Source organism: Typha angustifolia, chromosome 2 (assembly GCF_048772165.1).
Source record: "Typha angustifolia cultivar Huaian chromosome 2, ASM4877216v1, whole genome shotgun sequence".
Lineage (NCBI taxonomy): Eukaryota > Viridiplantae > Streptophyta > Magnoliopsida > Poales > Typhaceae > Typha > Typha angustifolia.
Window position 1 is genome coordinate 2,306,963 of NC_133240.1, and position 72,089 is coordinate 2,379,051.

The following is a 72,089-nucleotide window of genomic DNA, read 5'->3' on the forward strand; positions in this document are numbered from 1 at the left end:
AGTTGTATAGGGCGGAGCAATTCTTTGCATACCAAGGTATGGCGGAAGAATACAAGGTGACGCTTGCGAGCTTCCACCTTGAGGATGCGGCGCTTCATTGGTTTCGAGCAGCCAATGCCATTGAGGCCATCGAAACTTGGGCTGAATTTTGTGCCGATATCACACGACGATTTGGAGCATCGGGGTATGAAGACTTTGATGCTCTCCTCTCAAAGACGGTACAAAAGACCACGGTTGGGTCATAGCAAGAAGAATTTGAGAGGATTAGTAGCCGATGTCATCCACCATGGACGGATCAGCAACTTCGCAGCACTTTCATCTCCGGGCTGCGGGGTGACATACAAGCCGATGTGAGGGCTTTAAGGCCTAGAACCTTAAAGGAGGCCTTCGAAGATGCCGTGCTTATGGAAGACAAACATAGGGCCATGAAGATACACCTGAAACAGAGTTGGACGAGCCAAGGAAGCCGCAATCAATCTCAACCAACCATAGCGGCAAGAAACATCACCGGAGCACCAAGAGTTGCTGCTGTAGTGGTACCTCCACGAGCACCCTTGAAGCCATCCCAAGATGTGAAGTACGCACCTAGAGGTCCGGGACGAGCACTCACACCTGCCCAAGTGGAGGAACGAAGGGCCAAGGGCCTATGCTTCCGTTGTGATGAGAAGTTTGTACCCGGGCATCGCTGCGCTAAACCGATGGGATCGGTGATGCTAATCGATGGATTGGAGGAAGTTGAGGATGAGTTTGCAGCTAAAAATGAAGGTGTGGCTGGACATCAAGGAGAAGAAGTTGAGGAGCAACCCGTGGAGGACATGATAGCCGAAATCTCCCTCCACGCCTATTCGGGGACGGCTGAGCCAAAGACCTTGCGGGTGAACGGTGTAGTCAAGAAAACTACAGTGAGAATCTTGGTTGACACTGGGTCCACATACAATTTCATTGACAAGAGGCTCCTTAGGAAGATTGGGCTCGAGTAGGAACCCACGGAAGGTTTTGATGTGACTATCGGAGATGGTACCACATTGCGAGCAGATTCTATTTGTGGAGGTGTGGAATTGAAGGTGCAAGGCCAAACTTTCACAATGGATCTTTATCCATTGGCCTTGCAAGGTGCCGATATTGTTTTGGAGACCCAATGGCTTCGAAGCTTGGGGCCCGTGACATTTGATTTTACAAGTCTCACATTGACATTTTGGAGGAATGACCAGAGAGTGCTGCTAGATGGAAGTAAACCACTGCTTGAACTTCCAAAAGAAAGGGACGCAAGGGAGCTCGCTTCTTTCTCGGTACCCACCTTTCCTTTCTTCTCAAATCTGCGGAGAGCTAGTGCAGAGGATAGTGATCTGGTCCGAATCATGGAGGAGTTGAGAGAGAACCCCTCAAGCAACCCCGAGCACGAGGAGCGCGATGGGTTAGTACTAGAGCACGGGCGAATCAAGGTACCCCAGAACGAAGAGCTACGGAGACTATTGATGGCACACTTCCATGATACTCCTATAGCAGGTCATGAAGGGGTATTACGTACCTACAAGCGGCTGGCCCAAAACTGTACATGGACAGCGATGAAGACGGATGTAAAGAAGTATGTGCGTGAATGTCAAATCTGCCAACGACTCAAATCGGAGGCACTCAAGCCCAGTGGGCTGCTGCAACCACTGCCTATACCAGAGCGTATTTGGGAGGATATCTCCATGGACTTCATTGAGGGGCTGCCGGAGGTTCGAGGACAATCGGTGGTGTTTGTTGTGGTGGATAGACTGAGCAAATATGCTCATTTCATAGCATTGTCTCACCCGTTTTCAGCGAAAAGGGTTGCTGAAATTTTTGTTCGGGAAGTAGCACGCTTGCATGGGATGGCTAGGACGATCGTGTCCGACCGGGATCGCATCTTCATCAGTGAGATTTGGTCCGAGTTCTTCAGATTGCAGGGGACTCAAATCAATCTTAGTTCAGCTTATCACCCCGAGACGGATGGCCAAACCGAGGTGGTGAATCGCGGACTAGAGCAATACTTGCGATGCTTTGTGGCGGATCGACCAAAGGATTGGGTCAAATTCCTTCCATGGGCTGAGTGGTCATACAATACCGCTCATCACTCTAGCATCGGCATGACCCCATTTGAGGCGGTTTACGGGCGCACTCCCCCTGTCTTGCACGCCTATGATAGACTCGCGGCGGCGGATAGGACCGAGCTTGACTTGGAGATTGCTGATCGAGATGAAACATTAAGACAGCTCAAGACTCACCTAGTCACAGCCCAAAACCGCATGAAGCAAACGCATGACAAAGGTTGACGTGAGCGAGAATTTGAGGTGGATCAATTGGTGTTCGTTCGAGCTCAACCGTATCAGCAATCCACATTGAGGCCAATTTTGAACCAAAAGTTGGGATACAAGTACTATGGTCCGTACCGAGTGCTACAATGAATCGGTCGAGTAGCTTACTGGTTGGACCTACCTGAAGGAACCAGGATACATCCCGTCTTCCATGTCTCGGTATTGAAGGCCCAGATCGGGCCTAACCATGTGGTGGGTTCGGCCTTACCCGAACCAATGGAGGAAGATGGCTCCACTGAACCGGTCCGAGTCCTAGGCCGTAGGAGAAGACGCCAAGGATCCAGATTAGAGACTGAAGTCCTGATTGAGTGGCTGGGCAAACCTACTGACGAGTCTACATGGGAGCTAGAGTCAGATATCATGGATCGCTTCCCAAATTTCAAACCTTGAGGACAAGGTTGCGGAAGCGTGGTGGATTGATATGATTCGGACTTCACCGACGTCGTCTCGAGCATGGATTCACTTTAGGAGTATTTTTTTGTTTCATGTTTTAGTGTTTAATTTCCATTAAAATAAGTTTTCTGTAAGTCGCGTTCGAACGCGAGTGGAGTGAGTTCGAACGTGGTTTGTGAACGGGGTTGTGAACGTAGGTGAAGAGAGTGTATGCGTTCGAAGGAGGTGCGTTCGAACGCACCTTCGAACGCGGTGCGTTCGAACGCACTGTGAACGCTTGCATCGCGTTTGCAAATACCGATAAGCGCATTCGATCGCGCGTTCGAACGCCTGCATCGCATTCGCAAATCCGAAGGAGCTAATTCGGTGCGTTCGAATGCGTTCGGGCGAGTTCGAACGCGGTAAGCGAAAATTGTATTGTTAGGGTTAATTTTCAGTTGTGGTTAGCCTCTAAAAGGATGTGGAGGGCAACCAAAATTATTATTGATTATTGAGAATTGAGTTTTGCCTTGCCTCCTTCGTCTTCTTCGCTCCCGTTCCCTAAATCCCCGGCGACGCCGCTTCTAACCTCCCTCGACCGGCCAATCACCCTAGTCCCTTAGGAGTGGCCCTCTCCTCCCCCTTCTTCCAATCTATCCAACACTTGCCCTAACCTTCCATCAACCATAACCCTTCCTCCACCACTTTTTCACCGGTGCCACCCCATTAACGCCGGTCCTCCACCATCCACCATTACCTAGGATCACGTGCCTCCATCCACGGATCCAAAACAGACCATCCTGATGTTCGTCCACTAAACGGATGATATCTCGAGATCCCCAACTCCGATTTGCCTGAAACTTGATTTGTTGGAAATCTCTTTCCTGGGGCTACAACATATCCAAATTTCACATCGATCCGACAGCGGAATATTTTGGGATCTTATTTTAAAGTTCCGTGCCAGATCTAGTCCAGATCAAAGAATTAGAAGAGATCGATCCTTAGCCCTAAAGAAGAGATCGTATCAATAGTGCAGATGATGGTAGTGGTAACGGGTGGAGTGGATGTTAGGGTTATGGATGATAATGGAGATGAGGGTGGATGGTTGATGTTGTTTAAGGGAAAAGACAAAGGGGAAGAAGTGGTTAAGATCCCAAAGAAGAGGAAGGACTCGACAGACGAGGGAGATTAGAAGTTAGAAGAGATCTTGCCGATGGTAGAGGTGGTAGGTTGGTGAAGAGGGAGGAGGGAGATTAGGGTAGAGAGACTAGAGAGAAGATAGAGAGGCAAGAAACCAATATTCCAATAGCATTTTGATTTTGGCTGCCATCCACACCTATATAGAGGCTAGCCAACAAGCCAAAATAATAATTATTAACCCTATTTCTAATGGACTCCTGCGTTCTCTATCGATGTGAACATGATGCAGACGTACGAACACGGCATTGGAACGCGCCCGACTGTGTTTGTATGCGCATTTTGCGTTCTCTATTTTTGCGAACCTGATGCAGGCATTTCGCAAAGCCGTTCGAACGCGCCCCCAACCGCGTTCGAACGTGACCTACAGAAAATTTATTTTAATGAAAATATATAGCTAATGCGATAAGAAAAGACTCTAATTAAGTGTATCAGAACGCACCTCGATTGTGTTCGAACGGCCAAAACGCATCCTTTGTATGTACGAACGCGAGATCAGGTGTTTGAACGCCAGTCATTTGTATTCGAACGCACTTGCTAGAAACTATTTTATTTTCCCAAAACATAAATAGAAATTGATACAACTTGCAGCAATTTAATCTTGTCCACTATGCACCTAAGTCAAGAACTACAATAATCCACCATGCTTCCCTCACCTTGTCTTTAAGGTGCAAAGTGAGGAAAACGGTCTATCAAGTCATCCTGCATCTCCCATGTCGCCTCATCGACGATCCATGGATGCCATTTCACTAGATACTCCTTCACTCTAGTGGTAATCCCATCGGCTCCTTCTCGGTCTCTCCAACAATCAAATCAGCATCACCGTACTGGTCGGCCGTGCACAACGATGTCTTGGGAAAACTTCTCTTCGCACCTGAAGCACAACCCCTTAGCCCTTCGTTCCTCTACCTATGTAGGTGTTAGAATTTTAATATGGATTCTAGGGGCTATTTTCACATCATTAGAAATGCGAAAGGGTGGCCGCTGTCTAGCTACATGCATGTAATCCGAGCCATCAAGTGCATGCGTCGATATTGGTTGTAGCTTCTTACTCCGTGGTTACTTTGGGTGCCCACTAAGCGCTCGATATTTGTCCACCATGAACAGAGGAAAGGTGGCTCTGATACCAAGATTGATACGATCTCGCCTCGGGCTATGGAGCTCTGATACCAAGCTTGATACGATCTCCCCTTTGGGCTAAGGTTCGATCTCTTCCAATTTCCTGATTTGGACTAGATCTGATAGGGAACTTTGAAATAAGATCCCGAAATATGCTGTCGTCGGATCGACGTGAAATTTTAGTATGTTGTAGCCCTGAAAAAAAGCTTTCCAACAAATCTAGTTTTAGGAATCGGATGTGGGGATCTTGAGATATCGTCCGATTAATGGACGAAGGTCATGGTGGTCTATTTTGGATTCGTGGATAGAGGCACGTGATCCTAGGTGATGGTGGTTGAAGGTGGACCGGCGTTAATGGGGAGGCACCGGTGAAAAGTGGTGGTGGAAGGGTTATGGTTGATGGAAGGGTTATGGCAAGTGTTGGATAGATTGGAAGAAGGGGGAGGAGAGGGCCACCCCTAAGGGACTAGGGTGATTGGCCGGTCGAGGGAGGTTAGAAGCGGCGTCGCCGGGGATTGAGAGAACGGGAGTGAAGAAGATGTAGGAGGCAAGGGAAAACTCAATCTCAATAATCAATAGTGACTTTGGTTGCCATCCACATCCTTTTAGAGGCTAACCAACAACTCAAATTAACCCTAACAATATAATTTTCGCCGACCGCGTTCGAACGCACCCAACCACGTTCGAACGTACCGAGTTTGCTTCTGTAGATTTGCAAACGCGATGCAGGCGTTCGAACGCACCTGTTGGTATTTGCGAACGCGATGTAGGCGTTCACAGTGCGTTCGAATGCGGTTCTCTTCACCCACGTTCACAACCCTGTTCACAAACCGCGTTCGAACTCACTCCACCCGCGTTCGTGCGTGACTTACAGAAAACTTATTTTAATGGAAATTAAACACTCAAACATGAAACAAAAACACTCCTAAAGTGAATCCATGCTCGAGACGGCGTCGGTGAAGTCCGAATCAGATCATCCTTCATAAAGACATACAAGTGGATACACTCTTGAAGGAACAACCACACTGTATGGTTGAAAGCTTTGGACAGGTTGGCTTTGAGAATAAATGAGTCATGCTTGCTTCTAGATGCTTTGAGATAGTAGAGCAAGTTCCAAGTCAAGCTCGATCCTATCCGTCATCGCGAGTCTATCGTAGGCACGCAAAATAGGGGGAGTGCGACCATAACCACCTCAAAGGGGGTCATCCTCAATCGAGCTTGGATACTTGTACTCCTACTAGCCCATGGTGGAATTCGAGTCCATCTACATTGAGTCTACTTGGTGTCGGGTGGTCGAACCAATTGACTCAATGTTAGTTCGGCAATAGAAATCTGGTGCATCCAATTGCGCTCGGCCGTGGTTGAGGTTGACAAAAACAAAATCTTTATCTCCTTCTTCTTCTTTTAGTCGCAGCCATGACAGGGAGCTTTCGGCCATCTGGGTGAGAAAAGCAGCAGCCCATGAGGTCTTTACGAGGCTGTCAGAGGCTGGTGCTACCGTGGTTGGAAGATTGCGGCCTTCTCCTTTAAGTTGTAGCTCGGCGGGGAGCTGCAACGTCATCGTCGGTGATGGCACTATCGCGGTTGTCTGTCGATTGACCAAGGAGAATGGTGGAAGGTCACTGGAGGCCATACACGATTTCTTCCTGGTTGCTGACTTGCTGTGGATGCAAAAGGAGGTGGTGTAAGGTGGCCCAAGTGCTAGAACTTGCGGTTCTGGATCATCTCCCTCACCACTGATGAGGATTCCTGATGAGGGATATCCAGCAGCCATGTGTGGTCTTTCTCCATTAACCAGTGGTTCGCACGGTTGTCGACTCGTCGAAGAACTCCGTTCTGACGTCGAAAGAACCTTTCCAACCGTCGAGCTCACTGGAGGAAACTACTGCCTTAAAGCTGGACTCTTCGCCATTTCTGTAGGGATCGGGTAGGGTGCAGCCAGCCTCTCGCGATTTGTTGGCAAGGTCTCCGGTGCATGGGAAGATATGGAGGTTCCGAGGGCTGCTACAATAGTTGAGGATCCCATTGTAGCCGACGACTGTTCGTTGCAGCCGACCATGGATCGAGGTGTAGAAAGCTAGATCTTACTGGATAGCCGAACTCTCCCCTACTTTTGTGAGGAACGGGGAGGCCGTGGAGGATGTTGGGTATGTTGCGAAGGTTTCCCCATGCTGCCTTGTGATTGCCCTACTTGTTGAAGAAGGTTTCGGCCACGCCCGTATTTCCCGCATCATCTCCATCATTATTTGATTATTGATGGCCATCTGTTTGGAAAGAGACCCCAACACGGCTTGAACGCTAGGTCCTTTCATATTTCGATTAGATCGGGCGGTTCCGTGGGTGGAAGTCCCTACAACCGTTTCCCCCTCCTCTATTAGGAGAATCTCTTCTTCATCATCTCGCCGTGCAGCCATGCATCTAGTGGTCGTCATAGGAAGCGCTTGTTGGAGGAAAGATGGCTCTGATACCAAGATTGATACGATCACGCCTCGGGCTATGGAGCTCTGATACCAAGCTTGATACGATCTCCCCTTTGGGCTAAGGTTCGATCTCTTCCAATTTCCTAATCTAGACTAGATCTGGCACGGAACGTTGAAATAAGATCCTGAAATATGCTGCCGTCGGATCGACGTGAAATTTTGGTATGTTGTAGCCCCGGAAAAGAGCTTTCCACAAAATCTATTTTCAGGTGAATCGGATGTGGGGATCTGGAGATATCATCCGATTAATGGACAAAGGTCAGGGTGGTCTGTTTTGGATCTGTGGATGGAGGCATGTGATCCTAGGTGATTGTGGTTGAAGGTGGACCGACGTTAATGGGGAGGCACCGGTGAAAAGTGGTGGTGGAAGGGTTATGGTTGATGGAAGGGTTATGGCAAGTGTTGGATAGATTGGAAGAAGGGGGAGGAGAGGGCCACCCCTAAGGAACTAGGGTGATTGGCCGGTCGAGGGAGGTTAGAAGCGGCGTCGCCGGGGATTGAGAGAATGGGAGCGAAGAAGACGAAGGAGGCAAGGCAAAACTCGATCTCAATAATCAATGATGACTTTCGTTGCCATCCACATCCTTTTAGAGGCTAACCAACAACTCAAATTAACCCTAACAATACAATTTTCCCCGACCGCGTTCGAACGCACTTGACCGCGTTTGAACGCACCGAGTTCACTCCTCTGGATTTGTGAACGCAATGCAGGCGTTCAAACGCGCGATCGAACGCGCCTGTCAGTATTTGCGAACGCGATGCAGGCGTTCACAGTGCGTTCGAACGCGCAGTGCACTCTCTTCACCCACGTTCACAACCTCGTTCATAAACCGCGTTCGAACTCACTCCACCCGCGTTCGAATGCGACTTACAGAAAACTTATTTTAATAGAAATTAAACACTCAAACATGAAACAAAAACATTCCTAAAGTGAATCCATACTCGAGACGACGTTGGTGAAGTCTGAATCGTATCATCCTTCATAAAGCCATACAAGTGGATACACTCTTGAAGGAACAACCACACCGTATGGTTGAAAGCTTTGGACAGGTCGGCTTTGAGATAGTAGAGGATTTCATAGGACATCATCTGGTTGTTTATGTTTTACTAGCCCAATATGAATGATTTTTGAACATCCGAAATGGAGTTCAGAAGTGGCTGAGGATCTTTGTTATGAGCATACATAGGGTGTTGCACAAGCTTACTCACCCAACCTAGTAGTATTATATATCTTTTGGAATAAAAACTATCAACATTTTCTTTATGTTTATGCCCATCTTACTTGTAATGAAGAAATTTTGAATCTTCCCATTCGCACGCATTTTGAAGTTTGTCTAGAACAACTAAGAGAAACAAGTCAGCAATCGATCCCACCCTAGTGATTTGTCTAGGTCAAGGGCCTTGAGAGTTTCTATAATTTCCTCAACCAAGGGAGCATGCCTAGTTCTTTGGTATTGGAGTGGACTAGTTTTGTAATTCTTTAACACTGCCCTAAACCCTTGGTTTCGTGGACCCAGTCATTGTCTACATGGAGAGAATTGATACTCATACAACATTTCTGGGCAATTGCTAGAGAGTGGAAGAATTTTGTATTATGATCACCCTGGGCAAGGATCTCAGAGCAAGATATTATATTCCAATAGATTTTAATCTTCCATAGAAGAACCCTAGTTTTACAGCTGACAACTTGTTCTAGAGGAGAGTTGTTATCTCCATCACTGATTGGTTCTAGCATGAAGATTGTTTTCAATATCCCTTAACTAAATTTTTAGGTTTCCCACCTTAGTTTGAGCCTAGTATGTTATTGTGGCTTTTTTTAAGAGATATGATCGACCAACTCAGTTCCAATCTAGGATAGAACTTTCGAGAATAATTGTGGGCGATCAAGCTATCAAGATTTTTTTTAAGTTGCTCGAAGTAAGGGATTCAACGCCATTCAAATCATGTCGATTGGAGGTGTAGATCAGAAGTTATCAGGAAAATATTGACCGATAGTCAGATGGTGATGGGATGGACATGATTAGTTGAAGAGGTAATAGTGGTTAGGGTATTGGGAGGTGACAATGGCAGCGATGGAGAGGATAGAGCATTGAGCTAGACAAAGGGATAGAGGGTGGACAATCAGATTGAAAGAGGAAGGAGACGACGTCTGATGATGGATGCCGTTGGAGGAAGGAGAAGAGGCATAGGAAGGGAAAACTTCAAATTCATCGATAGTTCAATATGGTTGCCTTCCACGTATTTAGAGGCTAACCTAATAAGCAAAACAAAAAGATAGCCCCAAAACCAATGCAGTTTCGCCGATGGTGTTCAAACACAGGTCAAGTACGTTTGAACGTGCTAAATGCAATCACTATATGTGCGAACATGCTAAATACGTTCTCTATATGTGCGAATGTATGTAGGCATTCGAACAGAGCGTTTTAACGTGGGTCGAGCAAGTTCAAATGCACTAAATATATTCTCTATATTTGCGAGCGTGTGTAGGGGTTCGAACGCAACTACCAAAAATCTTTATTCTTCAAAAGCAAAAGTTATTTCTTTCGACGCGGATTTTTTAGGTCCAAGCCATACCTAGCTAAACTATAACAGCCCACCTCGCTTCCCCCACTTTGCTCTCAAGGTGTGAAGTCAAGGAATCGATTGACGATCTCGGGCTCAAGCTCTCATGTCGCCTCATCGAATGGTTTGCCTAACCATTCGACTAGGATCTCAGTCTCTAGCCTTGAGCCATGTTGCCTCTGTCGTCATGCTAGTACTCCTATCAGCTCAACATGATGCAAATCCACCTTAGGTTTGGGTAGAATCAAACCCGCCACTTGATCGAACCAAATCCTCACCTTTAGCAAAGAAACATCGAACACTACGTGCACTCTCGTTCCCTCTAGTAGCTCAAGCTTGTAGGCAACTAGTCCAACACGTTCATAAACTCAAAATGGACCAAAAAAATCTAAATGCCAATTTTTGGTTCTGAATAGGGAGCAATGTGACTTGACGATAGAGTTGGACTCGTACAAACACCATGTCGTCCACAGTAAACTCGTTCTTGCGATGATGCCGATCATAAATTTGCTTCATTCGATTCTAAGTTGCTCTTAGATGCACCTACAACCTACTAAGAATAGCATTGCGATCTATCAATGCCATATCAACCTTAGTTTGCTCCAACAAAGCTGTCGAATCATACTTAATGCAACCGAAGATGATTGAGAGAGGCATGCTGAGTTGAGTCATGCTGGTGCTGCTGTAGTGAGCAGTGTTATACGACCACTCAACCCACAGAAGATACTCTAACCAGCATCTAGGACGACGACCCACTAAACACTGAAGGTATTGCTCAATTCTCCGATTAACGACCTCCGTTTGCCCATCAGTATTCGGGTGGTATACCAAGCTTAAGTTTAGTTTTGTGCCCTACAACCTAAAAGATTCAGTCCAAAACTTGCTGATAAATATTCGATCACAATCTGAAATGATTGAGAGAGGCATTCCGTGAAGTTTGAAGACATTTTGGATGAAACATTTGGCCACTGATTTAGAGAAAAAAGAGCGTACCAAAGATGAAAAATGAGCATATTTGCTCAACCTGTCCACCACAACAAAGATTACCAAATACCCACGTACTAGCGGCAATCCCTCTAGGAAATCCATAGAGATGTCCATCCAAACACGATCCAGTATGGGTAGAGGTTGAAGAAGTCCAGTCGGCTTCATGGTCTTCACCTTCACTCATTGACACGTCTCGCACGTCCTCACGTGTGCCTTGACATCCTTGCCTAAGAATAGGAAAAATCACCTGATGATGTTAATTAAAATTAACATGGAGAAAGCCTATGATAGCTTCACCTAGAAGGATATCCTAATTACCATTTTTGATATAGGGTTCTCTAGTAGGTGGTGTGATTTGGTTTAGGGTTGGATTAAGTCGCCCAAGTTCTCTCTTTTGATTAATAGTAGCCCATCTAAGTGGTTCTTGCCTGTGGCATCTGACAAGGAGACCTACTTTGTCCCTACTTTTTTATCACCTGTTCCCAACTCCTCACTACGTCAAAATAGGTCTTTATACATCTTTATCATTTATTTCCAACTCTTCACTACACCAAAACAAGCTTTTCTCAACATTTATTTATCGGCGTGTTTAATAAGTGGCAATATAAACTATCATTTATCATCATCACTTAGAATTACATGCTAGTATAAATGATAAAGTTATCGCATCCATTACTTTTCCTAGCATATATGGTGACATTTAACGAAATGTCAGTAAAAATTGAGGACTATTCCATCAATTGTAAAATAATGCCACAATGAATTCAAAATAGTGGCATTTATAGAAAATGCTGGAATTATTGTAAGAAAATGCTAGGAGAAATTATAGAATATAGCGATGTTTATATAATGTCAGGATAAATTATATAATATAGCGATTTGCGTATAAAAATACCAGCATGAAGTATAAAATATAGTGGTATTGGCTCCCAAAATTTTTAGACAGTACTAGGTGATCAATTGAGTCGGAACTGTGGTTTATCGATTGGACCTACTCGAGAAGGCTCGAATTAACCCAATCTTTCTTGTATTGAGCCTAAAGGCTCAAATCCCTCCCACCGAGCCAATAGGGGCTGTTCCACCCAAGCCAAGAGTCAAGCCAAGTGATCCTATTCTAGCCTGGATCCTTTCAAACAGGCACACATATGTTTAAGGTAGATTGGTGACAAAAGTAATGGTAGAGTGTTGCATATGCACCATTAATGAAGTGACTTGGAAATCCATCTCCATGGACCACTATCCAGACTTAACAACTGGAGCGCAAGGTGGACGAAAGTGTGGTGGATTAATATGAACTCGGTCGAATCGAATCGAATTGATTCATGACACATTGGGCTCGCTTGATTGAGCCTAGTTATCTTAGTTTAATTATTTACTCTTTTTTAGTACTTGTTATTTTAGTTGAGTCATAAACTCAATTACTTGCTAAATATGGACTCGAGTTGTTAATTTGTTTAATTGGTCTAGTTGAGTCATGAGATGTATTATGAGTCCGAGTATCACTCGACTAAGTCAAGTCGCTTTAATTGACTAAGTCAAGTTGCTTAAATTGACTAAGTCCTAATTCGAGTCAGTTTAGGAATATATATATATATATGTATATATATATATATATATATATACATATATATGTATATATATATATATATACATATATATATATACATGTGGAGCACAACCCTAATTTTCATTCATCAAGGAATGTTTTGCTCTATCCCCAGCCGCCCTCTTTGTTCCTCTCATATGAGTTGTTGGCCCTTCTCCCTCCTCCCTCTTCACAAACTGTAGCCACCTCTCCTATGATAACGGTCCCATCTTGCTACTAATCTACCTCTTATCTCTCTCAATCTCTTCTTGTCTAATCAAAATCAAGGACAACTTGAGCTTTCAAACAAATCAACCATTAAAAAGACTTGAAAGATACTACCCGATTCTACCACAAAATTCGGGTTGTATCAATTTTATAATACTATATTATTAGCGGTCTATGCATAAGGTCAATTAGCCTCTTGGACATTTAGACAATCACACTACCTTTTATGGAGATTAGACTTTCATGATAGTAGAAAAATGCTTGTCATATAGGTTATAGCTCTAGAGGTATCGGATGATGTACGGTTAGGGCATGCATTTTGAGTTATATGCTCCTAATTTTTGCTATGTGTAATGATGATGATGTAGATGGGAGTATGGGTTTATGATTAGGGCCTTTAATTTGATAGCCATAGACAATTGGTCATATACAACATTATCATACTATATAGATGATATTACCTTTAGATATCTAACCCTCCTCGTTGTTTGATTTGTCATATGATTCATGGCCCTATGTGAGCGTATAACAAAATATTATTTTATGACTCTGTGTGAGCATAATCATGTGGTTTGAGTTTCTAATTGTAGTCAAGTTGTGGTTTATGATTAACTAAGAATTTGTTAATAATTATATCAGTTATGTATTATTTTATTTTTGTGATACTTGTGAGCGTGCATTATATTATTTGTCGTGTATTTATATTTACTTTTTAAATTATCTTGGATTATACTTGCCGAGTTATGTGCTCATCATTTCTTGGTGAAAATTTATTACGATGAAGATTTATTTTATGTGTAATAGGATTATAGCATCTGCATGAGTTTTATATTTTTTTCATTATGAATTATGGACATGTGTGTCTAGAGATTTATTGCGGCTTATGGTACTATATATTTAGATTATTTTGCTTAAATTATTTATAGTATTTTAGACTTTTCTTAGATACCGTGTGAAACTATTGATCAATGGGTCATGTGAGAATTATGTGAAAGTCACGTATATCGGTGGTGATTGGTTTAACGCGGGTTTGACCCGCTCGCACAAGCAAAGTGCCATAAAATACGGCCTACATTCTTATCAATGTCAACGAGCATTGAGAAAGTTATTTGCAAGGGAAACAATTTCATTAATTACAAGGAGAGGAAATAACATAATTATGATCTGCCACTTGTTTTCCGTGATCTACACTTCTTCATAAGTATTCTTAATTAATTCAGCTGGCAGCAAATAATAATGGATATAGAGCAATCCTGGAAAACAAGAGGTTCAAATGGTTGTGACATAAGTTATGTTAACAATGCTGTTTGATTTATTGTCGGCCAATTTTTGAATTTTAAGCCCCATTCACCTGTTAGTCAAGAGTTTATTTAATAGTCGGACTATCAGTAGCATAAATTGAAAAGTTATTTGTAGTTTAGGCTTTAAAGAGATAAGCACTAAAAGGGTTTGACCAGAGTGCCATAAAACGTGGCCTGCACTCTTATCAATGTCAACGGGCAAGAGCAGGGCCAAAGAACATGGGCGCTGCTTCGTTTAGCGGTTTCATTTCATTGCTGTCAATGTCAACAGACACATATTTTAGCTGTTTCATTGCTGGAGAGGATGTAGAACGATCAATTACCCATTTAGTTAGTTCCAAATCATAAAACAATACATTCTGCAACATGCCCGAATCAAAACTATCTAACCAGTTCCACTTACAAGAAGATATATTCTGCAATCAATATATCTTCACAGAGAGAGAGAGAAGGAGAGCATATATTTTGCAAGCAATTATTTTGTAAATACGCATACTGTCAACAAAGATCCCTTCACTGCTTCTAACGCCTCTCAAGCTACCAACAAAAAAACATCTTCTGATTCTGTAAGCTTTCTCTAGTCTGATACATATCTCTCATAGTTTTCTTCTTCAGCGTCAATTAATGAGCATAACTAGATCACATGCATATGTATTTCTTTCTAGCTCACTGCCTAATTTTCTCGTGTTTTATTATTCTTGCAAAACTGTTTAATTGTCTTCTTATTTAAGATGATATAGCATTGAATCTCATTTGATCTCCGAAACTAGAAGTAAGTCTAACTTGGATAGTTAAATGTGTCTCTTTAGATCTGATTTTTAAAGATCAGATCTGATTTTTATGGCTTCAAACCGGAAAATAAAATGTTTTATCATTAGGGTTACAATTAGGTATAGGGCTTAAATATAGGATTTTTGACATGCAGGAGTATATAGGGTGTAGTGGTTTCAGAGTCTAGAGTACGGGCCAAAACGAGGATCACGGAGAGGCTGCTTTCCATAAGGGTGTAGACCGCGGGCCAAAACAAGGATCACATATAGTCTGCATTATACAAGGTTCTAGACTATCTTTCTAAAGGGACTCCTTTTGTTGGGGAAATTTATGAAATAGAGTAGAATCAAAACAAAAATTTAGACTTTTTAGAGAAATGCTAGAAGCTTTCTTTAAGATAGTAATTTCCTCAGGAAGGTATTGATAGACTTTTGAAAATTATATTTTCAAGATATAATGCCTTTATAATTAAATTTTCAAGCATTGTACTTCCAAGAAACTTGGGGATCAATCACCAACCCAAAAATCAACAAGAAAATTAAAAATCAATACTTTTATATGAAGAAAGGAGGATTAAGAGTATGATAGTTTTTCTTATCTTTTATATGCTCTCTCCCTCTTTATTTAAAGAGTTTTAAAGATGAAATAGACATCTCTTCTTAATTAGATATTTCTCACTCGTAACGAGCACCCTTTAGACCAAATAGAGCCATTTTTCAATAAAAATATAATTGTTTTATGAAAATTGTTACATTAGATAGAATTTGCTTTCTAAAAAATTCTATTTGAATGAATCAATCTCATTCAAACAGATGCAAATCTCATTTAAACGGATTTACAACATTTTTCTGCAGCATTATTTTTTTCAATAAAATAGCTCAAGTTATGCATGTTTCATTTTACATTATTTAAGAAAATACCCTAAAATTCACCACTTATTTTTAAAATAAGAGTAAAATAAAAGCATCAAAAATAGAAATAAATAAAATATTTGAATAATGTACAATGTATCACTATACTTGGATGACCCTTGAACCTATGGTTTGAACACAATTCAAATACTTTGAATGGATAAGAGGATTAGACCTTGATCTCAAATCATTAAATTCAAATGAATAAATGTTCATATTGCACATGATTATTAGTCGTTAAGAGAGCACCTTAGAGATCTTGCGCTTATCCTGGCTTAGTGAGGACACTTGGATTATACCGATAATCCGTAGAAGGCAACTCTGACCTTCATACTCGCAAAGGTAGTCTCATCAAAAGTGTCCACTAGTGCTTTGTATCACCCTACCAATTATTGTTAAAGTCTAAGTGTCCATCCTTACATTGTATATTGAGATGCATTAATTTAGACATAGGACTTTGGATTAAATAATGGCGTCCCACTATTCTAAAGTAATATGTATCCGAAATATGACCTACACATTAATATTTTTTTTGATAGTTAATGAATAAGTCATTTAAATTCTAAAGAGTAGACTTTTAATTATACTATTAATATATTCTTGAATCTGTAATTACCATATCTCTTCATCTATTCAATCTCGTACCACTAAGTGGTTTGCTGAGTGGATTCGTAAGCATTTAATATGTAGATAAATAATGTAAAGTGAGCTTGCCCTTTTTCATAAATTTTCTCATATAATTATATCCCATTGTAATATGCTTAGTCCTACTAGTAAGTTTCTTATTTTTAGAAATATATATTGTAGCTTGATTATCATAATATAAAGTAATTGAAGAGTTAGACATTTTATAAAAAGGAACACCACATAGAAAATGTCTCAACTAAATCATTTATTACTAGCTTGTGAGATAGTAATATATTCAGTTTCCATAGAAGATAAAGCAATGCATTATTATTTTTTATAAGACCGTGTAATTAGGCCTCCACCCAAAGTAAATATAAAACCATTAAACGATTTAGAACTAGTCTATCAGAAGCCTAATTAGCATCACTATAATATTCGAGAACAAAATTATTATATCTATAATAATAGAAATATGATACACTTAGTTAGGATCTTTTCTTATTACATTAGGTGTTTATTTTTTTATTAAAATAAAATTTTTGTAGATCGCGTTCGAACACAGAAGGGGTCGCGTTCGAACGCCCTTGCGAACGCCTACATTAGGTTTGCAAATATAGAGAACGCATATTGTGCGTTCGAACGTGGTCGTGCGAGTTTGAACGCTCGTGTTCGCACATACAAAGATGGAGCTTTTAGGTGCGTTCGAACGCGATCCGGTGCGATCGACAGAAATCCTCTAGAATTAGGGTTTCATATTATTTTAGGACTTGTTGGCTAGTCTCTATAAATATGTGGATAGTAGCCAAATTCATTATGCTATTAGATTATTGATTTCTTGCCTCCTATATTCTCTCTAGACTCTCCCTCCTCTCTCTTCACCATCCTTCCACATCTACCGTTGGTAAGGTTTTTCCTCACTTCTAATCTCCCTCGCCTGTCGAGCCACCCCTCTTCTTTGGGATCTCGACCACTTCATTCCCTTCGTCTATATCCCTTAATCACATCCACCATCCACCTTCACCTCAATACCCATCCATAACCCTAACATCCACTCCACCCGTCACTACCACCGTCACCCACGATATTCCATATTTTCGTCTCTGTTACAGTTCGAATCTATGAAGGGCGTAAATATAAAAGTTGTAGATTAGGAAGTTACAGATCTAACCCAATTAGTTTCTTAATTTTCTGACTACTGCAGAATATTTGACGAATATGTTTCCATGGTTGCACGGACTAATTTTTATAATAAATTCAAATCTTGAAGGAATCGTTGCGTAGCCTATCTTTGGTACAAGAATCTATCAAGTGGTATTAGAGCTTATCAAAGCGGTATTAGAGATTATCAATTTGATATCAGAGCTCATCAATTGGTATCAGAGCTTATCAAAATACTTCTTGTTACTGGTGAAAAGGTCTCAAAATAATCAAATCATTCACCTTGGCTACTAATCTAGCTTTATATTTTTCAATATTTTCATTGGGTTTAAATTTCTTAGTCGATACCTATTTACATCCTATAGGCATAGTACTAGGAAGTAAACTTGCTAACACTCAAGTCTCATTATTCCTAATAGGTTCAATTTCATCATCTATAGCTTTCTTCTAGAGATATGAACCAACTTAGTCCCACAATAGTCTTTAGAATTATCTCCAAGTATAAAGGTAAAGAAATGAATAGCTTCAATTTCTTTTTCATTTTCAGATTCACCCTTTCTACCAATTTTGGAATCAATTAAATATGTAATCTTATTGGGTCCAAAATCTTTTCTAATTCTACGCTTTTTACTTCTTCTTAATTCAGGTTCTACATGAATGCTATCATTCTTATAACTAGCATTATTATTTGAACTATTTTCTTCCAACTCACATCTTGAATAGCTTCAAAACCATTATTAGAGTCAAGATTAAGAAATCTACAAGCTTTACTATTTTTAGCATACCTTAAGAATATAAATTTTATAGCTTCACTTCCTAACTTAGGTCTCTTATTTGAAGAATCTGAAACATAAACTATACAACCCGAAACCTTAAAATAATTTAGATTTAGTTTTTTGTTAAACCATAACTCAAAATCTGTCTTATCATAATTCTTATGCAAATTTCTATGACCTACATAATATACCATAAACAATGCTTTACCCCAAAAACCTTTAGGTAAATGAGAATATAATAACATAGCAATAACCATTTTTAATAAGGTTCTATTATTTTCTTTCCACAAACCCATTTTGGGGAGGACTATAAGGAGCGGTTAATTCTTTAACCATGAGATTCATAAAAAGATATGAAATCATTTGATAAATATTCAACACCTTTATTAGATCTTACTCCTTTAATTTTCAAACCAAGTTGATTTTTAACTTCAGGCTTAAAAATCTTAAATTTTTCAAAAGCTTCGTCTTTAGCTCTAAGCAAATACATATGTAAATTTTAAAAATCATCTGTATACATTATAAAATAATGCTTTCCATCTCTAGTGAGATGATCATTATTGTTACAAAGATCAATATGAATTAATTCTAAGAATGTAGTAGATCTAACAACGCTCTTTAATTATTTCTAGCATAATTTGACTTACACACAATATTCACATTTAAAAGGAGTAGAAGAATTATATTTAAGAACTAAATCATGATGCATCATCCTATGCATAATTTTCTTTTCTACATGTCCTAATCTAGAATGCCAAACATCATAATCATTCAAAGAAAAAAGTATAAGAGAAAATAAAAACTTCATTATTCATAGAAAGCAAATACATTATTTTCTTAGCATAGCCTATTCCCACAAAGAATCTCTTTTGCTAATAATAACTTTATGGGAATCAAAGACTATACGAAAGCAATGATCCTCTAGTTTCATAATATAAATAAGACTTTCTAACTCCAAGAATATGATAGACATCATGAAGTATAAGAACTTTGCCCGATGATAAAGGAAGATGAACGGTTCCCTTGCCGGCCACAATATTTGTAGAAGAGTTACTCATAAACACCATGTTTTTATCTTCTATAGTCTTGTAGGTTTTAAAAACATTCCTTGAAGGAGTCAAATAGTAAGTGGCACCAAAGTCAAGTCGCCAACCTTTACCTACATTGACCATCATGAGTTTGGTAATCGTAACAACCATGTCATACTCGACGACATTGGTCTACTCTTTCGCCTTCGATTGTTCACCTTTGCGGAAGTGACATTACCTTGCAAAATGCCAAACTTTACCACACACATAGCAAAAACTCTTCTTCTTTCCCTTTTTCTTCTTAAAGTCCTTCTTTTTAGAGTTAAAACAATTCTTACCTTTGTTATATGGTGCTTCTCTTTATTATTTGAATTAGATCCAGTATTCTCAATGTTGTGAGCACTATCCTTCTTCTCAATATTCTTCTCTTGATTTTCAAGTATGTCTCTAGAATGAATTCCGCTTTTAATTTAGATATACGTTGTCAACACATTAAGAGTTGGAGCTTTCTTCTTATATATTTCAAAATATGTTGGTAATCTTTCCAAGAAAGAGGAAGTTTACTAATGATATTTGAAACTTGGAAGTTCTTGATGATAGGCTCCCCCCTTTCTCCAATCTCATGAGCAAAATTTTGAAAATGATATACTTGCTCGAGGACTGGTTTAGCATTATCCATCTTGAAATCAATATACTTGTTAATAAAAAAAGAATGAAATCTGGCATCTTTAGTAGTATACCTCTATTTGTGTGTTTCATATAAATAAGTGTTGTCATTGTTTATCACTGTATTCTCCTTCGGATGTTCCATCCCCTGTAGTTGATTCCACCAAAGCGATTAAGCCTCTGTACTTGTATGGTAGTTTTGAGCATTGAAGACTCCATAATGAGGATGATTACTATCTTAAACTTGTTGGGAAAATTTATGAAGTAGAGTGGAATCAAAATAAAAATTTAAATTCTTTTAGACAAGATGCCTTTACAATTAAGGTTTTATGGACTATACTTCCAAGGAACTTGGGGACTAATTACCAACCCAAGGATCAAAAAGAAACTTAAAAATCAATGCTTTCGTATGAAGAAATGAGGATCAAGAGTATGATAAGTTTTCTTATCTGTTAAATGCTCTCTCCTGCTTTGTTTAAAGAGATTTAGAGATAAAATAAGCATCTCTTAATAGTAGGAGACATCCCATTCAAAATGTCACATTTTACTTGACGTTTAAATAGTTTGTTCCGGTGTATAAAAATGCCAGCAAAAGCCTATTTAGTGAATTTGCTCTTTGAAAATTTCTGTTCGAACAAATCAATCTTGTTCCAATGGATTTTCTATAATTTTCCTACAACACTAAATTTTTTTTTAATAAAATAGCTCTATTTAAGCATGTTTTGTCTTATATTATTTAAGAAAATACCCTACACCCTTCTGATAAAATATAAGGGTATTTTCTAAACAAAAAAAATATCCTCGCATAATATATATTCTATTTTTCATATAATTTTCTGCGATAGTGTATATTTTGAGAATTAATATAACCAAAGCATTGGACTAGAACCATAAATTTGTGAAAATTAATGCACAAACACACACACACACACACACATATTTATATATATACACACACTTTTGGAAAGGGGCTCTTTTTCGTACCTAAGAGATCTATCACAATGATAAGCTATAAAAATAATGGCAACTAAGAAAGAAATGTAATTTAACAACACCAACAACAAAGGAGAGCTATAATACTAAATTTACGTGGAAAATCCTTCTCAAAGAGAAATACCACTGGGTATGAAACGAAATCCAATATCAAAAGAATTGGTACAAAGAAAATCATCATAAGAAGTTCTCTCAAGATCACAAGAAGTCCATTTACAATAAAATCAATAAGCCTAGCTCGAATAACAAGGTTTAGAAAACACTTCTAATTGAAAAACTCAAACCTTCTTGAAGCAACAACACCCTTGTAGATGTGAAAAAGATGTGTGTCTTGATCCTAATTAAGAAATTTTTTAGTTGCAAACCCTTGTTATGTGTAGAGAAAACTCTCTTGCTCTGTTGTCTTCTTTTTCTTCTCTTCACTTTTGTATCATATTTCTCTAAATAACTTAGCTTTACTCTTAAGTGGCATGAGCAAGCCCACATGAGAACAAAAATCTAACCCAAGCAATTATTAGCAAAGTGTGAGTCACCTTATGGGGTTAGCATAAACCAACTTAGTTAAATGAAACCCAACAATCTCCCCTTATAGACCTATGAGGGGGTCTTCATTCTCTTAGTAAATTTCATACCCAAATTATAAAACGCAGCAAATATCAATATGCACCAAGTCTCTACTAAGTTCTTGCTTCACCTTTGTAACTCTTGGTCATCATATCCATATTCGATAGATTCTAATCCGTGGATATCTTCACAAGCCTCAACTATTGCTTCTTCAAAACATCTCAGATTTAATAGTAGAGAACTGTATGTTTAGTTCTAGCATGATAAGTTGCATTCTCAATAAGATATTTGATACTTTGACTATCAGAATGGATAATATATTCTGTTTGCTTCAAATCAAATTCTTAAAATAAATTCTTCAACCACAACCGCATATGCTATATCTAAGGTTTGAGAGAAATCTATTAACCGTACCAACCTCATATGCTATATCTGACCTCATGCAAACTATTTCATACATCAAATTTCCTAGATGGAGGAGTAGGGAAAACTCTTCATTTCAATTTTCTCGCTCTCATTTGAAGAATATTGCCATGAACTCAATTTGAAATGACTCGCAAACGATGTTCCAACCATCTTGGCATCGTTCATATTGGATCTTTCTAGAATTTCCTTAATATATTTATTTTGTGATAGCTACAACTTCTTTGCTTTCCTATCACATTTTATCTCCATTCCCAACATTTTTTTACCTATCCCAAACCTTTCATGTCAATTACTCAAATCTTTCTTCAAAGTTTTGATCTTTTTTAAATCCTTATTAAATAGAAAGATATCATCTACATAAAGCAAAAGAATAATAAAATCATCATCTACAAAACTCTTGGCATAAACACAATAGTTCGCATTTGTCCTTTTATATTTATGGCTCATCATAAGACCATCAAACTTCTTGTACCTTTGCCAAGGTGCTTGCTTCAATCCATACAAACTCTTCTTTTGTTTGCAAATCAAGTTTTTTTTTAACTTTGTGAACAAAATCTCAAGGTTGCTCCATGTAAATCACCATAAAGAAAAGCAGTTTTAACATTTATACTCCAATTCTAAGTCTAGGTATGCAATAAGACTTAGAATAATCTGGATAGAAGACATTAATTATCGGTGAAATTTTTTATCAAAGTCAATACCTTTCTGTTGCTAAAAACTTTTGACAACTAGCCATTCCTTGTACTTGCCTTGATTATCACAGTCATTCTTCAATCTGAACACTCGTTTATTCTTCAAAGCTTTTCGACTGTTTGGTAGCTTCGCCAAATCATATTTTTACGCAAAGAATCAATCTCCTCTTGGATAGCCCATTATTACTGTCATTTTGTTTATGCATCTTTAATTTTTGAAATATTTTTAGCTCTCTAGCATCACTAAGCATCACATATTCATTAGAAGGGTATTTTCTTGATGGTTGTGAGACCCTTATTGTAACACCCGAACCCTAAACACATGCATTCCACGAGCCAACATGGTATGTGCAAAGCACTTGGCAACTTGGTTAGTTGCCGACAATCAAATAAACATGTATCAACATCATAATTTATCCACAATAACTAAACTAGGATAACTCATGTCTAAATATCAATAACATATTGAACCTAATATAACTCCATAGAGGCCATAATATATTATCAAGAGCATCTCACTATTACATATACACAATAATGGTATATACATAATACACCAAGTTTAAAGTCACATGATTATAATAACGAGAAGGATAAAGACATCACTCTAAAAGTCATCTGATACAATATATAACATAGCTCATCTAACATACAACACTAACCACACTATACTTCTCAATTGCTAACAACACCTCTAATGGAGTATCCTGTTCCACTTATTCAGCTAGGATTTTGAAAAGGAGAAACAAAATGAGTCATGAGCTAAGAGCTTAGTGAATAAACCTTACCCCAAATCAATAATGTTAAACAGAGAATAAATCATGTACTAGATAATATGAATCATAAAAAATATTATGTCATGTATGAGCATGTATATATGTATTCTTGATAATATATATATAAATGTAATCAATATTATCTCATGAATGGGCATATTATATCATCAACCAAAAATATATCTCATAATGTAATTATAATATAGCACCACCCAATATAACAACGTATGATGTATAACAATCATGATATAGTGACAATAGTCACATTAGTAATGATGCATGATGTATGACAACCACTCAATATCATATATGTAAAAGTCAAATACAATCTACATATCTCATTATCACAATCATCCGTCTAAACTCTGAATATTATCCACCATGCTAGACCACAGTACCCTGCCCTAAACTCGATACCTATCTTGCCATCATGATACAAGCTCAAAGCATACTTTGCTATACGATAAGTATATTTCCAAAGATAACTATACCATACCATACGCTAAGGATATCTCTAAAAATAATTATACTCTGTCAAATGCTAAGGGTATCTCAGTAATAATCATGTCATACCATAAGCTAATGGTATATCAATGAGAGTAGTACTCTATTATACGCTAAGAGTACAACCATCAGCCATCACCATACTCTACCATTACGCTAAGAGTATATCCAATACTAGTCCAGACTAGATACCGTTTCAGCCATCACATCACACACACACACACACACACACACACACACACACATATATATATATATATTCATATTTTCCTTATACATGATAGATCATATGCATATATCTAGTACTACAACAAGTAATGTGTATCAGAAATTTATATGGTAAAGAGGCCAAGAGAAAAATGATGCAATATAGTCTCCAACCATGTATCTAACACATACATACCCATGCTAGTCTATCACATACATAATCATGCTATAGATCATCTCGATATAAAGTCGTAATGATGAGTTACGGTGCCAAAAGATAGGCTTTGATACCAATGATGGGCTACGAAACGATTCATGTAAGATCTGAATTTAGTGTAGGAAGTAGTCCACGCAATCGAGGAAAAATACCCATAAAATATTCTTCCATAGTTAGAAAATTATGAAATCAAGTGGAACCGATCCGTAACTCCCTGATCTACATTTTTTATATTCACAACCTTTGTATATTCGAACAGGAACTGGGACGAAAATACGATATAGTGTGTATGATAGTGGTGGTAACGGGTGGAGTGGAAGTTAGGGTTATGGATGATAATGGAGATAAGGGTGGATGGTTGATGTTGTTTAAGGGATAAAGATGAAGAGGAAGAAGTGGTCGAGATTCCAAGGAAGAGAGAGGACTCAACAAACGAGGAAGATTAGAAGATAGGAGAGACTTTGCCAATGGTAAAGGTGGTAGGTTGGTGAAGAGGGATGAGGGAGATTAGGGTAGAGAGATTAGAGAGAAGATAGAGAGGCAAGAAACCAATATTCTAATAGGATAATGATTTTAGCTACCATCCACACCTTTACAGATGGTAAGCAACAAGCCAAAATAACAATTATTAACCCTAATTCTAGTAGACTCCCGTCGATCGCGTTCAAACACACAAAAGACATTCTCTATTGATGCAAATGTGATGCAGACGTTCAAACGTGGCATTCAAACGCACCCGACCGTGTTCGAACGCGCATTTGACATTCTCTATTTTTGCGAACTTGATGCAAGGGTTCGCAAAGGCGTTCGAACACGCCCCCAACCGCATTTGAACGCAACCTACAAAATATTTATTTTAATAAAAACAAATAACTAATGTAAAAAGAAAATACTCTAACTAAATGTATTAGCCCACCACACTTCCCCCACCTTATCCTTAAGGTGTAAAGTCGAGGAAACGCTCCAAGATATCCATCTCCAACTCTCGCTCGGCATCTCTCCAACAAAGCACCTCAAGTACTGCTCAATGCCTGATTGACAACCTCGGTTTGGCCGTCCGTTTGTGGATGGTAGGCCAATGTGAAGTTCAATCGACTCCTCTATAATTTAAAAAGCTCCATCTAAAAGTCTCTCATAAATACACAATCACGATCCGAGACAATCATTCGTGGCATACCATGTAATCGAGCAATATTTTTAATAAAAATTTCAGCCACTAACTTGACTGAAAATAGAAGTGACAATGCCGAAAAGTATACATACTTGCTCAATCTGTCAATCACCACAAAAATAATAGAATAACCACATACCAGTGGAAGAACTTTTATGAAATCTATAGAAATATCTTTCCAAACATGGTCCTATATCGGTAGAGGTTGTAGTAATCTAGCTGATTTTTATGTGGTTGTCTTAGCGCTCTGACAAACTTCGCAAGCACGGACAAAACTTCTCACATCTCACCTCAATCCTGGCCACGTGCAACTCTACCACAATCCATCATTTGCGGCCACCCAAATGCACCCACAGTCCAACAGCAAACTGCTTTGATTTTGATAGGCGCTGATACCAATTTGATAAGATCTGGAACCAAAAATAGGCTACACTAAGATTCATTCAAGATCTAAATTTATTACAGAAAATAATCCGTGCAATCGAGGAAAAATATTCGTTAGATATTCTCCGGTTATTAGCAAATTACTAAACCAATTGGGTTGGATCTGGAACTTCCTAATCTACAACTTTCATATTAACGCCCTTCACAGATTCAAACTATAGAAGGGACGAAAATATGAAATAACGTGGGTGATGGTGGTAGTGACAGGTGGAGTGGATGTTAGGGTTATGGATGGGTATGGAGACGAGGGTGGATTGTGGAAGTGATTAAGGAAAGTAGACGAAGGGAACAAAGTGGTCGAGATCCTAAAGAAGAGGGGTGATTCGATAGACGAGGGAGATTAGAAGCGAGGAGAAACCTTACCAATGGTAGAGGTGGAAGGATGGTGAAGAGGAAGGAGGGAGGAGTCTAGAGAGAAGATAGTTGGCAAGAGATCAAGAATCCAATTCCAATATGAAGTTCGTTGCCATCCACATATTTTTAGTGGCTAGCCAACAAGTCTTAAAACAATATGAAACCCTAATTCTAGAGGATTCCTGTCGATCGCGTTCGAACGCGCCCGATCGCGTTCGAACGCACCCGATCGCGTTCGAAAGCACTCAAAAAGCCCCTTCTCTGGATTTGCGAACACGACACAAGCGTTCATAAGTCGTTCGAACGCGGGCGTTCACAAATGCGTTCACAAGGCATTCACAAACGCGGGCGTTCACAAGGCGTTCACAAGGCATTCACAAGCGTTCACAAGGCGTTCACAAGCGTTCACAAGGTGTTCGCAAGGGTTCACAAGCGTTCGAACGCGACCTATAGGAATTTTATTTTAATGAAAGTAAACACCTAATGCAATAAGAAAAAATTATAACTAAATGTATCAGCCCACCATGCTTCCCCCATCTTGCCCTCAAGGTGAAAAGTCAGGGAAACGCTCCAAGATATCAGTCTCCAACTCCCATTCATTAGATGGCTTGCCAAGCCACTCAACTAGAATCTTCATCTCTAATTTGGTACCATGTCGTCCTTAGTGTCTAGTAAGTACTCGAACTGGTTCTACGATCTCTATCTCCATCTCTTCCAATGGCTCCGGTAGCAAGTACTTGAACCATCTTGCTTAATGTGGCAGCAAAATCTTCATACGCCGCTGCCACAAATCTGCGTGTAATCTTCCTATAAAAATCAGCCCAACCGGTAAATCTACCACCATGAATAACTGATTTATACCAATGCAATGCCGTTTCTTAGAGGTAAAAGCTTGCCATCTGGACTTTTGCATCTTCCGCTGTACCTTGACAATCAAAATATTGTTCAACTTGAAATACCCAATCCGTTGGATCACCGCCTTGGAATTTTTGAAAGTCCAAACGTGCGATTCTCCCCCGAATAGCATTGTCAGCTTCGCGAAAGATCCTTGGTTCAAGTCTAAACCTTTGTGCATGTTGATCACCTTCTCTAAATCCTCGAGCTCGTCCATCACTATCTCCATAGGGATCAACCTCATCCTCATAGTGCCAATCCTCCTCATTGACGAAGAGCACCGGTGTCGCACGCCTCTCGGGTTCCACCATCGCCGGTCTTGGGTTTTGTAACGGAGGTGGGGGATGATGTGAAGGCATAGATAGGAGGGGATCATTGACACTCATATGACGCACCTAGATCTGTGGGATATCGGTTCTATGGAGTCCCACCGTTAGTCCTTCTTGAAACTCCGTTCATCGTCGAAGAGATGACGAACCCAATCGATTCACGACGTATTCCTTGAATTCATTGATCCTTTTATATGTTGTCAACTCTATGCAACAATGTTTGGAACATGTCCCTTAGTTCATCCATATTCGAACCCATGGACGTTGGTTGATTCGGTCCTGCCGTGATCGCTCCAAAGGAATCAGCCTTATGGTTAGGATCATCGTGCATTGAGTCCTCCCTTGTCGGTGTGCTCTCCATAGGTCTCCTTGTTAATGCCATCTTCCTTGTTTCAACCATTAATGGATGTGTGAGGTTCGCCTGGCTTTGATACAAATTGTTAGGCTCTAATACCAATTGTTAGGCTTTGATACCAATTATTAGGCTGTGATACCAATTGATAGGCTCTGATACCAATTTGATAAGATCTGAAACCAAAGATAGGCTACGCTAAGATTCTTTTAAGATCTGAATTTATTACAGAAATCAGTTCGCACAATCGAGGAAAAATATTTGTCAGATATTCTTCGGTAGTCAGAACATTACAAAACTAATTGGGTTAGATCTGTAACTTCCTAATCTACAACTTTCGTATTTACACCCTTCACAGATTCGAACTATAGTAGGGAAAAAAATACAGAATAACGTGGGTGATGGTGGTGGTGACGGGTGGAGTGGATGTTAGGGTTATGAATGGGTATGGAGATGAGGGTGAATTGTGGAAGTGATTAAGGAAAGTAGACGAAGGGAACGAAGTGGTCGAGATCCCAAAAAAAAGGGGTGATTCGACAAACGAGGGAGATTAGAAGCGAGGAGAAACCTTGCCAACGGTAGAGGTGGAAGGATGGTGAAGAGAGAGGATGGAGGAGTCTAGAGAGAAGATAGGAGGCAAGAGATCAAGGATACAATTCCAATATGAAGTTGGTTGCCATCCACATATTTATAGAGGCTAGCCAACAAGTCTTAAAACAATATGAAACCCTAATTCTAGAGGATTCCCGTCGATCGCGTTCGAACGCACTCAAAAAGCCCCTTCTCTAGATTTCCGAACGCGACACAGGCGTTTACAAGTCGTTCGAACGCAGGAGTTCACAAATGAGTTCACAAGGCGTTCACAAACATGGGTGTTCACAAGGCGTTCACAAGCGTTCACAAGACGTTCACAAGCGTTCACAAGGGTTCACAAGCGTTTGAACGCGACTCCACCTGCATTCGATCGCAACCTACATAAATTTTATTTTAATGAAAATAAAAACCTAATGCAATAAAAAAAGATTCTAACTAAGTGTATTAGATTCGACGATTCTGGATGGCGCTACGGATCATCCAACACCTCCTGTAACAATCTTAAAATATTAGGGAAAGAAGTACATGCATATCTCAGCTCATCAAGAAAAGAAAACGTAGGAGAAGAATAGGCTGCAAGCTCGGCGGTATCGGGTTGGTGTGATAGGGCATCCGTCGCTCTATTTTCCATTCCTTTCTTGTATTACATTTCATAATCATACCCTAGAAATTTTGTGACCCATCTGTGCTGTGCCGGAGTGTGAATACGCTGTCCCATAAAGTATAGAAGGCTCTTTTGATCGGTTCGGATAATGAATCGCCTACCGATCAAATACAGTCTCCACTTTGTCACTGCATGCAGAATTGCCAACATCTCTCTCTTATAAGTCGATAATTGCTGGGATTTTTGTGATAAGGCCTTGCTAAGAAAGCTATGGGATGCCCTCCTTGCATTAGTACAACTCCTATGCCAATTCCTGACCCATCACATTCCACGACGAACTCTTTGGTGAAGTCTGGTAGAGCTAGAATGGGCGTTGTTGTCATTGTAGTTTTCAGCTTTTCAAAAGCTGTAGTGGCTTCATCCGACCATCTAAAAGAGTCATTCAGCAAAGAAATGAGAGGTGCAGCAATCTTGCCATACCCGGTGATGAAGCGGCGATAATATACGATCAACCCCAAGAATCCACTGAATCCTATGGTGGTAGTAGGGATCGGCTAAGCGATCATGCATGTTACCTTTTGAGAATCCACCGCCACTCCTTCCACTGAGATGATATGGCCTAAGTACTCCACTTGTGGTACTCTCCATAGGCACTTGGACTTCTTAATCTTTAGTTGGTTTTGCTTCAACAAATTTTGCACATCCTTCAAATATCGCTAATGCTCCATTTCAGTCTTACTATACACCAAAATATCGTCAAAGAATATTAGGACATACCTTCATAGTAGATGCTAAAAAATATCATTCATGAGGCCTTGAAAAGTAGCTGGAGCATTGGTGAGACCAAAGGGCATCACCCGAAACTCGTAGTGCCCGTCCGAAGTCCTAAATACAGTTTTGTGCACATTTACCGGGTGAACTCTAATTTGATGATACCTAGCCCTCAAGTCAAGCTTGCTGAATATGATCGCCCCTGTAAGCTTGTCTAGCAGCTCCTCTATGACCGAAATGGTATACCGGTCCTTGACGATTAATGCCTGGTAGTCGACACAAAAATGCCATGACCCGTCGTCCTTTCACTCCAATAGCATGGGCAATGAGTAAAAGCTATGACATGGTTGTATCAGATCTTGCTCCAACATCTCGGCTACCATCTTGGAGATAACTTCCTTTTGCACATGTGGATACTGATATGGCCTCACATTTGCCAGTGCAGCCCAGATACAATCTCTATGCGATGGTCTGTTGTTTGCCTAGGTGGCAACTCCTTTGGCTCCTCAAACAGTACAGCAAATTTATCTAATAAATTAGACAACTCGATGGTAGTATCTGAACTCGTTTGAGGCCCGTCTCCTACCGGTCCTAAATGAAGAAAATATGTCAAATCACTCGCACAAGGCAGCCTTACCATTGGCTGTATCGCTGGAATCAGCGGAGATCAAACGCCATCAAGCTGCACATCTTTGTTTCTTTGCTAAAATTTCATCCACATGCTCCAGAAATCAAAAGTGACGGGTCCCAAGCTCTACAACCACTGATTACCAAGGACAATGTCCGCTCATCGCAGCACCAACGGATACAAGTCCATAATGATGTCATGTCCTTGCACCCATATACCGACCCGATGACACAAGCTCTCCGCCCTAAGCTTCATGCCATCCCTAATAGCAATGTAAAATCCCCCAGTCGGTTTAGCATCCAAACCCAAATTTCTCGCTAACCTCTTGTCTAGAAAGTTGTCTGTACTCCCAGAATCAATGAGGATGAACACACAATACTTTTTGACAAGTCCATCCACCTGTAAGGTCATCGGCACGAAAGTACCCAAATATTCATGCATCGATATTTCAGCTCGGATATCTTCTTCTGTGCCCTCCTCCACGGCCTCCGCATGGACCTCCTCTGAGCACTCTCTATCACCATCAATCTCATCGTTCTCCTCGATACCGTCAATGAGCATCACACTCCCGATTAGTTTGGAACACCGATGACCGGGGTTGAAACGTTCATCGCATAGAAAGCAAAGGCCCTTCGCTCTTCGCTCCTCCACCTGGGCAGGTGTGAGAGTTCGAACGGGGGGTCTTGTGACTAGTACTACCAGCCGCTGTCTTTGAACCCGTAGAATTTCTAGTTGATGCTTTAGGTGCAAACCACCCATCTCGGTTGCCCCAACTTGCTTTTGCTGCTATGTTGAGAGCGTCGTGCTTTTGTTCTATCCTCATGGCCTTCTCAAAGGCCTCCTTAAGAGTGGTAGGACAAAGAGCATGAACATCCGCCTGTATCTCCTCCCGTAGTCCTAAAAAAAATGTGCTCATCAATATCGATTCGAGTTAAGGTGGCTCGTAATGACTGTTAACTCTTTCAAATTTTGCTTGGTACTCCAATATGGTCATCCTTTGAACCATAATGCTTAATGTGGCAGCAAAATCTTAATATGCCGTTGTCCCAAATCTACGTGTAATCCTCCCAGAAAAGTCAGCCCAACTGGTAAATCCTCCACCACGAATAATCAATCTATACCAATGCAATGTCGTTCCTTAGAGGTGAAAGCTTGCCATCTGGACCTTTACGTCCTCCGTTGTCCCTTGACAATCAAAGTATTGCTCCACTTGAAACACTCAATCCATCGGATCACCACCTTGGAATTTTGGGAAGTCCAAATGTGTGGTTCACCCTCGGATAATATTATCGGGTTCACGAAAGATCCTTGGTTCCGGTATGAACCTCTCTGCTCATTAATCTCCTTCTCTAAATCCTAGAGCATGTCCATCACCATCTCCAAAGGGATTAACATCATCCTTTAAGTGCCAATCATATTCACACCCTTTATATATTCGAACAGCAACTGGGACGAAAATACAATATATTGTGTATGATGGTGGTGGTAATGGGTGGAGTGGAAGTTAGGGTTATGAATGATAATGGAGATAAAGGTGGATGGTTGATGTTGTTTAAGTGATAAAGATAAAGGGGAATAAGTAGTCGAGATTCCAAGAAAGAAGGAGGACTCGATAAACGAGAGAAATTATGTTGGGTTATGGTACAAAAAGATAAGTTACAGAACGATTCCTTCAAGATCTGCATTTATTACAAGAATCAGTCCACATAATCATAAGAAAATATTCTAAATATTCTCCTATAGTCAGAAAATTACGAAACCAGGTGGATTAGATCTTTAACTCCCTAATTTACAATTTGTGTATTTATGCCTTTCAAAGATTCGAACTATAACCAGGACGAAAACATGAAATAAAGCAGGTGATGGTGGTGGTGACGGGTGGAGTAGATGTTAGGGTTATGGATGATAATGGAGATTAAGGTGGAGGGTGGATGTGGATAAGAGATGTAGACGAAAGGAAAGAAGTGGCCGAGATCCCAAAGAAGAGGGAGGACTCAACAAACAAGGGAGATTAGAAGTTACGAGAGACCTTGCCAACGGTAGAGGTGGTAGGTTGGTAAAGAAGGAGGAGAGAGAGAGAGAATAGAGAGAACATAGGAGGCAAGAAATTAATAATCCAATAGCATAATGATTTTGGCTACTATCCACACCTTTATAGAGGCTAGCCAACAAGCTCTAATAACAATAACTAACCCTAATCCTAGTGCAATTCCGCTGATCGTGTTCAAACGCCCCTAATCGCGTTCGAACGCACAAAAGACGTTCTTTGTATGTGCGAACGCGATGTAGGCGTTAGAATGCACCTGACCGCGTTAGAACATGCTTTTCGTGTCTTTTGTATTTGCAAATATGATGTAGGCATTCGCGAGGGCATTTGAACGCGACCCCTTCCGCGTTCGAACGCGACCTACATAAATTTTATTTTAATGAAAATAAATAACTAATGCAATAAGAAAAGACTCTAACAAGGTGTATTAGCCCACCATGCTTCCCCACCTTGTCCTCAAGGTGAAAAGTCGGGGAAATGCTTCAAAATATCAGTCTCCAACTCCCATGTTGCCTCATCGGATGGCTTGCCAAGCCACTAGACTAGAATCTCCATCTCTAATCTAGTACCATGTCGTCGTCGGCGCCTAGCAAGTACACAAATTGGCTCTACGATCTCTATCTCCTCCAATAGCTTCGGTATAACTGATCCAACGACCTCATGATCTCCAATTCACTCCTTCAGTAATGAAACATGGAAGACAAGATGCACTCTCGACCCTTCCGGCAGCACCAAATAATATACAACCGGACGAATAAGCTCTAACACCCGAAACGGACGGAAGTAGCGATGTGCTAACTTCTGGTTTCGCATTGGACGCAAGGTCACCTATCGATACGGTTGCACCCTCACAAATACCCAACTACCGATGTCGAACTCCTAGTCCCTATGCCTACGATCATAAACTTGCTTCAGGCGGTTTTGAGCAAGTTTAAAATTGGCACGTAACCTCCTTAATGTGGCATCTCTATTCATCAAAGCTATGTCCACCTTTGTTCGGTCTGTAGATGCCCCTAGATCACACCACCTCAAATGGAATCATGCCAATGCTGCTTTGGTAAGTGGTGTTGTAAGACCAATCCGTCCACGGTAAGAATTCCAGCCATCGTCTCGGCATCTCTCCAACAAAGCACCTCAAATACTACTCAATATCTCAATTGACCACATCGGTTTGGCCATCCGTCTATGGATGGTAGGCCGAACTGAAGCTCAATCGAGTCCCCTACAATCAAAGAAACTTTGTCCAAAAGTCGCTAATAAATACACGATCACGATACAAGACAATCATGCATGGCATGTCTGTAACCGAGCAATATCTCTAACAAAAATTTCAGCCACTAACTTGGCTGAAAATGGATGTGACAATGCTAAAAAATGTGCATACTTGCTTAATCTATTAACGACCACAAAGATAACTAAATAACCATGTACTAGTGAAAGACCCTCTATGAAATCCATAGAAATGTCTTTCCAAACATGATCCGATATAGGTAAAGGTTGAAGTAATATGGCCGGTTTCAATGTAGTTGCTTTAGCCCTTTGACAAACTTCGTAAGTACATACAAAACTCCTCACATCCCACCTCAATCCTAGCCCCGTGCAACTCTAAGATATCCTTATATAAGTCCTCAAGACACCCTCTTGATCAACTTCTGGAGTTTGGTGGAAGTGCTCCAAAAATTTCTACTGCAATCCATCATTTGTGGGCACCCGAATGCATCCGCAGTCCAGCAGCAAACCGCCTCGGTTCTCCAACTCTGGATGGCGCTCCGGATCGTCCAACACCTGCTGCAACAATCTCAAAACATCTGGGTCAGATGTACATGCATACCTCAGCTCGTCAAGAAAACGAAAAGTGGGAGAAGAATAAGTTTCTGCTCGGTGGTATGATACGATCTTCCCTTAGGCTAAGGTTCGATCTCTTCCAATTCTTTGATATGGACTGGATCTAGCACGGAACTTTGAAATAAGATCCCGAAAGATGCCGCCATCGAATCGACATCAAATTTGGATATGTTGTAGCCCTAGAAAAGAGCTTTCCGACAAATTATGTTTTAGGCGGATCGAATGTGGGGATCTCGATATATCATTTGATTAGTGGACGAACATCAGGGTGGTCTGTTTAGGATCCGTGGATGGAGGCATGAGATCCTAGGATGATGGTGGTTGGAGGTAGACCGGCGTTTTTAGGGTGGCACCGATGAAAAGTGGTGATGGAAAGGTTATGGCTAATGGAAGGGTTATGGCAAGTGTTGGATAGATTGGAAGAAAGGAAAGGAGAGGGCCGCTCCTAAGGGTCTAGGTGATACGATTCGGACTTCACCGACATCGTCTCAAGCTTGGATTTACCTTAGGATAAGATTGAGTTTTAGGATAAGATTGAGTTTTAGGATAAGATTGAGTTTTAGGATAAGATTGAGTTTTAGGATAAGATTGTGTTTTAGGATAAGATTGAGTTGTTGGTTAGCCTATAAAAGTATGTGTAGGGCAACCAAAATTATTATTGAATATTGAGAATTGAGTTTGCCTTGCCTCCTTCATCTTCTTCGCTCTCGTTCCCTCAATCTCCCCGGCAACGCCGCTTCTAATCTCCCTCGACAGGCCAATCACCCTAGTCCCTTAGGAGTGGCCCTCTTCTCCCCCTTCTTCCAATTTATCCATCGCTATCCCTAACCTTTCCATCATCCATAACCCTTCCACCATCACTTTTACACCGGTGCCACCCCATCAACACCGGCCCTCCACAATCCACCATTACCCAGGATTTCGTGCCTTCATCCACGGAATCCAAAACAGAGTATCCTGACGTTCGTCCACTAAACGAACGATATTTCGAGATCTCCATCTCCGATTCGCCTGAAACTAGATCCGTTGGAAAGCTCTTTTCCGGGCCTACAACATATCAAAATTTCACAGCGATCCAACGGCGGGATATTTCGGGATCTGATCTCAAAGTTCCGTGCAAGATCGTATTAATCTTGAATCAGAGCCATAGCACCAAAAGAGGGTTCGTATCAATCTGGTATCAGAGCCTATAGCCGAGGAAGGATCGTAACAAGCTGGTATCAGAGCCACCGTTCCTCGGACAAGCGCTTCCAATGACGATCACTCGATCTAATAGGAATACGGAAGAACCTAGCGTTCTATCCATGTTGGGGTCTATTTCCAAACAGATTGCCATCAACAAGCAAATAATGATGGAGATGATGCAGGAAATACGGGCATGGACGAAACCTTTTTCAACAAGCAAGGCAATCACAAGACAGCATTGGGAACCCTCCACAACATACCCAACATCCTCCACGGCCTCCCCGTTCATCACAAAAATAGGGGAAAGTTCGGCTATCCAGCAAGAGCGAGATTCTACACCTCGACCTATGGTCAGCCGCAACGAACTGCCACCAACTACAATGAGATCTGCAACCATTGTAGCAGCCCTCGGAACCTCCACATCTTCCCATGCACCGGAGACCTTGTCGACAAATCGCGAAGTGCTGGCTACGCCACACCTGGTCGCTGGATATCCCTCATCAGGAATCCTCATCGGTGGTGAAGGAGATGATCCGAAACCGCGAATTTCGACACTTGGGCTGCCTTTCACCAGCTCCCTTTGCAACCACCGTGAGTCGGCAACTAAGAAGAAATCGCATATGGCCTCCAGCGATCTTCTACCATTCTCCTCGGTCAATCGACAGGCGATCACGACAGCTTCGTCACCGGTGATGACGTTGCAGCTCCCTGCCAAGCTACAACTCAAAGGAGAAGGCCACGATCTTCCACCCATGGCAGCTGAAGGTGCAGATGTGGCTGGACATCGAGGAGAAGAAGTTGAGGAGCAACAACACGTGGAGGACACGAAGGCCGAAATCTCCCTCGACGCCTATTCGGGGACAGCCGCACCAAAGACCTTGCGGGTGAACGGTGTAATCAAGAAAACCACAGTGAGAATCTTGATTGACACCGGGTCCACCCACAACTTCATTGACATGAGGCTCCTTAGGAAGATTGGGCTCGAGTCGGAACCCACGGAAGGGTTCGATGTGACGATTGGAGATGGCATCACCTTGCGAGCAGATTCTATTTGTGGAGGTGCAGAATTGAAGGTGCAAGGCCAAATTTTCACATTGGATCTTTATCCATTGGCCTTGCAAGGTGCCGATATTGTTTTAGGGACCCAATGGCTTCGGAGCTTGGGGCCCGTGACCTTTGATTTTATAAGCCTCACATTGACCTTTTGGAGAGATGATCAGAGAGTGTTGTTGGATGGAAGTAAACCGCTGCTTGAACTTTCAAAAGAAAGGGAGCTCGCTTCTTTCTCGGCACCCACTTTTCCTTTCTTTTCAGATCTACGGAGAGCCAGTGCAGAGGATAGTGATCTGGTCCGACTCATGGAGGAGTTGAGAGAGAACCCCTCAAGCAACCCCGAGCACGAGGAGCGCAATGGGTTAGTACTAGAGCACGGGCGAATCAAGGTACCCCGAAACGAAGAGCTACGGAGGCTATTGATGGCACACTTCCATGATACTCCTATAGCAGGTCATGAAGGGGTATTACGTACTTACAAGCGGCTGGCCCAAAACTGTACTTGGACTGGGATGAAGACGGACGTGAAGAAGTATGTGCGTGAATGTCAAATCTGCCAACGAGTCAAATCGGAGGCACTCAAGCCTAGCGGGCTGCTGCAACCACTACCTATACCAGAGCGTATTTGGGAGGATATCTCCATGGACTTCATTGAGGGGCTGCCGGAGGTTCGAGGACAATCGGTGGTGTTTGTTGTGGTGGATAGATTGAGCAAGTATGCACATTTCATAACATTGTCTCACCCGTTTTCAGCAAAAAGAGTTGCTGAAATTTTTGTTCGGGAAGTGGCACGCTTGCATGGGATGCCTAGGACGATCGTGTCAGACCGGGATCGCATCTTCATAAGTGAGTTTTGGTCCGAGTTCTTCAGATTGCAAGGGACTCAAATCAATCTTAGTTCAGCTTATCACCCCGAGACGGATGGCCAAACCGAGGTGGTGAATCGTGGACTAGAGCAATACTTGCGATGCTTTGTGGCGGATCGACCAAAGGATTGGGTCAAATTTCTTCCCTGGGCTGAGTGGTCATACAATACCGCTCATCACTCAAGCATTGGCATGACCCCATTTGAGGCGGTTTATGGGCGCACTCCCCCTGTCTTGCGTGCCTACGATAGACTCGCGGCGACGGATAGGACTGAGCTTGACTTGGAGCTTGCTGATCGAGATGAAACCTTGAGACGGCTCAAGACTCACCTAGCCACAGCACAAAACCGCATGAAGCAAACGCATGACAAAGGCAGACGTGAGCGAGAATTTGAGGTGGATCAATTGGTGTTCGTTCGAGCTCAACCGTATCGACAATCCACATTGAGGCCAATTTTGAACCAAAAGTTGGGATACAAGTACTATGGTCCGTACCGAGTGCTACAACGAATCGGTCCAGTAGCTTACCGATTGGACCTACCTGAAGGAACCAGGATACATCCCGTCTTCCATGTCTCGGCATTGAAGGCCCAGATCGGGCCTAACCATGTAGTGGGTTCGACCTTACCCGAACCAATGGAGGAAGATGGCTCCAATGAGCCGGTTCGAGTCCTAAGTCGTAGGAGAAGACGCCAAGGATCCAGATTAGAGACTGAAGTGCTGATTGAGTGGCTGGGCAAACCTACTGACGAGTCTACATGGGAGCTAGAGGCAGACATCATGGATCGCTTCCCAAATTTCAAACCTTGAGGACAAGGTTGCGGAAGCGTGGTGGATTGATACGATTCGGACTTCACCGACATCGTCTCAAGCTTGGATTTACCTTAGGATAAGATTGAGTTTTAGGATAAGATTGAGTTTTAGGATAAGATTGAGTTTTAGGATAAGATTGAGTTTTAGGATAAGATTGTGTTTTAGGATAAGATTGAGTTGTTGGTTAGCCTATAAAAGTATGTGTAGGGCAACCAAAATTAGGATTGAATATTGAGAATTGAGTTTGCCTTGCCTCCTTCATCTTCTTCGCTCTCGTTCCCTCAATCTCCCCGGCAACGCCGCTTCTAATCTCCCTCGACAGGCCAATCACCCTAGTCCCTTAGGAGTGGCCCTCTTCTCCCCCTTCTTCCAATTTATCCATCGCTATCCCTAACCTTTCCATCATCCATAACCCTTCCACCATCACTTTTACACCGGTGCCACCCCATCAACACCGGCCCTCCACAATCCACCATTACCCAGGATTTCGTGCCTTCATCCACGGAATCCAAAACAGAGTATCCTGACGTTCGTCCACTAAACGAACGATATTTTGAGATCCCCATCTCCGATTCGCCTGAAACTAGATCCGTTGGAAAGCTCTTTTCCGGGCCTACCACATATCAAAATTTCACAGCGATCCAACGGCGGGATATTTCGGGATCTGATCTCAAAGTTCCGTGCAAGATCGTATTAATCTTGAATCAGAGCCATAGCACCAAAAGAGGGTTCGTATCAATCTGGTATCAGAGCCTATAGCCGAGGAAGGATCGTAACACTAGGGTGATTGGCCGGTTGAGCGAGATTAGAAGCGGGCATCGCCGGGGATTTAGAGAACGAGAGCGAAGAAGACGAAGGAGGCAAGGCAAAACTCAATTCTTCAATAATAACTCCATGATTGCCATCCATACCTTTAGAGGCTAACCAACAATTCAAAATTAACCCTAAATAGTGCATTTTCAACGACTGCGTTCAAACGCGCCTGCATCACGTTTGAACGCACTTATTTCTCACTTCTCTAGATTTACGAACGCGATGCACGCGTTCGCAGGCGCGTTCAAACGCACAATTCGCACTCTCTGGATGTACAAACGTGATACAGGCGTTCACACAACCGCATTCGAACGCACTCCACCTGCGTTCGAACGCGACATACAAAAACCTTATTTTTTTAAGAATTAAATGCTAAAACAAGAGACAAAGACACCCCTAAAGTGTATCCATGCTCGAGACGACATCGGTGAAGTCCGAATCGTATCAATCCACCATGCTTCCGCAACCTTGTCCTCAAGGTTTGAAATTAGGGAAGCGATCTTTGAACTCTAACTCAAGCTCCTTCATGATTTGATCCTCTGTATTGGTTCCCTATATATCTAAAAATATAGGAAAGATTGGTACTGAAAAAGAGGCAAGCTCACTTGTGTCCGATTGGCGCAAAAGGGCATCAGCTGCTCGATTCCCGATCCCCTTTTTGTAGACTAGTTCATAGTCATACCCAAGGAGTTTTGTGACTCACCGTTGCTGTGCTGGGGTGTGCACACGTTGCAACATGAAGTAAGGAAAGCTACGCTGGTCCATGCGGATAGTAAACCGTTGGCCAATCAAGTAGGGTTGCCATTTGGTGATGGCATGTAGAATTGCTGGTTTGATAATGCCTTGCTTATATATGCCTTAGGTCTTCCCTCTTGCATCAAAACTACTCTAATGCTCTCACCCGAAGCGTCGCATTCTACCATAAAAGGCATGATAAAATCCGGTAGTGCTAGAACCGGAGCGGTAGACATAGTTATCTTTAAGGCTTCGAAGGCCTCCATCGTCTTGCCCGTCCATTGAAACACACCTTTTCTGAGTAAGAAGGTCAGCGGGGCAGCAATTGTGCCGTAGTTGGCAACAAATCGTCGGTAGTACCCTGTCAACCTAAGGAATCCCCTCAATTCCCGCTGATTAGTGGGAATCGGCCAGTCCACCATATTCTTGATCTTGCTTGGATCGGCTTCCACTCCTCTTGCTAAGATTATATGTCCCAAGTATTCCACTCGTGGCTGTACTAAAGACACTTACTCATCTTGACTTTTAACTGGTTTTTTCGCAAGATATTCAACACCTTACGCACATGTCGCAAGTGCTCGCTCCAATTCCTGCTATATACTAGAATATCATCAAAGAAAATGAGCACATACTGACGCAACAGCGGGTAGAAAAGATCATTCATCAGCACTTGGAAGGTGGCCGGTGCATTGGTGAGCCCAAACGGCATAACTCGGAACTCATAGCGGCCATCGTGAGTTTGGAATGCCGTTTTGTGCACATCTTTCGGGTCGATGTGGATTTGATGGTACCCCGCTCTTATGTCAAGTTTGCTGAAGTAAGCTGACCCTGTGAGTTCATTTGAGAATCGGAAGAGATCGAACCTTAGCTTAAAGGGGAGATCGTATCAAGCTTGGTATCAGAGCATTAGCCCAAAAGGGAAGATCGTATCAATTTGGTATCAGAGCCTTAGCCCAAAAGGGGAGATCGTATCAAACTTGGTATCAAAGCCACCGTTCCTCGAACAAGCGCTTCTTATGACGACCACCAGAGCCACGGCTGCACGGCGAGATGATGAAGAAGAGATTCTCCCAATAGAGGAGGGGGAAACGGTTGCGGGGACTTCCACCCGCGGAACCGCCCGATCTAATCGGAATACGGAAGAACCTAGCGTTCAAGCCGTGTTGGGGTCTCTTTCCGAGCAAATGGCCATCAACAACCAGATGATGATGGAGATGATGCGGGAACTACGGGTGACAAGGGAAGAAATGGTGAATGGGAACGCACCATCGACCCCATGACGCGAGTCCACCCCCTTGAACCCACCGCCACCGGTTTAGCCTTTGCAACCACAAGAGCCGCTGCTACCACCACCCTATGGGCAGAGGCAAGCAAGGATGGTTACACCAGGTCCCGTTGCAGGTGAACCCATCCGACGAGTGAACTACTATGGAGACCACTTTGGAGATCAAGATCCGTGGGCGGGTCAATACGAACAAGAACCACGACGAGTTAATCAAAACCGAAGGAGGGATCATCAAACCTTCACGGTGCATCCTCCCCCGATTAGACAAGGACTTGGACATGATCCAGAACGAGACAACGACATCCGTAGACAAGTCGTGCGTCTCGAATTCCCCAAGTTCAAAGGTGGCGATCCGATTGATTGGTTGTATAGTGCGGAGCAATTCTTTGCATACCAAGGTACGGCGGAAGAATACAAGGTGACGCTTGTGAGATTCCACCTTCAGGATGCGGCGCTTCATTGGTTTCGAGCAGCTAATGTCATTGAGGCTATCGAAACTTGGGCTGAATTTTGTGCTGATATCACACGGTGATTTGGAGCGTCGGGGTATGAAGACTTTGACGCTCTCCTCTCAAAGACAGTGCAAAAGACTACGGTTGGGGCATACCAAGAAGAATTTGAGAGGATTAGTAGCTGATGTCATCCACCATGGACGGATTAGCAACTTCGCAGCACCTTCATCTCCGGGTTGCGGGGTGACATACAAGTCGATGTGAGGGCTTTAAGGCCTAAAATCTTAAAGGAGGCCTTCGAAGATGCGATGCTTATGGAAGACAAACATAGGACCATGAAGATACACCTGAAACAGAGTTGGATGAGCCAAGGAAGCCGCAATCAATCTCAACCAACCATAGCGGCAGGAAACATCACCGGAGTACCAAGAGTTGCTGCTACAGTGGTACCTCCTCGAGAACCTTTGAAGCCCTCCCAAGATGTGAAGTACGCACCTAGAGGTCTGGGACGAGCACTCACACCTGCCCAAGTGGAGGAATGAAGGGCTAAGGGCCTATGCTTCCATTATGATGAGAAGTTTGTACCCGGGCATCGCTGCGCTAAACCGATGGGATCGGTAATGCTAATTGATGGATTGGAGGAAGCTGAGGATGAGTTTGCAGTTGATAGTGCAGGTGTGGCTGGACAGCAAGGAGAAAAAGCTGAGGAGCAACCCGTGGAGGACATGATAGCCGAAATCTCCCTCCACGCCTATTCGGGGACAGCTGCGCTTAAGACCTCGCGGGTGAACGGTGTAGTCAAAAAAACCACAGTGAGAATCTTGATTGACACCGGGTTCACCCACAACTTCATTGACAATAGGCTCCTTAGGAAGATTGGGCTAGAGTCGGAACCCACGGAAGGGTTTGATGTGACGATTGGAGATGGCACCACATTGCGAGCAGATTTTATTTGTGGAAGGGTGGAATTGAAGGTGCAAGGCCAAACTTTCACATTGGACCTTTATCCTTTGGCCTTGTGAGGTGCCGACATTATTTTGGGGACTCAATGGCTTCAAAGCTTGGGGCCCGTAACCTTTGATTTCTCAACTCTCACAATGACATTTCGGAGGGATGGACGAAGGGTGTTGCTGGATGGAAATCAACCGCGGCAGGGGCCGACATTGTAACCACTTGTGGGCTTTCCTTGTGCAGGGGACCGAGCTTTACTATTGCAAATGGCTGTCGCTAAACCTAACTCAAGTCATTGGGAGGACCTAATCCGGATCCACCAACTGCATCTAACTCGACCTCCCGAGCGCAATCGGATGCACCAGATTTCTATTGCTGAATTGACATTGAGTCAAGTGGTTCGACCACCCGAGACCAAGTGGACTCAATGTAGATGGACCCGAGTTCCACCTTGGGCTAGTAGGAGTACAAGTATCCAAGCTCGAATGAGGATGAACCCTTTTGAGGTGGTTATGGTCACACTCCCCCTGTCTTGCGTCCCTATGATAGACTTGCGGCGACGGATAGGACCGAGCTTGACTTGGAACTTGCTGATCGAGAATCGAGCGGCCGATGCTCTTTCGCGCCAACCGGACACAAGTGAGCTTACCTCTTCTTCAGCACCAACATTTCATCTATTTTCAGATATGTAGGGAACCAATGCAGAAGATCATACCATGGAGGAGCTGGAGTCAGAGTTCAAAGATCGCTTCCCAAATTTCAAACCTTGAGGACAATGTTGCGGAAGCGTGGTGGATTGATACGATTCGGACTTCACCAACGTCGTCTCGAGCATGGATTCACTTTAGGAGTGTTTTTGTTTCATGTTTTAGTGTTTAATTTCCATTAAAATAAGTTTTATGTAAGTCACGTTCGAACGTGGGTGGAGTGAGTTCGAACGCGGTTTGTGAACGGGGTTGTGAACGTGGGTGAAGAGAGTGCACTGTGCATTCGAACGTGGTGCGTTCGAACACACTGTGAACGCCTGCATCGCATTCGCAAATACTGACAGGCACGTTCGATCGTGCATTCGAACGCCTGCATCGCGTTCGCAAATCCAGAGGAGCGAACTCGGTGCGTTCGAACGCGGTCGGCAAAAATTGTATTGTTAGGGTTAATTTGAGTTGTTGGTTAGCCTCTAAAAGGATGTGGATAGCAACTAAAGTCATTATTGAATTGAGAATTGAGTTTTTCCTTGCCTCCTTCGTCTTCTTCGCTCTCGTTCCCTCAATCCCCGGCGACGTCGCTTCTAACCTCCCTCGACCAGCAAATCACCCTAGTCCATTAGGAGTGGCCCTCTCCTCCCCCTTTTTCCAATCTATCACTTGCCCTAACCCTTCCATCAACCATAACCCTTCCACCACCACTTTTCACCGGTGCCACCCCATTAATGCCGGTCATCCACCAACCACCATTACCTAGGAACTCGTGCCTCCATCCACGGATCTTAAACAGATTATCCCGACGTTTGTCCACTAAATGGACGATATCTCGAGATCCCCAACTCCGATTTATCTAAAACTTGATTTGTTGGAAATCTCTTTTCTGGGGTACAACATATCAAAATTTCATATTGATCCAAAGGCGGTATCTTTCGAGATCTATTTACAAAGTTCTGTGCTAGAATCAGTCCAGATCTGAGAATCGGAAGAGATCGAACCTTAGCTTAAAGGGGAGATCAAGCTTGGTATCAGAGCGTTAGCCCAAAAGGGAATATCGTATCAATTTGGTATCAGAGCCTTAGCCCAAAAGGGGAGATCGTATCAGATTATCATCACCGATCCCATCGGTTTAGCACAGCGATGCTCGGGTACAAACTTCTCATCACAACGAAAACATAGGCCTTTGGCTCTTCGTTCCTCCACTTGAGTAGGTGTGAGTGCTCTTCCTAGACCTCGAGGTGCGTACTTCACATCTTGGAATGGCTTTAGGGTTGCTCGAGGAGGCACCATTGCAGCAGCGGTCCTTGGTATGCCGGTAACATTTCCTGCTATGGTTGGTTGAACTGAATTGCAGGTTCCTTGGCTCGTCCAATTCTATTTCAGATGTAACTTCATGGCCCTATGTTTGTCTTTCATGAACACCGCATCTTCGAAGGCCTCCTTTAATGTTCTAGGTCTTAAAGCCCTCACGTCGGCTTGTATGTCTCCTCGCAGCCAAGAGATGAAGGTGCTGCGAAGTTGCTGATCCGTCCATGGGGGTTGACATCAGCTACTTATCCTCTCAAACTCTTCTTGGTATGCCCCAACTGTGGTCTTTTGCACCATTTTTGAGAGGAGAGCATCGAAGTTTTCATACCCTGACACTCCAAATCATCGTGTGATATCGTTACAAAATTCAGCCCAAGTTTCGATAGCCTTATAAGCATTGGTTGCTCAAAACTAATGAAGTGCCGCATCTTCAAGGTGGAAGCTCGCAAGCGTCACCTTGTATTCTTCCTCTGTACCTTGGTATGCGAAGAATTGCTCCGCCCTATACAACTAATCGGATCGCCACCTTTGAACTTGGGGAATTCGAGACGCACGATTTATCCACGGATGCCGTTGTCTCGTTCTGAATCATGTCCAAGTCCTTGTCTAACTGGAGGAAGATGCACCATGAATGGTTGATGATCCCTCCTTTGATTTTGATTAACCTGCCATGGTTCTGGGTCGTATTGCCCCGCCTAAGGATCTTGATCTCTAAGGTGATCTCCATAGTGGTTCTCTCGTCGGATGGGTTCACCTGCAACTGGGCCTAGTGGAACCATCCTTGCTTGCCTCTGCCCATAGGGTGGTGGCAATAGCAGCTTTTGTGGTTGCAAATTTTAAACCGGTGACGGTGGGTTCATGGGAGTGGACTCGCGTCATGGGGTTGGTGGTGCGTTCCCGTTCACCATGGCTTCCCTTGTCGCCCATATTTCCCGCATCATCTCCGTCATCATCTAGTTGTTGATTGCCATTTGTTTGGAAAGAGGCCCCAACATGGCTTGAACACTAGGTTCTTCTGTATTTCGATTAGATCGGGCAGTTCCGCTGGTGGAAGTCCCCGCAACTGTTTCCCCTTCTCTATTGGGAGAATCTCTTCTTCATCATCTCGCCGTGTAGCCATGACTCTAGTTGTCGTCATAGGAAGCGCGTGTCCGAGGAACGGTGGCTCTGATACCAACTTGATATGATCTCCCCTTTAGGCGAAGGCTCGATCTATTCCGATTTCCAGATTTGGAGAGAATCTACTATGGAATTTTAGGAAAAGATCCTGAAAGATGCCGATATCAGATCGATGTGAGATTTTGATATGTTGTAGCCCCAGAAAAGAACGTTCTAACAAATCAAGTTTCAGGTGAATCGGATGCTAGGATCTCAAGATATCGTCCGATTAGTGGACAAACATCGAGAAGGCTGTCTTAGGATCCATGGATGGAGGCACGAGATCCTTGATGATGGTGGTTGGTGGTGGACCGGTGTTACTGGGGTGGCACCGGTGAATAAGTGGTGGTGGAAGGGTTATGGGTGATGGAGGGGTTACGGCAAGTGATAGATAGATTGGAAGAAGGGGGAGGAGAGAGCCGCCCCTAAGGGACTAGGGTGATTGGCCGGTCGAGGGAGGTTAGAAGCGGCATCGCTGGAGATCGAGAGAACGGGAGCGAAGAAGATGAAGGAGATAAGAAAAAAACTCAATTCATCAATAATGACTCCATGGTTGCCATCCACACCTTTAGAGGCTAACCAACAATTCAAAATTAATCCTAAATAGTATATTTTCGCCAACTGCGTTCGAACGTACTCCACCCGCGTTCGAACGCGACATATAAAAAACTTATTTTTTTAAGAATTAAACACTAAAACAAGAGCAAAGACACCCGTAAAGTGTATCCATGCTCGAGACGACATCAGTGAAGTTCGAATCGTATCAGAATTAAATGAAGAAATCTATATAGAACAACACAAAAGATTTGTAGCTCCAAGACAAGATAAAAAGGTGTGCAAAGTAATTAAGTCTATTTATAGGCTTAAACAAGCACCTAAACAATAGCATAAAAAATTTAATTGAGTTATGATGTCAAATAGTTTTCACATTAATGAATGTAATAAGTGCGTTTATGTGAAAGACACTTTAGATAATTATGTCATTGTATATCTTTATATGAATAATATGATAGTATCTCTTGGTAATACTAATGTCATTAAACCTACTAAGAACATGTTGGTTAATAAGTTTGACATTAAGGATCTAAGAGTTGCAAATGTTATTCTTGGTGTAAAGATCACTAAAACAAATGAAGAATATGTTATATCTCAATCATATTATATTAAGAAATTGCTTAATAAATTTGATAAAGATAATAACAATTTAGTCACAATATATATAGATGTGAATCTTCATCTGGCAAAGAATATAGGTGAATATATATTTCAATTAGAATATTTTTGGATAATAGGCATTTTGATGTATGTCATGAATTGCACTCGTTGAGATATTGCATACTTTGTGAGTAAACTGACTAGATATACAAATAATCCAGAGAACGATAACTAGAAGTCGATAGTTAGGGTACTCAAATATTTGAGATACGACAGTGATAATCAGGGTACTCAGATATTTAAGATACACCACTAACTATGGATTGGCTTTAAGATATACAACATCACTTAAAGGGTACAGTGATGTAAATTTGATTTCTAATACAAAAGACATCAAATCCACGAGTGGGTATGCTTTTACACTTAGCGGGTGCATCCGTATAATAAAAATCTTATAAACAAACATATATAGCCAGATCTACTATGGAATCTGAATTCATAGCATTAGATAAGGCTAGAGATGAAGCTGAGTGGATTCAGAATTTCTTAAAAGATATTTCTCTCTGCTTGAAACTTTGTATAAGCAATTTGCGTACATTGTGACAACCAATCTATTTTATCAAATATATAATGGCAAGTCACGACATATATGTTATCGACATAATACTGTGCGACAATTCAAATGGTATAATATCCATTGATTATATGAAATCAAAGAACAACATCGCAGATCTATTAACAAAAGGCTTAATAAGAGATCATGTGTATTCTTTATTGAGGGTAATGATTTTAGCCTATCATATATAGAGTAACGACAACAATGGCAACTGAACCTAATTGACTAGAGATCCCAAGATCTAGGTTCAAAGAGACAGCCTCGTTATCGAGGCATTCTCTAAAATTACGAAAGAATTATTTTCTGTATCTTTGCTGTGATGACATAGTGATAAACTTGTGTTAGAGTAAGCAATATTTTAATAGCTCTTATATCTTGGAACCTAAGAGGTATATCACATAATATGCGAACTAGGCTGCTTCTATGAGATGGTCCAGCTTAATCTCTAGAGCACTCAAAGAATTATCAAGTATATCAAGGCCAAAATAGATAACATATAGAACCAACTGTATTGAAAGAAAGCTATGCAAGCATTATTGTCTCGGTGTATACAAAATCTGAACAATTTAAGACATCATGTTCACTAGTTAGTGATAAATTCTATAATACTTCACTAGGGAAGGTTCAAAGCCTAAAGCTACCTATCTTGATGTAGTAACTTCTCGTTGGACTCAATCAAGTCTACATTTTATGTGCATTTACAGTTAATATTTACATTTCATGTGTATTTACAACCAATTCATTCATATGGAGGAACGTTTTGGAAATATCTTGTATTTGACATGAATATTTTACTAACTTTAAGCTCAAATTTAAGTAGAGTGGAATTATTAATGATGGATTAATAGTGGAATTAAAAGAGGTCAAAGAATACTCTAATGTCATATATTCACTTATTCAAATCCATGAAAAGAAGTGAATAAAAATTAACTTTAAAATAAGTATTATGGTAATAGAAAATAAAGAAAAATGAGCTTAGTACCATTAGATATTTAAAAAATATTAGTATGGAACACAAGTGCCAAACTTGTCATGAGCTTTGGGTCTCAAAAGAGCTACCTATTTTATAAGCATATATATCTATGTAAATCAACTCATATGTACACGCGTCTCCCAGCCTGTCTCGGTTCAGTTCACGTGCATCGGTCAAGTCCAAAATTATTTTTTGCGTAATACAAGTTTGGATCTGGTCCTGTTCGAGTATGGTGTTTGGATCTGGTCTTATTCGAGTAGGGTGTTTGGATCTGGTCTTGTTTGAGTAGGGTGTTTGGATCTGGTCTTGTTCGAGTAGGGTTAGGGTTTAGGTTTGCTTGAACCCAAAGTAATGTGTCCCTCCAAATTAAATTGGTTAGTTGACCCGAAGTAATGTGACCCTTTTAGACTAAAACTATTAATCGGTTCAACTCGAAGTGGTTCATCCTTTCATTACCGGTTGATCCAACTGTTTGAATCCTTTCAATGTTGCTATTTAAGCCTATAAATAGGCTGTTAGTCTGCATATTTTTTTATAGAATTGTGTTATTTCTATTTACATTTTGAGTCTTCTGTCTATATTTAAGAGAGAGTACTGCATGATTTTTCGTTCGACAAGGCATTCAGATAGATGCTACCTTTTAAGTCCAAAACAATTATTATATCTTGGGAGATTGACGTTCACAATTCCAAAAGTAATTGGTGGAGTATAAATTAGTCTTAAAAATTGTGTTTAACACTAGACTCGACTTATACAAAAAAATTTATTTTATAATTTGTAAGTTTATTTAATTTTGATATTTTTCTTTAATTAGATTTTTTTATGACTTTTGGAATTAAATTGTTAGAGCTAACATGAGTTTCTTATTATCATATATAGGGAAATTTGGGTTTACTTGCCATATATTATTTTGGGATTTTCTTTATCTTGTTTATATATATTTGTTACAAACAGCCAACCTATGGCCGAAATAGTACATAATTAACCAGATGTACCGGCCAGCCTTTCATTTTTAAGGGTAAATTGGTCTTCTTATTTTCTTCTCTCTCTTACATGGTCTACAAATTAAATCAAGATTTTAATTCTACTTAATATGGAGATATAGGAAATAAATTAATATTAATTGAGATATTTCTACGAACATATGGCTTTGATTAGTTGAGATACGATTCAAAGTTTAAATCACATTATTTTCGTTTTAGGATAAGCAGTTTATCTCAGTTAAATTAAATCTGATTATAATCCTGTCCATTAACGGGCAAGCTTGAATATATTTTTCTCCTGATCTTATTCTAGCTGCCATCCTTCTGTAGTCCTGGATTATTCTATGAAATACGATTATGAAGAGAATTTAATGATTAGAATTTTTGGGGCTTTTGATAGCTGAAGTAAACTTTAATTAGTATTATGCAACTATGGTATTAGTTTCAGTGTTAGTGGAAACAACAGAATTGGATCTACCTTTATACACTGGTCGATTTCGCATTTGTGTTTGTAAATGTAGATAGAGATGCAACACTATGATTTCTAGTGTTTCCTCGTTAGACTTTCATATGAAATTGTGCGATAGTTTTTGGCTTTTTAGACTATATTTTGAGTACTGAAATCATCTTCTTTGGTTGTAATGAACTCTCCTAGAATCAAGTTGATATTACCATATATCAAGTAATAAATTGTCAGAAGAAGTCAGATTTGAAAAAAGTATATATTCTTAAAAATAATTATGGCACTCAAATTGTCATAGTACACAGTTATGAGCTCCTAATCTATACTATAGTCTTTGACCATTTGCTTCATTTACAAGAGTTGAGCTACAATATATTCAGCTTCAGCCGTTGATAAGGATATGAAATTTTGTTGCAAATCAGATCTAGAATGATTTGGACGTAAGAAAATTATGAAAATTTAGGTGGTGGTAGCTTTGTGAGTTAGGGTTTTAATGGCTCTAGTTTCACCTAAATTAGAGGTAAGATGAAAAGTTAAAAATAAAATAGTGGAGATAGGTCAGAATAGTTTTAGGAGAGGTGTCCTCATTTCACCTTAGTCTTTTATTTTTATAGTCCCCAACAAGTAAGCTACTTTTTAGCACTAATCTGATGATCTTATCTGACATGTTTGAACCGGTATGAACAAGCCCATTTCTAATAATGCCTTCTATATGTCTTTGCAAGATTTATTCGAAGATGTTCAAACAAACTTTGAACAATCAAAGTATATTTGAATGAGTCTGAACAAGCTATCACTAGAATATTTTCAAGAGCTCTCGAGAAGCTTTTGTTCAAAGTTTGTCCGAACAAGATTCGAACCATTAAAGTATGTTCGAACAACTTCGAACATACTACCTCACTTCACTTGAATATTTTTTAGGAGCTCTCGGGTAACTTTCGTTTGAAGTTTGTTCAAACAAGCTTTGAATAGTCGAAGTATGTTCAAACTAGTTCGAACAAGGTACCTCACTTATTCACTTGAATATTTTCAGGAGCTGTCGGAAAACTTTATTCGGACAAGCTTCTAACGATCAAAGTATGCTCGAACAAATTCAAACATAGACCTTCGAACCTTCTCTTGAAAAATGATTGGTGCTTGTTCAAAGTTGTTCGAACAAACTTCAAATGATCCAACATCTAATTTTGAATTTAATCTGGTGGAGAAAACTTGTTTGAAGTTGATCAAACAAGCTTAAAATGTTCAAAGCATGTTGGAGAAGCTTCAAACAACATAGCATTCTTCGTTAAACTTTGACGATGCAGATATGCTATAGATATTTACAACCGAGACTAAAGAGCATACAAAACAAAGATTCCTTTATTATAAATCTGCCAATTATAAAATAACTAACGAGATTTTTCTAGAGAAAATAAAATTAAGTAAAATATGAAATGATATAAGATAGGACGGATAGCTGTGTTTACTTCTAACATTTTATAATCTCTTGACAGGATGCAAGGTCCACAGAAGTTCTAACCACTTGTCTCCCGAATATCTTAAGGAGTGTAACTTCTGAAACAATATTGCAGGATGACAGAGGCTTTAATATCTGAGGTTCTTTGCAAAATTGGATCTATCTTGACAACTAATGTTGTGCAATCACTAAGTTCATACTTCGGCAAAGATATATCACTTCTTATCGAAGTGGAAAGTCAAATAAAGCAGATCCAAAGTGAGTTTAACATAATGCAGGCATTTTTACATGAAGCACAAAGACAAGAAGGCTATAAGGAACTTCTGGAGAAATGGTTGCAAGAGGTACATGTGTTGGCATTTGAGATAGAGGACATAATTGATGAGTACACTTACCTAGTTTGTCAACAGCAAAGTGGATTTTGGAGATCACTCAAGAGGAGATTACAAGGATATAAAAGTATTTATTCTTGGCAGAAACTGGCCAATGAGTTGAAAAAGATTCAAAATCGTCTTAGGAACCTTCAGGGTCTGAGAGTTACTTATGGGATTGAATTGTCAAATGTATGTGGCACTTCCGACAATTTTAGCGAAGGACGACAACTAGAATTTTCTTCTCATTCGCTACTGGATGCTGATGATCTTATAGGTCTTAGAGGAGAAAAAGAAAAACTCATTGAGTACTTAACAACTGGGGAAAAGTCAACCTCCGTAATTTCCATCTCGGGTATTGGAGGATCTGGCAAAAGTACTCTCGTTCGAAATATTTATGAAAGCAAAGCTATAAAGGAGCACTTTGAGTATCGCATATGGATTTTCGTCTCTCAGAATGGACAAGTTCAAGACATAATAAGAAGGATAATAAAGGATATTTTTGGCCACAAGGAGAGTCATGTCAGTATTGACACACTACGGAGAAATCTGAAAGATAAAAGGTATTTGCTAATTCTAGATGATGTATGGAATCGGAATGTTTGGTTTGATTTATCTAATATTTTAGGTAAAAACAGTAACGAAGGTAGAGTAGTGATCACGTCAAGAAGTCGGGATATAACCTATGGATGTTATCTTGAGATGCCTTACCTACAGATGTCAGAATCGTGGAATCTTTTTTGTAGGTGGGCTTTTAGAAACACGAAGAGTGGAAGATGTCCTCAGGACCTTGAGCATCCAGCTAGATTGATTGTGGAAAAGTGTCGAGGTTTGCCATTAGCTATTGTGGCGGTAGGTAGACTATTGTCATTTAGAACAATGGACGTAACAGAATGGATGAAATTCTATACGCAAATAAATTGGGAGATACGCGATATGTTGGATAACGGGCCAACGAGTTCCTTAATAGGAATTCTAACAGTAAGCTACAACTATTTACCAAGTCATCTCAAGAGTAGTTTCCTATATTGTAGCATCTTTCCAGATTGCTTAATACCTAGGAAGAGAATCGTCAGATTGCTGGTAGCAGAAGGTTTGGTTGCCGCAAAGATTACCGAGACATTAGAAGAAGTTGCAGAAGAGTACCTTAATGAACTTATTAATTGGTGCTTGCTCCAAGTTGTAGAAAGGAACGACTTTGGAAGGGTCAGAGTTTGTAAAATGCATGATCTTGTGCGAGCGTTAGCAATATCGATGTCTAGAAAGGAAAGATTTTGCATGACATATGACAAATCACAAGTGACAGTGGTTGACTATAAAGCCCGACGCTTATCAGTGAACGGATATAATGATAGAATACAGTCAGGCATTGATTTTTCTCATCTCCGATCTTTTTACCTTTTTGATAGCATCTACTCTTCTAAGCTGTTTATACCATGGCTAGCACGCACTGCACGATATCTGAGAGTATTAGATCTACGAGATGTACCAATCGAAGGTCTATCAGATGATGTGATGCATTTATTCAACTTGCATTACTTGAGCCTTCGGAATACCAAGGTTAGGGTGTTGCCGAATTCACTGGACGGACTTCAAAGACTTCAAACTTTAGACGTTTACGGCACTGCAATAGAACATTTACCAAGCAGGATAACTGAGCTAAAGAGGTTACGTCACTTGATCGTAGGGAAGGTACTTGATAAGGATTCCAGAAATTTTCACAGTATTAGTGGCGTTGAAGCTCCAAAGGGAGTATGGGATTTGCAAGAGCTGCAAACTTTAAAAGCTGTCAAAGCAAGTGAAGAAATGGTGAGAGAGTTGGGAAAGTTGAGTCAAATCAGGACTATTCAAGTACGAAATGTTAAAAGCATTCACTGCAATGAGTTATTCACATCCATTGGTAAGATGCATTTCCTTTGCAACTTGGCTGTTATTGTAAGTGATGAGAATGAGTATCTCAATTTAGAATCTCCAAGTCCTCCACCTCAGCATCTTCAAAAGCTTTGTTTGGAAGGTAGATTGTCAGAAGGTGCGCTACAGTCCCCTTTGTTTCATGCCATCCAAGCAAACCTCAAGTGGCTAGCTCTTGGGTGGAGTAGACTGAAAGAAGATCCACTTCCATCACTCTCTTCGTTGTCAAATCTAACGATGCTTCGTCTTCAAAAGGCGTACGTTGGAGAAAGCTTGGTTTTTCGTTCAGGGTGGTTCCCTAAGCTCAAAAGACTTGTTCTGGTTGATTTGCCAGGGGTTCACTACATGTCAATAGAGCATGCAATGCAGAATTTGGAGCAACTGAAATTGGTCGACTTTCCAGATTTGAAGGAGATTCCACAAGGCATCGAGTACCTTGCATCTCTCCAAGAGATTCATTTATGGGATATGCACCATGATTTCATAAAGAACATCCAAACCACAGGAAAGTTGAAAGTGAAGCACATTCCTATGATCAAGCATGTTTACCAAGATAGCACAGGTTTATGGACGACTACTAATCTATCTCAAACCCCCTTAAAAGGTGACATGGAATTTCCATTTTTATTTTTCTTTTCTATGCCACTTGTAAAATAGATTTCCAGAAAAAAAATTTCTTTCATTTTATCTGAATGCAACTTTTAACAGTAAATGCTGAGGTTTCTTTTGCAGATTCAGCAACAACATCCAATGCGTAGCTGTGCAATCAATCACTACATTTTCCAAGGGATCCACATTGGCAACGGCACAGTTTGTTCTTCATAATAGTGTGACGATCGTTGCAAGTCGTTCTTAATATGTTCTTCGTAATATTGTCGTGATTGGTCAAGTCGAGGGATCTATGTAAAGCCCTAGTACATAGAGTGTCAGCTTTCGTTCTGATCTGGGGAATACTGTTGTTGGAACAGATGATAATGACAGATCTTTCTGAGGCTGAGTTCCCCTTTATTTTTAAACTGAAAACGATATGAATTGAGAGATTGTTGTATTATTTTGCCGCACAATGTATAAAATTTTGGAGTTTACCATGTTTGAGCATTTTGAACTCTTGACCATGTCTCTTTGGTTAAATTGCATGTCTCTGCATGTATGTAATTGGTATCCGACCATGCCTCTTTGATTGAATTAAGGAACATGTGAAATGGTGTATTTATTTTATTTATTAGAAATATTTGAAATATTAATGTATCCTATTGTTTATTAGAAATATTTGAAATGGCTTGTATTCACCACCCAAAATATTGACCAAAATGAGTGAATCAGATTCGAGCCAAATTTTGGTACCCAAGTTTTGAATACTCGGCATAACCTCCTGAGCACCAACTGCTTCAGGAAAAATAGTTGACTTGTATGCCCACAACTGGTATCTATAAAGGAAATTGCATCTAATTTGCCACTAACCTAGTCATTGCCATGCCTAAGCATGATAGCTAGTACATTCCCTCTTTGCATGACAGCTGGTATCCTTGTATGGAATAGGAACGTTACCTTTTCTCCTTCTATAATTGTAAATTTATATATAAATATATATAGATGATCAATGAAAAGAATAGAGTGAAATCACATTCAACTAGTGAGTGCATACTTCCACTTTATGGTATCAGAGTCAATCTTCTCTAACGAGAATTCTATCACACCACCCTTTTCAATAGTCATGACAAACTCTGACAATACTAGCAATTCTCCGATTGTTAGCACCAATCCAAACACACCAACAGATACTATGCTTGTCTCGATTCATGCTTCTGCCGGGTTGTCATTGAAAATTAGCCTTTCTAATTTTCTTTTTTGGCGGGCTACAACCTTCTCCGTTATGTTGATGGGTCACTTAAGTGTCCTTTCAGCGGAGATTCCTCTAATACTAAGCAAGTCCCTATTCTCATTGGTATCGACAAGATAAACTCATGTTGCATGCCATCTTCGCTTCTAATGAAGCATAGACAAAGCTTAAGCAACTATATGCTAATCGTTCTCGGACTCGTTTAATGCAGTTGAAGGATGAATTAACACTCATGCAATGTGGTTCTCGGACAGTTCCCGAGTTCATGCAAGCTGTCAAAGTGATAGCAGATGAGCTAGCTGTCACTGATACACCTCTCTCTGTAGATGACATCACCCTCTAATTTATTAATGGACTTGGCCTAGAGTATCGTGATATTTCCGCACCTATTCGCACTCGAGAAACCTTGCTCTCATTTGAAGTATTACATGATCTTTTAGCTAGTCATGAAAGCTACATCAAACTATTGGAGAGTACAATATCACAGCTTGTTGCCACAGCCAATACCACTCAGAGAAAGAACTATAGCAATTCACACAACAACAACAATAGATACTCTCATTCCAGCTCTTTCAATTGACAAGGGCAACATAGTCCAAACCGCAATCAACAACGTGGTGATCAATCCAATCATAATAACATCATTTGTCAACTGTGTGACAAGCATGGCCATTCAACTAAAATATGTCGAAGCAGATCAGCTATCATTGCACCTAATGTAAATTGTACATCTATTGCCCACACCAAAGAGAAAAAATAGCTTGTTGACTCGACTACCTCTCACAACATCACCTCCGATCTATCTAATCTATCTATTCATTCTGAATATGATGGCACAGTTGAGGTTGTGATCAGTGATGGTTCAGGTTTGTGCGTAACTCATGTTGGTTCAATGCATTTTAAGTCACTTAATAAAATTGTTCATCATATTGTTAATCATTTTTCTCTTCCTATATCTTCAAATGAATGTCCAGACATCTCTCTTTGCACTTCGTGTCAGTGTAACTAATCACACTAACAACCTTTCTCTTCTACCTCTCTTATTAGCCATGCTCCACTAGAATATTTGTACACTGACATGTGTGGGGACCTGCTCATTCTTCTTCCATTTAATTTGATGGGTACAAATACTACCTCATTCTTATTGATCACTATACCAAATATTTATGGTTCTTTCCACTTAAAACAAATTTCTGAAGTAAGCTCTATTTTCAAAATTTTCAAAGCTCTAGTTGAAAATCAATTCAGTACCACCATTAAAAAATTTTATTCTGACAATGGAGGAGAATTCAAAGCTCATATTCCTTTCTCAAAATGACATTGGTCACTACACCACACCCCCCAACAAAATGGAACTGCTGAAAGACGTCATCGACACATTGTAGAATGTGGTCTCACCTAATTATACCAAGCCTCAATGCCCTCTTCCTATTGGCCATTTGCTTTCCACAGCTGTGTACCTGATTAATAGAATGCCCACTTCATTACTTCAAAATAAATCACCATATGAAGCTCTCTATCACAAATCACCAAACTACCTCAAGCTTCATACATTCGGGTGTCTTTGTTTCCCATGGTTAAAACCTTAAAATTCACAAACTTCAGCCTAAGTCTAAGCCATGCTTATTTGTTGGGAATTCATCTACACAAAATGCATATAAATGTCTCACTTGATACCTCTCGAATATATATCTCTTGGCATGTTACATTTGATGAGAACACAAACCCTTTTGCCATCAAATCCTCATCTATGCCGCTCTCTGGATCCACACCCTTAATGATGTCCTCTTCAATGCCATCACATGTGCTACGTGGTGATGCTTTTGTATCTACAAATCTGCCAGTTTCTTGGATTGCACCAACTTCATATCAATCGGACATGCAGCCTCCAAGTTGTACTCCTATATTAGAATCCATCTCCAGAGTGCAGTTTAGTGATACTTCACCTAGAGCATCTCATATTACTCGCACCCATAGCATAACAACTCGATCTATGAACCAAATCATCAAACCAAAACAACTATACCTAGTAACCAACATCCTCTTCCACCACCCAGTGAACCAACTTGTGTCAACCAAGCCCTCAAAGATCCAAATTGTAGGCAAGCTATGTTAGAAGATGATACACTTAGTTATGATCTTTTTTTATTGCATTATGTGTTTATTTTCATTAAAATAAAATTTTTGTAGGTCGCGTTCGAATGCAGGAGGGGTCGCATTCAAACGCCTTTGTGAATGCCTGCATCAGGTTTGCAAATATAGAGAACACATATTCTGCGTTCGAACGCGGTCGGGCGAGTTCGAACGCTCGCGTTCGAACGCTTGCACCGCGTTCGCGTAGACAGAGATGGAGCTTTTTGGGTGCGTTCGAACGCGATCGACGGGAATCCTCTAGGATTAGGGTTTCATAGTATTTTAGGACTTGTTGGCTAGCCTCTATAAATATGTGGATGGCAGCCAACTTCATTATGCTATTGGATTATTGATTTCTTGTCTCCTATCTTCTCTCTAGACTTCTCCCTCCTCCCTCTACACCATCCTTCCACCTCTATAGTTGGCAAGATTTCTTCTAACTTCTAATCTCCCTCGATTGTCGAGCAACCCCTCTTCTTTGGGATCTCGACCACTTCATTCCCTTTATCTACTTCCCTTAATCACTTCCACAATCCACCCTCATCTCCATACCCATCCATAACCCTAACATCTACTTCACCCGTCACCACCACCATTAACCATGTTATTCTGAGTTTTCGTCCCTGCTAAAGTTTGAATCTGCGAAGTGCATAAATACGAAAGTTGTAGATCAGGAAGTTATGGATCTAACCCAATTAGTTTCTTAATTTTATGACTACTAGTGAATATCTGACAAATATTTTCTCACGGTTACGCAGACTAATTTCTGTAATACATTCAGATCTTGAAGGAATCGTAGCATAGCCTATCTTTGGTTCCAGATCTTATCAAGTGGTATCGAAGCTCATCAATTTGGTATTAGAGTTTATCAATTTGGTATCAGAGTTTATCAAATTGGTATCAGAACAGATGAACCTCAAACGTCCATTAATGGTTGAAACAAGGAAGATTACATCAACAAAGAGACCTATGGAGAGCACACCAACAAGGGAGGACTCAATGCACGATGATCCTAACCGTGAGGCTGATTCCTTTGGAGCACCCACGGCAGGACTGAGTCAACCAACGTCCATGGGTTCGAATATGGATGAACTTAGGGGCATGTTCCAAACAATGTTGCATAGAGTTGATACAATGCAAAAGGATCATAATGAATTCAAGGAATATGTCGTGAATCGATTGGGTTCGTCATCTCCTCGACGACGAACAGAGTTTCAAGAAGAACTACCGGAGGGACCTCATCGAACTGATACCCTACAAGTCTAGGTACATCATATGAATGTCAATGATCCCCTCCTACTTATGCCTTCACATCATCCCCCACCTCCGTTATAAAACTCAAGACCGGCGGTGGTGGAACCCGAGAGGCGTGCGGCACCGGTGCGCTTAGTCGATGAGGAGGATTGGCAATATGAGAATGAGGTTAATCCCTATGAAGATGGTGATGTACGTGCTCGAGGATTTATAGAAGGTGATCAATATACACAAAGGTTTAGACCTGAACCAAGGACCTTTCGCGAACTCGACAACGCTATTTGGGGGAGAACCGCACGCTTGGACTTTCCAAAATTCCAAGGCGGTGATCCAACAGATTAGGTGTTTCAAATTAAATAATATTTTGATTGTCAAGGTACAGTGGAAGATGCAAAAGTCCAGATGGCAAGCTTTCACCTCCAAAGAACGGCATTGCATTGGTATAGATCAGTTATTTGTGGTGGTGGATTTACCGGATGGGCGAATTTTTGTAGGAAGATTACACACAGATTTGGGATAGCGACATATAAAGATTTTGCTGCCACATTAAGCAAGATGGTTCAGAGGACAACCATATCAGAGTACCAATTTGAGTTTGAAAGAGTTAGTAGTCATTGTGAGCCACCTTGGCCCGAACAGACATTGATGAGCACATTTATTTCAGGGCTGCGAGAGGAGATACAAGCGGATATTCGTGCTCTATGTCCTACTACTCTTGAGGAGGCCTTTGAGAAGGCCGTGAGAATGGAACAAAAGCATAGGTCTCTAAAGATGGCAGCTGAAACCAATTGGGGCAACTGAGATGGGCGGTTTGCACCTAGAATGCCGGCTAGAAATTCTGCGATTTTAAAAACAACGGCTGTGAGTACTAGACCATGACACCTTGGAAACCTTCTTCCGATGTTAGAGGAGGCACAAGACCTCCCGTTCGAACTCTCACACCTGCCCAGGTGGAGGAGCGGAAAGCGAAGAGCCTTTGCTTTCGATGTGATGAGCGTTTCACCCCCGGTCATTGGTGTTCTAAACCGATTGGGAGTGTGATGCTTATCGATGATCTTGAGGAGGATGATGAGGTTGTTGATGATAGAGAGTGTCTAGAGGATGTCCATGAGGAGACCATTGAGGAGGGCGTGGAGGAAGATATCCAAGCTGAAATATCGATGCATGCATATTTGGGTACTTTCGCGCCGACGACGTTACAAATAGACGGACTCATTAGAAAGCATTGTGTGCATATCCTCATTAATTCAGGGAGTACACACAACTTTCTAGATGAGAGGTTAGTGAGGAGATTGGGTTTGGATGCCAAACTGACCACGGGATTTGACGTTGCTATTGGAGATGGCACGAAGCTTAAGGCGGAGAGCTTATGTCGCCAGGTCGATATACGAGTGCAAGGACACGACATCATTGTGGACTTGTATCTATTGGCGCTGGGAGGAGCGGACATTGTCCTTAGTGCTAAGTGGTTATAGAGTTTAGGACCCGTCATATTTGATTTCCGGAGCATGTGGATGAAATTTAAATAAGGAAACAAAGATGTGCGGCTTGATGGTGTTCGGTCTTCGCTGATTCCTGCGATGTAGCCTATGGTGGGGCTGCCTTGTGCGTATGATTTTAGCCTTTCTTGTTTAGTTAGGACCAGTAGGAGATGAGCCTCAAACGAGTTCAGGTACTACCATCGAATTGTCTAATTTATTAGATAATTTTTCTGGACTGTTTGAGGATCTACAAGAGTTGCCACCGAGGAGAGCGACGAACCATCGCATAGAGATTGTACCCGGGGCTGCACTGGTGAACGTGAGGCCATATCGGTATCCACATGTGCAAAAAAAATTTATCTCAAAGATGGTAGCCGAGATGTTGGAGTAAAGTCTCATACAACCAAGTTATAGCTCATACTCATTCTCCCGTGCTTTTGGTGCGAAAAAGGGATAGGACATGTCGTTTTTGTGTCGACTATCAAGCACTAAACGCTATTATCGTCAAGGACCGGTATCCCATTCCGGTTATCGAGGAGTTGTTGGACGAGCTTACAGGGGCGACTATATTTAGTAAGCTTGACTCGAGGGCCGGGTATCATCAAATTAGAGTTCACCTGGCGAATGTGCACAAAACTGCATTTCAGACTTCGGACGGGTATTACGAGTTTCGGATGATGCCTTTTGGTCTCACCAATGCTCCAGCTACCTTTCAAGGCCTCACGAATGATATATTTCGGCCTCTCTTGCGAAGATATGTCTTGGTTTTTTTTGACGACATTTTGGTGTATAGCAAGACTGAGTTGGAGCATTGGCGGCATTTGGATGATGTGCTGAATTTGCTGAAGCAAAATTAATTGAAGATCAATAAGTCCAAGTGCCTATGGGGAGTACCACAAGTGGAGTATTTAGGCCATATCATTTCAGCAGATGGTGTAGTGGCAGATCCTCAAAAGGTTGCATGTATAACCGCTTGGCCTATTCCTACTACTACTACTACCATATTAAGAGAATTTTTAGGGCTGACCAAATATTATCGACGCTTCATCGCCAGATATGGCAACATCGCTGCTCCTCTCACTTCTTTGTTGAAGAATGACTCTTTTAGATGGACGGATGAAGCCACTTCAGCCATTGAAAATTTGAAAACAGCAATGACGACGACACCCGTTTTAGCACTACCGGACTTCACCAAAGAGTTCACTATGGAATGTGATGCATCGGGTGTTGGCATAGGAGCTGTACTTATGCAAGGAGAACGTCCCGTAGCTTTTTTTAGCAAGGCTTTGTCATAAAAATCTCATAATACATAAATGAAAAGTAGATAATATGTCATACTGATAAAAGTATACAATCCTCGACAATGAATAAACAAATCTCCATGTCATATGATCATCATAACTCTCTATCAAATATGACACATGATGCATGCCGACCATGACCATGCTATGATACCAAATGCAACCATATATGATGTATATTGACCACTCGATAATCAGGTATGTCAGATTGTAACAGCCCAATCCCAAAAAAAAAAAAAAAAACTTTGCATGGGCACGACGTGGCCGGCCATAGTGTGACCGGCCACAGTGTGACCGGCCTCGTGCCCATGCAGTGGGGCTGCGTGGGGGAGGTGCCACGCACCCCCCTCGCGTCGCCGCAGCCAACCGGCTGTGGCTGTCTGGCAGCGGCGGGCCCCAGCGCCGCCGCAGCCACCGCCAACCGCCACCGCCTTCTCTCTCTCTCTTTAAATCTCTCTCTCTCTCTCGTTCGGTCTCTCTCTCTCTCTCCCCCCCACTGCCGAACCGCCGCCGCTATCGTCGTGCTGCCGCAGGTGAGCCTCCTCCTCCTTCCTCATCCTCCTCCTCCTCTCTCTCTATCACTATCTCTCTCTCTCTCTCTCTCTCTCTCTCTCTCTCTCTCTATATATATATATATATATATATATATATATATATATATATCTCCTTTTTTCCTTCGTTGGGCTCGGGCTCGTCGGAGCCGAGCCGCCGGCGAGAGGCCGGCAGCTGGCTGGCCACCAGCTGCCGGTGCCCTCCCCGTAGGCCGGGTCCGCACCTCCCTCCCCTCCTCCCTTCTTCTTCTTCTTCTTCTTCTTCTTCTTCTTCTTTCTTTCTTTCTTTCTTTCTTTTTCTCTTCCCTCCTCAGCTCCCACTTCTTCTTTTTCTGCACAGTGCTGGGCTCGGCCCAGCATTGTAGCAGTGTTTTAATTATTTATTTATTTATTTATTTGATGTTATTTATTTAGGTTTTTCCTTCTTAATTAATGCAAATAAATTATTTAGACATTAATTATTTTAATAATAATATATTCTTCAATATGATTAGTATTAATTGTAATTTGTATAATTAATGATTAATTAGGTATAAATATAAGTAATACTCATATTTATTTATTTATATCTCTATTAGATTAATATATAGATTTGTAAATTATAATTATCAAATTTATATACCAATATTTTTTTATGAGATACATTTTAAATAATTCTAATAATTTATTATACATTATTATTTTGTAACAAATAAGATAATGACTACATAGTCCCGAATTAATCAAGATATAATTTAATTATAATTAGGTTTTAATCTATATTTATATTTTATTTATAATAAAAATCTAGCCAATTATAAAATTAAGTAGAAATTCTAAAATCTAATAAATCATCATATTTTACTCGAACGGATTATAATGGGATAAACAACTAACTTTATGTTACTTAAACATTTTCAGATCCCGAACCCCTTATTTGAGACCCCGTGGACCTTGCTAGCGAGAAGTGTCACACGGTTGATGGGCGGATGTAAGGGATACGTGGTTTGTATCTTCTGATTAGTGTGAGTAGTCTTATCCCCTAGATTCCTTTCTCAAATTAGGTTATATTATATATTATGTACATGCATGTTTTGACCTCCAGCATGATTATATGACTTTATTTAGAGATGATTTCAGTCGAGCATACTTTATCATGCATTTGATTAGGCTGATCTGGGATATGAATACATTGGTGATATATAGAGATGATTGGAGATGATTATACTGTTCTGATTTTATACCGAGATGATCTCTAGCATAAGTGTGCATGTGATAGACTAGCAGGAGTATGCATGTGTTAACTATATAGTTGGAGACTACATTGCATTATTTTTCTCTTGATTCCTATTCCACCTAAATTCATGTTATGCATTGACTTGTTATCGTACTGGATATATACATGTGATTTGGCATTTAGAAGAAAAGCATGAAATGTGATTGATAGGATAGTTGATAGAAAGCGTGGGGATACCCGAGTAGGCGCTAGGGTTAGGGGTGCCTAGAGTGATGATTATGGTCGCTGATATGCGATATCTCGTGGCCCATGTCCGAGGTTAGTTGAGTCTGTGCGCACAGACAATCGGACACATATCGTTCGCCAGGGCATATGTGGCGAGTTATCCTCACGAGGCTTCTATCAACTATGTGGGGTGCCCGGTCTGGATGGATGTTGATACCCTTAGCGGATGGCAGGGTATGGTTATATTTGAGATACTCCTTGCGGATGGCAGAGTATGCTCGGAGCCTTCGGGCATGATATTGAGACCGGGTACCGGGTGTTGACTGTGCACAGTGGTCTAGTATGATGATATTATACCGAGATGTCGGTGATGATCGTGATGTTGAGAAATACATATGATTTCATTTTTATCTGACATACCTGATTATTGAGTGGTCAATATACATCATATATGGTTGCATTTGGTATCATAGCATGGTCATGGTCGGCATGCATCATGTGTCATATTTGATAGAGAGTTATGATGATCATATGACATGGAGATTTATTTATTCATTGTCGAGGATTGTATACTTTTATCAGTATGACATATTATCTACTTTTTATTTATGTATTATTGAGGATACATTCATATACTCATTCATGACATGATGTTGCTTTCTGATTCATATTATCCAGTACATGATTTACTCTCTGTTTGGCATCACTGATTCGGGGTAAGGTCTATTCACTGAGCATTTTGCTCATGACTCTCTTTATTTCTTTTCTAACCCCCTCAGATATGTGGTACGTGATAGCGACTTAAGAAGATATTTTAGAGTGATGATGAGGTGACCTATAGATGCGAGATGATATAGATAATAGTTTATATAAAAATTGAGTTGTACCAATATTTGATATTTGTACTCTTTTGTATTAGACGATGATTTGTATAATACAAGTCAAATCATAGTGCACTCTTGTAACAGTTGTTTAGTTGTATCTTGATAGTTTGTTGTGGCCTGTGTGAGTCCTGTTAGATTATGTAGCGGTCTAGTGTATATTATTATGAATTTTGATATTCATATGTTAACAGGTTTATTTGGTTAAGAGTATGATTTATTTGGTGATGGATTATGTGATCATGGATAGGTTAGTAGGTTTTATTTGATGATGTCATGATTATATGTGCACAGGAGAGTATCCATGTGTGACGGGCCCCGCCCGACCTGTCGCGTGCGTCGCGCGTGCCGTGTGGGCGCGTGGGCGTGCACGTGCCGTGCCGGGCGGGGGCGTTACACAGATAAAAATGAAATCATATGCATTTCTCAACATTACGATCATCACCGACATCTCGGTATAATATCATATACTAGACCACTGTGCACAGTCAACACCCGGTACCCGGTTACAACATCATGCCCGAAGGCTCAGAGCATACTCTGCCATCCGCAAGAAGTATCTCAAATATAACCATACCCTGCCATCCGCTAGGGTATCAAAATCTATCCAGACCGGGCACCCTTCTAGCTGATAGAAATCTCGTGAGGATAACTCGCCACATATGCCCTGGCGAACGGCATGTCTCCGAATGTCTGCTGCACATACAGACTAACGACCTCAGACGTAAGGCCAACAGGATCGCGACCATGTCGAGCGATCAATCATCCACCAAGCGCGTCCTAACCCTCGCGCCCACTCGGGTATCCTCACGCTTTCTATCAACTATCCTATCAATCACATTTCATGCTTTCCTTTTTGAATGACAAATCATATGCATATATCCAGTACAATAACAAGTCAATGCATAATAGGAATTTAGGTGGAATAGAAATCAAGAGCAAAATGATGTAATGCAAACTCCAACCATATATCTAACACATGCATACTCATACTAGTCTATCATATGCATACTCATGCTAGAGATCATCCCGGTATAAAATCAGAATAGTATAATCATCTCCAATCATCTCTATATATCACCAATGTATTCATATCCCAGATCAGCCTAATCAAATGCATGATAAAGTATGCTCGACTGAAATCATCTCTAAATAAAGTCATATAATCATGCTGGAGGTCAAAACATGCATGTACATAATATATAATATAACCTAATTTGAGAAAGGAATCTAGGGGATAACACTACTCACACTGATCAGAAGATACAAACCACGTATCCCTTACATCCGCCCATCAACCGTGTGACACTTCTCGCTAGCAAGATCCACGGGGTCTCAAATAAGGGGTTCGGGATCTGAAAATGTTTAAGTAACATAAAGTTAGTTGTTTATCCCATTATAATCCGTTCGAGTAAAATATGATGATTTATTAGATTTTAGAATTTCTACTTAATTTTATAATTGGCTAGATTTTTATTATAAATAAAATATAAATATAGATTAAAACCTAATTATAATTAAATTATATCTTGATTAATTCGGGACTATGTAGTCATTATCTTATTTGTTACAAAATAATAATGTATAATAAATTATTAGAATTATTTAAAATGTATCTCATAAAAATATTGGTATATAAATTTGATAATTATAATTTACAAATCTATATATTAATCTAATAGAGATATAAATAAATAAAAATGAGTATTACTTATATTTATACCTAATTAATCATTGATTATACAAATTACAATTAATACTAATCATATTGAAGAATATATTATCATTAAAATAATTAATGTCTAAATAATCTATTTGCATTAATTAAGAAGGAAAAACCTAACTAAATAATATCAAATAAATAAATAAATAATACACTGCTACAGCACTGTGCAGAAAAGAAGAAGTGAAAGCTGAGGAGGGAAGAGAAAAAAGAAAGAAAGAAAGAAAGAAAGAAAGAAAGAAGAAGAAGAAGAAGAAGAAGAAGAAGAAGAAGAAGAAGAAGAAGAAGAAGAAGAAGAAGAAGAAGAAGAAGAAGGGAGGAGGGGAGGGAGGTGCGGACCCGGCCTGCGGAGAGGGCACCGGCAGCTGGTGGCTAGCCAGCTGCCTGCCTCTCGCCGGCGGCTCGGCTCCGACGGGCCCGAGCCCAAGGTAAGAAAAAGAGAGAGAGAGAGAGAGATATATATATATATAGTGAGAGAGAGAGAGAAGAAGAGAGAAGAAGAGAGAGGAAGAGAGAGATCTCACCGGCGCTTGTGGAGGTGGCGGCGGCGGCGATAGTCCGGCCTCGGCGAGAGAGAGAGAGAGAGAGAGAGAAGAAGAGAAATTTAAAGAGAGAGAGGGAAGGCGGTGGGAGGTTGGCGGTGGTTGCGGCGGCGCTGGGGCCCGCCGCTGCCAGATGGCCGCAGCCGGTTGGCTGCGATGACGCGAGGGGGGGTGCGTGGCACCTCCCCCACACAGCCCCACTGCATGGGCACGAGGTCGGTCACACTGTGGCCGGCCACGTTGTGCCCATGCAAAAATTAATATTATATATATATATATATATTTGGGATTGGGTTGTTACATATGATTATTTAATAGTTGGCATGCATCATGCATCATCATTGATGTGACTAGCATCACTGGATCATGATTGTTATACATCATATTTTGTTATATTCGGTGATGTTATATTATAATTTTATCTTGAGATATATTTTTAGTTGAGGATATAATATGCTCATTCATGGGATAATATTAATTTTATTTATATATATGTTATCGAGGATACATATATACATACTCATACATGACATCATACTTCTTTCTGATTCATATAATCTAATACATAATTTACTCTTTGTTTGGCATCACTGATTCGGGGTAAGGTCTATTAACTGAGCCTTTAGCTCATGACTCTCTTCATTTCTTTTCTAACCCCTCTAAATATGTGGTACATGGTAGCGACTTGAGATAGCCTGAGAAGATATTTTAGAGTAAAGATGAGGTGAGCTATAAAAGTGAGACGGTATACATGATAGTTTATGTAGATATTGAGTTGTACTATTATTGCATATTTGTATTCCATTATATCAGACGATGAATTATATGTTAGATTATAGTGTACTCATGTATTAATGATTTTAGTTGTATTTCGATGGTTTATCGTGGCCTATGTGGGTCCTGTCAGGTTATGTAGTAATCTAGTGATATTATTATGGACTTGGATATTCATATGTTAATATATTTATTTGGTTAATAGTATAATTTATTTAATAATTAATTATATGATCACATGGTGTATTTGTGCGTGACGGGCCCTGCCCGTCCTGTCGCGTGCGCCACACGTGCCATGTGGGCTCGTGGGCGTATACGTACTCGTGCCGGGCGGTGGCGTTATAAAAAGATTACCTCCTTGGAACTTAGGGAACTCGAGCCTTGTCATTCTTCCGCGCATAGGATTGTCGCGTCCCATATCATACACAAGTTTAGGTCCAATAGCAGGAAGATGTAGAATTAGCACATCATTTTCTCGACGGTATATCGTTTTCTCGACGCCTCCGATCATCTCTCTCGTGGCGCTAATCAGGACCATCCCAATTCGGCTATCCCGCGCGTCTACCTCAACGCGGTTGGGATTTAGATATGGATGCGCCCACACCCCTTGGTAGATCATAAGGGCCTTGGTAAGGTCCTCTAGGGTTGTTGGGTAGTGGCAGCAAGGGTTCATTTTGAACAAGGGTTGCCCTAGCTCATGGTTGAGGCATCACTGTCGTAGTTGGATTTGTCGGTGCTAGAATTTCTGGCATACGCACGGTAGCTGCGAGGTTTCACAACTCCTCCCTCATGCCTCTCATCTCCACCTGCTGTGTTTGTTATAGATCTATCATTTGTTGGAAGAGGGAGACCAAGGTTGGATCCACATTAGGTGCTAAACCAGTTGGGGTCGCGCTCGTGCCCACATTCGTTCTACTTGCTGGCGTCAAGGGCATTGTAGGCTCAGTCTCCGTGGGTACCTCCATGGCGATGCGTTGATTGGCCATTGCTCTTGTGGTGGTCATAGGTCCGAGAACGGGTGGCTCTAATACCATTGATGTGATCTTGATTTCAATGGAGAATATTTGGGTATGAAGGAGAGTAGAAGAAGAGGAAGAAGAAGGCCTTTCCGAAGAGTCTAAGGGGATAGGCCAATTGAGGAGATTAGAGGCGGTGTTGCCATGGTAGGAGAGAACGAGAGAGAAGGAGAGGAGAAGATTTGAGGAAGAAACTTAATTCATTCAATAATCATCGTAAGGTTGCCTTCTACATATTTAGAGGCTAACCTAACAAGCAAAATAGTTAAAAGAAAGCCCCTACAAATAGTGTAGATTCGCCAATCGCGTTCGAATGCGCTAAATACGTTTTTTATATTTGCGAACTTATGCAGGCGTTCGATCGAGAGCGTTCGAAAGCAACTTCCCAACGTTCGAACGTGACCATCAGAAAAAAATTTATTCTAGAAAGAAAATAAAAGGAACTCAGTTCGAAATAACTAAGTCCAATCCCAGTCATATCACCCTCTCTCTTTCTCTCGTCTTCTTTTGGTTCGCCGGTGCTGCGATCTACGCTTGATCGAGCTATGGCTCACTACGCTGTGATATGGATCCAGGGAGGAAGAAATTTGGAAGAGGTAGATATCCATTCTGAGTTGTTTGTGTCATTGTCAATTTCTTTTAGTTAAGTTTTTCCCTAATATATTGGTAATTTATTTCAAAGTTTACTTTATTCTACAAACAAATTATAAAAGTTCAAAGATCTTAGATACTTAGGTACCAAGCAGATCATATTAAGCAAGACGCAGCATGTAGAAAAATTTGTAAAGTTAGTTTGGTACCAAGCAGATTATGATGATGCACTGCATTAGGATTGTGAGTTATACCTCTGATATTTGTTTTCTGACTGCTACTATATATTAGACACTTATTATGCTTTAATATTCTGACTTAAATGTATAAATTTAGCTGTAGGAATACTGTAAAAAGGAATCACAAAATTAGCTCTCTGTTGCTGTTTGAGATGCTTAGTTTTGACTCACTGATCCTTCTGTGTGCAGGTTATTGAGCTACCATGGCAGCCACAGGCCACAAGTTTTGATAATCCATTTGTTGTATTAAGAAGAGGCAGAAGATTCAATCTCTTATTTGCCAAATTGTTGTTCATTATCCTTTGAGTTTTTTAGAATTGATTGGAATTGCACGTTGGAAGGGAATACTCGAATAGTGAATTAAAAGAATGGACATTAGCTTCCTTATATGCACTACTCAGTCTATCCTTCTTTGTGGCCAATTCTTATCTTTTGCTCTATGAATTGCTCTTAAAGAGAAGTAGTATTTTTTTTTTTGTGAGTATTTTCTTTCATTATTTCTAACTGACTGGTTGACTGATTGACTGGTATGTTGCTAAATAGTTTTTTATTTTTAGTTTGTATTGTGACGACCTTCATATTTAAACATGCCACATTCTCTTGTTCATCTGAAACAATGATTCAGAATATAATGTTGAGTTGCTTGAAGTTTGGTGCTTCACTGTTTGTTTTTAATGTTGTTCTGGGTGGTGCTTACATTGTATTCTAATAAATTGGGATCTAGATGCTAAAAAGTTCACTCTCTGTGTCAATACATCGTAATTTGTTCCTCTTGCATGCAAATTATTTTGCAGTGTGCTAAATTAGATATACGCTATCCTCAAGTAGATGTAATATTATATGGCTACTTGAATATGCTCAAGAGTTCTTGTCCAATAACCTAGCTCCTTTCCTTTTTGTCTTATATTGAATTCTTGATGCTTATTGATGTCAACCTGACGAGAATAGATAGATGATCTTGTTGATATTTCAATTTATCCTATAGCAGGTGTTGAGGGTGGGCACCTCTAGTCTATGGGTTTCAAGGATATACCAAATACTTCGATAGTCCTACATGGGCTTCATGGCGTGCAGCTTGTGGGCAAATCATCATCTAGAAATAAAGAAACACTTCATAGTGATTCTGTGTTACGAACCAGCTTGATCCGATCTGAAACAATTCTGGATTGAATTGGGGATGTGACTTTCGAAGGAAGTTGCGAATGATCTAGCTATTGGATCTCCTTAAATTTTGGATATGTTGTCGCCCTTGAAAAGAGTTTTCCAACGAATCTAAGATCGTAGGATTTGGATGGTTAGATTTTGAGATATCGAGCGAACAGTGGCCGAAGGTCAGATAAACCCTAGCTTGATAGCCCTTCAATGGCTAGATAGGTGCTACGTTAATTACTTAGTGTGAAGAGGCCGACCAAAGACTTAAGCGATGGAAGGAAAAAGGTGGGAGAGGGGCGTCAATAGCTAGAGATAGTTAAGAGAAAGATAAAGGCACAATGCCAATTTCAATTATCAGATTATACTTTAATTAGGGTTTTCTCTACATATTTATAGAGGCTCATCCTAAGAACCCAAACAACTAAATTAAAACCCTAACAAACCAACTAAACTAGTCTTCCTTATCTTCTCGGATTAACTCTTCGTTTCGCTGCAAATAGATTTTGAATCTAGAAAAGTCGTGAATACCAAAGTTATAGATCTGGAGGTTGGCGATCTTATCCAATTAGTTTGATATTATTCGGATGTCCGTGGAATATTCTATAAATATTTTTCTGAAATTGCATAGAGTTAGATTTAGCTAATTAAATAAAATCTTAACCTACTAAAGCTCTAACTAAACTAAATAGCCAATAAGATAACTAGACTCAATCCATTAAACCTAATATCTTTCGAGGTGATCCAATCTAGTCTGAATCGCATCATTCTGCTCCGTCATCTTATCAAGGATCAGAATTTAGCAGAACAAGCCAAGGATTGCTAATCCAGTGAGTTGCTGAGCTGGGCAGATTACACAATTATTGCTGCAACAACACTTGTGAGTAGGAGGTCCTTCATGTTGCATTCTACTTTCTCGTGAAGTGGTTTGTAATATGAGACATTTGAATTTTTTTTTTTCTACATACAATGTCTGTCGAAAGCACTTCGAGATGAGAACCCGAAACTACTGATGGCAGCATCAACCTTGCTTTTGCCATTTCAACCTTTGATAGTTTCAGCTGTCCACACTGGAATGATGGAGGCAAGTCATTCAAAAGATTGCTAAACTGTTCTTCTATTTTGGTGTAATTCACCCTAATATTATTTGAGTTATACATGGTCCTTGGCTTGTGTCAGTAGATGAAAAACTTATTCTTTCATAATCGTTTTTTCCAAATGTTTGGTATGATAAATGAAAAACTCTCTTTTCCTTCATCATGTTTTGTTCTATAAAATGAATTTGTGTATAGATAGTATTGTCTCTGTCCTCGTCAAACAACCTATTTTCCCGCCAAATTTTACTTGTTGGAAGTAGAAAATCTGTATATACCTTTGGGTTTTTTCTTCTATTTATTTATTTTTCC

The 72,089-nt window shown here is 40.7% G+C and overlaps 1 protein-coding gene across 1 annotated transcript; it reads left to right on the forward strand.

Moving 5' to 3' along the window:
- The first annotated feature begins 14,535 nt into the window (after positions 1 to 14,535).
- On the forward strand, positions 14,536 to 54,822 carry LOC140775116 (disease resistance protein RPM1-like). Its single transcript, XM_073118380.1, has 3 exons — positions 14,536 to 14,736; positions 51,523 to 54,371; positions 54,500 to 54,822. Exons 2-3 carry the CDS (start codon positions 51,602 to 51,604, stop codon positions 54,523 to 54,525), a joined length of 2,796 nt encoding a protein of 931 aa, XP_072974481.1. The 5' UTR covers positions 14,536 to 14,736; positions 51,523 to 51,601; the 3' UTR covers positions 54,526 to 54,822.
- Positions 54,823 to 72,089: the final 17,267 nt, after the last annotated feature.

Coding starts and splice junctions, on each gene's coding strand:
- LOC140775116 (XM_073118380.1), top strand. CDS start 51,602: ATGACAGAGGCTTTAATATCTGAGGTTCTTTGCAAAATTGGATCTATC. Junction 54,372..54,499: donor ATCTCAAACCCCCTTAAAAG/GTGACATGGAAT, acceptor TTTCTTTTGCAG/ATTCAGCAACAACATCCAAT.